The 72,089-nt window shown below is 42.2% G+C and overlaps 1 long non-coding RNA gene across 1 annotated transcript; it reads left to right on the forward strand.

Annotated features, from left to right (window-relative positions):
* Positions 1–33,373: 33,373 nt before the first annotated feature.
* Positions 33,374–45,431, forward strand: LOC124545422. Its single transcript, XR_006967626.1, has 4 exons — positions 33,374–33,472; positions 33,583–33,779; positions 33,898–34,082; positions 45,118–45,431. It is a non-coding gene; the product is annotated as an uncharacterized LOC124545422 (long non-coding RNA).
* The last annotated feature ends 26,658 nt before the right edge of the window (positions 45,432–72,089 follow it).

Genomic DNA, 72,089 nt, shown 5'->3' on the forward strand with positions numbered 1-72,089 from the left:
CATACACAAACAGGAGATGACCGGCGTTGCCTGGTGAAACGTTGTTGTGATGCCTCGTGTAAGGAGGAGAAATGCGTACCATCACGTTTACGACTTTGATAAAGGTCGGATTGTAGCCTATCGCGATTGCGGTTTATCGTTTAGCGACATTGCTGCTCGCGTCGGTCAAGATCCAATGGCTGTTAGCAGAATACGGAATCGGTGGGTTCAGGAGGGTAATACGGAACGCCGTGCTGGATCCCAACGGCATCGTATCACTAGCAGTCGAGATGACAGGCATCTTATCCGCATGGCTGTAACGGATCGTGCAGCCACGTCTCGATCCCTGAGTCAACAGATGGGGACATATGCAAGACAACAATCATCTGCACGAACAGTTCGACGACGTTTGCAGTGGCATGGACTATCAGCTCGCAGACCATGGCTGAGGTTACCCTTGACGTTGCATCACAGACAGGAGCTCCTGCGATGGTGCAGTCAACGACGAACCTGGGTGCACGAATGGCAAAACGTCATTTTTTCGGATGAATCCAGGTTCTGTTTACAGCATTATGATGGTCGCATCCGTGTTTGGCGACATCGCGGTGAATGCTCATTGGAAGCCTGTATTCGTCATCGCCATACTGGCGTATCACCCGGCTTGATGGTTCAGGGTGCCATTGGTTACGTCTCGGTCACCTCTTGTTCGCATTGACGTTACATTTCAGATGTGTTACGACCCGTGGCTCTACCCTTCATTCGATTCCCGCGAAACCCTACATTTCAGCAGGATAATGCACGACCGCATGTTGCAGGTGCTGTACGGGCCTTTCTGGATACAGAAAATGTTCGATTGCTGCTCTGTCCAGCACATTCTCCAGATGTCTCACCAACTGAAAACGTCTGGTCAATGGTGGCCGAGCAACTGGCTCGTCACAATACGCCAGTCACTACTCTTGATGAACTGTGGTATCGTGTTGAAGCTGTATGGCCAGCTGTACCTGTACACGCGATCCAAGCTCTGTGACTCAATGCCCAGGCGTATCAAGGACGTTATTACGGCCAGAGGTGGTTGTTCTGGGTACTGATTTCTCAGGATCTATGACCCAAATTGGTGAAAATGTAATCACATGTCAGTTCTAGTATAATATATTTGTCCAATGAATACCCGTTTATCATCTGCATTTCTTCTTGGTGTAGCAATTTTAATGGTCAGTAGTGTAAGAATATTAGGTACTTATTAGCGGATAAGTTCAAAGTTATGATCATTACGCGTAACGAACATAATTCGAAGTTACCAGCTCTTGTGTAGGTGATGAAATCGAAAAACTAAAAACTGAAGCAACAGAGATTTGAGTAACAGTTAATTTGATTAACAGGGGCAGAGAGCCACACTTCGTATCATTTCCTAGAGTAGTATTCCCTCCGAGAGCATGAAATCATTACTAAAATCTACTCAATATGTGAGCTTTCGTATGACCTAATCAAGCTCTTCCATTTCTATCCACATTCTCCCTGCATATCTGCAATGCCACTCGCCTTCTTCAACCTACATCTCTTGTGAACCTTCCCAATATTCATCCCACATTCTTCCTCATAACACTCCCTTGCCGTGCACCTGCGTCTCAGTCCCTCACCAAGGACAGATTTTGTTTTTATAAATGCTTTTCTTTACTTTCAATCGTTTTAATCAAAGAATTAAGAGTCGGAACTTCAATGCTACTAACCCCTTCCTCTCCCTCCCTCCTCCGCCACCCTCAGGGGAAATACAAATATCAGATAAAGGGCCATTGTGTACTTGGTGGTATTATCTTCCGTCGTGTACTCACTACGTAATTATTTTTTGGCCGGTGATTTAACGCAATTGAAGTGATCGGCAATTAAAAGTGACCTAGGTCTCTCCTAACACGTTAAGAATTCCATTTTTGTACAGTAGTTTTCGTTTCTTGAATGTTAGATTGCCAGCAGGTGGAAGGGCGATGACAATTTTCATATCTCCTTTTGTACGCTCTATATCATTATCAGAACGTATTTTAGTTGAATGCTTTCTTCTGCCTTAACTGCAGTGGCTTTGTTTGGAAATTGTTACCACAGTTCTGTATCTTCTCATAGAGAATTGCGTCCTCATCTAGATCTCGCGACGAAATCTCGTATTGTAACAGCGAAAGAAGTGGGTGTAGTCGTAATACACTGTAATGGCATTCGGGGGGAAGGTGGCTTTACCATTCACACAAGCACATTTAGATTTATGAGGATTACGTTTAAAACTTTTAATGCAAGTTCTGAGATGGTTTCTCTAGTAAGTCGTCAGCCAGTTTCCACCCTCAACTTTCCTCAGCTGGAGCACGTTCTTCATCTCTAATGGCTCTCTCATCAACAGGACGTTAAACACTGAGCCGGCCGGTGTGGCCGTGCGGTTCTAGGCGCTTCAGTCTGGAACCGCGTGACCGCTACGGTCGCAGGTTCGAATCCTGCCTCCGGCATGGATGTGTGTGATGTCCTTAGGTTAGTTAGGTTTAAGTAGTTCTAAGTTCTAGGGGACTGATGACCACAGATGTTAAGTCCCATAGTGTTCAGAGCCATTTGAACCCTTTAAACACTGATGTTACTTCCTGTGGTAGCGCTGTATTTACAGCTGTCACGCTTAAGTGTTGTTGTAAACATTTCTTTCGTGTTTTTGTGCATCTCACATACGTTTAAAACTAACATGTGGAACAGTGCTACATCAGTAGTTTCAGTGGCTAAGTAACAGTCATGAAATGCGGATGTCAGGAGTTTAACCCTAGATCAGTACTAGGAACTTTTTTCTGCGACTTGCCGTTCTTTCATCTCTGGCAATTATTTCCTAATGTGAAAAATGACAAGGTGCACTGCCGTTCGAAGTTCTCGTTGTAGGTACATCCCCTCTCACCCCTCCCCAAACACCACCACCAAGGACAACAACAACAGCAATCTCCGATAATCATTTAAAAGTCGAGCCAGTTAAAACTCAGAGGGAGACAATGGCGTGCTGCTGTATCCACCGTGTCAGACGATGGCAGTGGAATATGGCTAGCACACTCAGCAGAGCAGCGCTGAATGCTGTGTGCAACGGAGAGAGAGGAACGCTGCAAGCCGCTCCACGCCTCTCGCGGTGACCAACCACCAGCGACCAGCCGCCTGTATCTGCGCTGCCTCAGCCTTTGGCAGGCGGTTTAGTCGTGCCTGTACGCCTTCAGCTTCGCCTGCCTTCAACCTTCAGTCTTGAATGTAGCTACACAGTGATTATATGGTTCTGTTTTGGATTGCAGTTTCGACTTGTTTTCCCAGCCATTGACGTCTGTTCTCTATTTTGAATTCTCTACCGTACATTGTCATTTTGTGCACTACCCTGGCGGCACTAGCCGAGTACTTAGTTGTATTGCATCTACTGCGTTCAATGAATTCGGCATGCACCGATATGGTACATACCATCTCTGACAGATCCATGAGCCTAGGAAAGCACCATGTTGAGTGTACTGCCGACATTATTATCTTCCAAGACGACAACAGCTGTGTTCATTGGGCTGAAAGTGTACTGTCCTGTTTTGATGAACTCTCAGATACCCCACTACTCCTCAACCGGTCCGCTAAATAACGCGATATCAACACCATTGAAATGTATGGGACTATTTGGATTAACAGATTAAGCGTACTAATCAACATTCCTGCATTTTGGTATCTGTACGGAATCTGATCAATGAGAGTTTTCGCCGGCCGCGGTGGCCGTGCGGTTCTAGACACTTAAGTCCGGAGCCGCGTGACTGCTACGGTCGCGGGTTCGAATCCTGCCTCGGGCATGGATGTGTGTGATGTCCTTAGGTTAGTTAGGTTTAAGTAGTTCTAGGGGACTGATGACCTCTGATGTTGAGTCCCATAGTGCTCAGAGCCATTTGAACCAATGAGAGTTTTCAGCGGGACATGACATAACTGCGGACACTTGTTGATCCTCTTCTTCGTTGTTTTGAGGACATTTCTAAGAGTAGAGGCGGCGTCACACGGTATTAGCGTGACTTGTCCTGCAGTGACTAGTTATCTGACTGATGTTATCATGCTCTGCTGAGCTGCGCAGGGCACAAGTGCGTGGCCGTCAGCAGGACGTCACGAAAGGCCTGTGCCAATGCATGGCTTCTTAGGAAGGAACGTAGCAAGTAATTTCCATTCTGACAATCACTTCAGATATCTTCACCATTTATCACTCACTATACCAATACTATATCAAAATGATTCCAATAAAAAAATTTCGATTCATTACTGATTTCAGAGTTTAATGTCCTACATGAAGCTACTCTTCCTAATAAGTCTTAACAAATATACAGTTCTGGAATATGTTCAACTTAATTCCATAGATTTTCTCATCCTTAATCTTGACTCTCTAAAATGACCATTCATGTATTTCCTAGGCTCAGCACCTCACAAAGGCTGCACTAAAGGCTAACTTCGCTCCCGTGTCTCCTCTATCAATTGATACGACCAGTGCATCGACTTTTGTTCCTGTGATAATTTTACTTGCCAGGGCTCTATAATCTCCAGCAGCTCTGTTGCGATGCGCATGGGTAGTAAGTACAACTACCAAACAAGCACGTCCGTGAAATGTATATTGCAATAAATGCGTATTCTATTTATACAAAAGTTTAGATGTACTTTTTCTGTAGGTCTGGAATGATTGTAGTACTCTTCCTGCGTAATATTTCATGTAATATTATTTCTTCTTCAAGTTAACTGAAAAGCGGATATTTCCCGTTTCATTCCCGTCAGCACATTATATGGCATTACCTCCAGTCAATTCAGTAGTGCCAAGTGTAGGGGTAGGTTAATCTTCTGATAGCTCAACGAATAAAGAAGCGATTCGTATTGATAGTCTATCCACATTTTCCAGATATCCACGTTACTTCATATTTTTATGTAATATCACAGAGTGGTCTAATGGACTACCTATTTGTGACCTGAATGTGAGTGACCTGACGCAAGAAAATAGTCAAAAGCCAAATCATTTTACAGAACAAATGTAGATATGTATACTGTGTTATATTTAATGTCATAATGAGATCTATTAACTATATCTATGGTACACTTCCATCGCCCACGAGGCATGATTACAGAAATACGAAATAGCTGAATGAGGATACCCAAACGCGGGTGTGAAACATGCGGTTCATAGAAATGTCGTGTCTTATCTCTCCATCATACCTTACAGTGATGGGAGGAAACTCTGTACAATGATCTATTGTCAGAGGAGGCGAGCGAGCGAGCCTGCTAATTTTTGCAATACTGCAATGCTGAGTCCATGTCCGCATCTGCACCTGACATAACTTCTTGCAACAGAAGATGAGAGCATTTCCCACGTGTCTGAACAATTTGAGTGCGTTAGAATGAAAATCCGAAACTGTATTAGTGCCGCGCGTATAATTTCTCATTTTAATAATTTTCGTTTGAACAGTTTCACAGGCTGTCATCCTTTATTTATGACGCTGCAGAAAAGATTATAGCGAAGAAGTCGCAACCATTTTGTATCAGTTTCCGTTACGTTCTTTTGTGCATTCATCAATATAACCATAACGTGCTCGAACGGACTACCTAATGAATACCACATCCTATTGCACTTACTGAGAGCTACTGCGACTCACAATGTGATTTTAACACGGTACGTAGCGGATAGGTAAGCTTATTATTCAGTGTCAACAATAGCTTCATTCGAAGAGGTGTAACCGAAGAAACGCCATAGTTGGTATAGAATCGCCACGATGGAGATTGCCAGCGCTGTCGCGATTGCTCTTTTCGTGATGTATAACGTGATTGGGTGGTAAGTTGCATCAGCGATATGCTTGAGACGCCTTTAGCTCAGTTCTTAAATTTAACTTGACAATTCCGGCATTAGAGGCAGATGATTAATAGGAGTAGGCTCCACGAAGCATCTTCCACATTTTGGAGTAGATTTCTCAACGATGGTTGTAGCCATGGATACGTTCCTGGTTTTCTGGATACGTGAAATTGGTAATAAATCGAATATGTAAGAAACTTCAATTAACAAGGATTTGGAATGATTAGAAGTGAAGCCTCACAGTTTTCTAGCCACACATTTCCATATTGAATGCTATTCCTTATACAATCCGTATAATGTATTTTCCGCATCTGGTTAGAATGTTAGTTGCATCACAGGTTCACAATGCATCATGCGAAGAGTATATCTGCTGTATTTTCTTCGATGTTTACATTCCAGTTTCATGCACATTGAGTGTTAAAGACGATTTTGTTTGCTTTTGTTAGAAAAAATATCAAGTGAGCGTATACAGTGCTATATCAAATTTGCTCTAACGGGATGCCAGATAGTCGCAGGCAGCCATAGAGTTTTAATAGTCATTTCGAAATAATAAAGGTAGGCCTACATAATTAATGTTTCGTTTCTGCGAAAGTAGGGGAGAGTGTTGTGTCTGGATGGTAGAGCACCTGGGAATACATATTGTTTCCAGGTCGGAGTTTTAGTCTACCGAGTGATTTTAGAATCACATGAAGAAATACGCAGTAGAAAGCGCCATATGCAATTTCCGCCATTCCATTTTCTGCAGTTTTTTGTTAAAGAGGTTGTGTGTTGTGCGGCGTTTGTTAGTATTATGAGTTCAGAATATTTAAGTGCTTTGTAACACTGTAAAGCAATATGCAAGCTATTGTTAATTCTTTAGTTGCAGAATTTTATTGCGTGTAAAATTCAGTATATTTTTAAAATTAGTTACATAACGTGTGGACCATTAACCACACTTTGTCGGTCGTGCACCATTTTGTACTTTGAAATGGAAGGAAGTCTTGTACCACGACACACGTGTTATTTGTAATTGAGTCTCTTTAATGTCTTAACTATTTTCCCTGTCTTGAGAACGGAAATTCGTTTCTATTTCCAGCAGGTTCTGCTTGAAATTGTTTTTCACTTGTAAGTAGTTTTTGATATCACTTTTCATATCACTTACTGATTCTTGGTATGTAGAAGAGCAACAATCGAAAACATAAACTATTACACACAGTACTGACAAGATTTTCTCGACTGCAAGACTTTTAAATTTGTCTATAATGTTTGTTCCTATGTAGATGACCATGTTTTACCATGGAACAGTTTTTCACATTTGGCTTTTCACTTTTGGAGAACCTACTTTCCCTGAGTAATTTTTGTAGCTTCAGAAAAAGACTGCAGTAGGCATAAGGTGAATGCGAACATTTCACAATGAGAACGAAAATGCATTAAACTTACATTACATGGCTGGCTGTAAGTGATAGAAAAGTGTTCCGGGGTAGAACAGTGTCCCCTGTTTGTCTGCAGGTCTGGTTGGCACTGATAGCCACGCGCCACAGTACCGTGTCACGTCGCCACGTGAGCAAAATCACAATATATATAAATGACCTAGTAGATAGTGTCGGAAGTTCCATGCGGCTTTTCGAGGATGATGCTGTAGTATACAGAGAAGTTGCAGCATTAGAAAATTGTAGCGAAATGCAGGAAGATCTGCAGCGGAGCCCGCATCTCGTGGTCGTGCGGTAGCGTTCTCACTTCCCACGCCCGGGTTCCCGGGTTCGATTCCCGGCGGGGTCAGGGATTTTCTCTGCCTCGTGATGGCTGGGTGTTGTGTACTGTCCTTAGGTTAGTTAGGTTTAAGTAGTTCTAAGTTCTAGGGGACTGATGACCATAGATGTTAAGTCCCATAGTGCTCAGAGCCATTTGAACCATTTCTGCAGCGGATAGATACTTGGTGCAGGGAGTGGCAACTGTTCCTTAACATAGACAAATGTAATGTATTGCAAATACATAGAAAGAAGTATCCTTTGTTGTATGATTATATGATAGCCGAACAAACACTGGTAGCAGTTACTTCTGTAAAATATCTGGGAGTATGCGTGCGGAACGATTTGAAGTGGAATGATCATATAAAATTAATTGTTGGTAAGGCGGGTACCAGGTTGAGATTCATTGGGAGAGTGCTTAGAAAATGTAGTCCATCAACAAAGGAGGTGGCTTACGAAACACTCGTTCGACCTATACTTGAGTATTGCTCATCAGTGTGGGATCCGTACCAGATCGGTTTGACGGAGGAGATAGAGTAGATCCAAAGAAGAGCGGCGCGTTTCGTCACAGGGTTATTTGGTAACCGTGATAGTGTTACGGAGATGTTTAATAAACTCAAGTGGCAGACTCTGCAAGAGAGGCGCTCTGCATCGCGGTGTAGCTTGCTGTCCAGGTTTCGAGAGGGTGCGTTTCTGGATGAGGTATCGAATATATTGCTTCCCCCTACTTATACCTCCCGAGGAGATCACGAATGTAAAATTAGAGAGATTAGAGCGCGCACGGAGGCTTTCAGACAGTCGTTCTTCCCGCGAACCATACGCGACTGGAACAGGAAAGGGAGGTAATGACAGTGGCACGTAAAGTGCCCTCCGCCACACACCGTTGGGTGGCTTGCGGAGTATAAATGTAGATGTAGATGTAGATGAACAACTACATCTACATTTATACTCTGCAAATCACCCTGAGGTGGATGGCAGAGGGTACGTCCCACTGTAACTTATAATTAAGGGTTGTTCCTGTTTTTTTCACGTATGGAGCGAAGAAAAAATGACTGTTCGAATGCTTCTGTGTGTGCAGTAATTATTCTAATCTTATCCTCACTACCCACATGCGAAAAATACATAAGGAGTTGTAGTACATCCCCCCCAGTAATCATTTAAAGCTGGTTCCCGAAACTTTGTTAATAGACTTTCTCGGGATAGTTTGCGTTTGTGTTCAAGGGTCTTCCAGGTCCACGACCTGCTTTACCCATGACTGAACCTAAGTGAGCATTCCATTTCATATCCCATACAAGTGTTACACCCAGGTGTTTGTATGAGTCGGACGATTCCAACAGCGACTCATTGATACTGTAGTCATATGGCAACACATTTTTTCGTTTTGTGAAGTGCAAACTTTTTCATTTCTGAATATTTAGAGCACATAGTTAATCTGTGCACAACGTTGAAATCTTATCTTACATTTCCGAACATTTAGAGCAAGTTGCCAATTAATATTGCGCAGCCTACTGATAAAAGTGGAAATGGGCGCCATTTTCTTTTGGTTATCCTAGTTAAGTGCTACGGTACTGCAGTTTGTATCAGGATGGCAGACAAGTCGTTGCAAATAATCATAAACCTGGTTGCGTAACTTTATTTGTTCTAAATGATAATTTTAACTTCATGACTAAACTTCGAATTCAGTGTTGCAGAACTCTTTGTTGTTCCAATTGAAATAGTGCTTATTTTGTCATCCTTTTATCCTTATATTACAAAACTTTTTACCTTTTTAAACCTTGCACCACTACACTAATATTCGAAGAAACACATGTTATCAGAAGAAGAACAGTTTTCAAGCTGAAGTAAAAACACATTGTAATAAAAAGATATTGATAGTTTACAGTTGTTTTGGTGAAGAAAACTTACATCAAAACTTTCTCTACTGTTGTTATGCAGGGGGCGCACAAAAATGTGGGAACACCATAAACACAACACATTGCCATGACAGCTATGGCGTAGAAAACCGTTGGCATTCAAAACAAATTCGAATAGTCTCGGAATGGACAAATACAGGTCCTGCGTGGTTTGCAAGGAAATCTTGTACTATACATCCTGCAAAACTGTGACATGATCAGGTAACGATGATGGAGGTGGATAGCGTTCACACACCCTTCTCTCGAAAATGCACTACCAAGGCTCAGTAATACTGAGACTTGATGACTGTTGCGGCCAATGGAGATACGACAAGTCATCTTCTTGCTCACAATACTAGTCCTGGACGATGCGAGTTGTGTGAGCGGCTCCCTGTCCTCTTGAAACGCAACATCATGTTGGATGGACCTGATCAGCCACAATAGTCACATAACCCTTGGCAGTAATGCGATCTTTCAGAGTACCGATTGGGCCTTTGGAATACCATGATATGTCTGTCCAAACCACCACCGAGCTTCGGGCATGAACTGCCGTTGCGATGTTAACTCGACTAGAAGTTGGAAACGGTGTGAAACAAGACTCAAACGACACACTTCACTTGCTCTATAGACCAGGTATTATGCCTTTAGCACCACATTTACTTGTTACGGACATTTGCATCACTGGTGAGTGGTTTTGGAATTATATCTCGCCTTGCAATTCCGAACATTTAGAGTTCCCTTCGTGGTGTTTTGTTGCTGACAGGGATCGCGAATATAACATTCAGTTCTGTAGTGACTTTGGCGTCTGTCGTCCTCTTAATTTTCGTCGCAATCACCTTCAAAGACCCTTCTTCATCATCACTCAACACACATACACACACACACACACACACACACACACACACACACACACACACACACACACACACACTTTCGTCCGCGTTATGGCTTAGCGGCTGATGTTTTCCGCTTTCCCTTTATGCGGTATAAATTTTCGATACGGTGCCTCTTGAAACACCAAAAATCTCGGTTACAAATGCCCAAACCATTCGAGCACCAACAATTTGCCCATGTTCACATTCACTTAGCCTACCTAATGCACTCACAACTACATCGAACACTGTTCTGACCATGTCTGATATATTGACGAAAAATGTTGATGGGATAGCACTGGCGCCGTTCGTGGTTAAATACAACATGGCAAATCTCCAGGCTTTACTAGCATCTGCGTTTACATTCAAACATATTATACACATCGCAGAACAACACAGGGCTGTCAGATTGTACGACGTACATCCATAGAAGACATGGACGATGATAAGATTTAGTTGTATGACATGCTCAGGGATCAGACATAATACATGCTGAGCATGAGAGTGAATATTCTCACGTAGCAATCTGTCACAGTTGAACTGCACTGAAATGTTACCAAGGACTTGATTCATCAAAAACTATATCTCACGCTCGTGGCAATGGTTTCCACTGTCTGTCGAAGAGACGACAGAACGTCGTCTGCTTTTCAATTTTTCACTCATACTATTACGCTGATCTGTAGCATAAGACATGATGATGTAAATATCTTCGATTTTCTAATGCTATACATCCGTGAAAAACACATTAACCGAAATGACAGAATCGCCACGTGGAACAATCAAGACAGATAATTCCAAAACAAGACCCTGAAGCGAAGAATTTATGAAATAAAAATTAATTCCAGACTATTTTAGTTGCCATTAAAGTAAATACTTGTCCTAACAAATGTGACGTCCTTGGGGATTAGAAAACGGAAAGGAGAACGTGGAGGAATAGTCAAAAAACGTTTCAGTAGGCTGTATCCGCTCAGTATTTGCAGCTGTCGTCCATTACGTACAAAAAAACTTACTTAATAAGGTATTCCACACTTATTTCACACCGCGTCAGTGTAAAATATCACAAGCACAGGAGAGGGAAATTTTTTCGCATCATAGCTCAGACGGAACATGGGTAGTCTCTCGATAGATTTCGAAGTATAAGAAGCATGTATTCTGACACCTGCATCGTACCGCCAAACGATTTTGCTAACGCTGCTGAATTCAGAACAGTCGGAGTGGACATTTGGATCGGCAGCGCTGAACCTAAGTAACTCGTTCGTCATTGTTCGCCCGCACTGCCCAGACAATTCAGTTCTTTCTGTGGTAAAATCAACAATAAAAGTGCATGGGGGATAACAGAAAAAAAGGACGTAACATGTGTAAGATCTTTACATTTCATGTGATTTTTTCTAGTCAGTTCGCCTTAACTTTTGAAAATAAACTGAGACCAACGTACTCACTTCTAACGATTTCGGGAATCAAATCTTTAATAGTCGAAAAGGAACTAAATATAAAACATCGTGGTCACTGAACATTGTTAGAACCTACTGCTGAGGTACTGTCACAAAGAGGTCTGTGTGAGTGTACTCTCGAGTATAATATGACACAACGACCACCGAAAGTGTCATCAGTAGGCAGCAAGAAAAACTGTATTAATCGTTATTTCGAAATTCGATAAAAAAAAAAAAATTGTAGCAGAAATCATTACATGGCGATGGTCTTAACACCATACTCTTTTTCAGACTTTATAAAACAATAAATAACAGAAAGCTGTTAAGCCCGCATCTCGTGGTCGTGCGGTAGCGTTCTCGCTACCCACGCACGGGTTCCCGGGTTCGATTCCCGGCGGGGTCAGGGATTTTCTCTGCCTCGTGATGGCTGGGTGTTGTGTGCTGTCCTTAGGTTAGTTAGGTTTAAGTAGTTCTAAGTTCTAGGGGACAGATGACCATAGATGTTAAGTCCCATAGTGCTCAGAGCCATTTGCATTTGCAGAAAGCTGTTAATGTTCTCCGAATATTGCTGTATAGTCACGGACGACTGCACGATCTTCTCGTCTGGCTCCGGTCTCTCGGGCACTACCCATAAAACGTAACTGAAACTGAGTACAGAGGTAAAACTTTGGCGACGAATGCCAAAGGGCTTTCATTCTCCAGTGAGAAAGGTGTAGATGCTAATTTTAATTTTATGCTTCATCTTGTTAATTTACTTACATTGGTACTTGGGAGACACCATTCTCAGCTGTAAAGTATCATTGCGACTGCTCAGTCTCTGATCTGACGAGAAATCTAGTTAGTTATCACACCAAAAACCATGAAAACGAATTCGTTGAAGGTTCAAAATATTTTGGAGTGCCTCCATTACAGGACAACAGATAAGACAGGTCTTCCCTCTTTTCAGTTTACAAAGCCTTTCCTTGGTCCCGGCAGGACCTCCGGTACGTGATCTATCGACCAGCAATATTTTATCTAACAGTGTTATAAACACCCCGCTATGAGACATTAGGCGCCTGTAAAACAAGCCAGACACATCATTAGCTGCCGAAGCTTGTGAGCCATCACTCTACAACCTACGAGAGATCCTGACGGTGCAATCAATACTTACTATAAAAATGGATGCACATACATGTGTATGTATGTATATTCAACAACTCTTCCTATACCGCTGGACGGATTGCAACGAAACTTGATGCACACATCACTTTATCTCTGGAAAGATTCGCTGTGGAGGTAAGTACCTCCAATCTACACTCCTGGAAATTGAAATAAGAACACCGTGAATTCATTGTCCCAGGAAGGGGAAACTTTATTGACACATTCCTGGGGTCAGATACATCACATGATCACACTGACAGAACCACAGGCACATAGACACAGGCAACAGAGCATGCACAATGTCGGCACTAGTACAGTGTATATCCACCTTTCGCAGCAATGCAGGCTGCTATTCTCCCATGGAGACGATCGTAGAGATGCTGGATGTAGTCCTGTGGAACGGCTTGCCATGCCATTTCCACCTGGCGCCTCAGTTGGACCAGCGTTCGTGCTGGACGTGCAGACCACATGAGACGACGCTTCATCCAGTCCCAAACATGCTCAATGGGGGACAGATCCGGAGATCTTGCTGGCCAGGGTAGTTGACTTACACCTTCTAGAGCACGTTGGGTGGCACGGGATACATGCGGACGTGCATTGTCCTATTGGAACAGCAAGTTCCCTTGCCGGTCTAGGAATGGTAGAACGATGGGTTCGATGATGGTTTGGATGTACTGTGCACTATTCAGTGTCCCCTCGATGATCACCAGTGGTGTACAGCCAGTGTAGGAGATCGCTCCCCACACCATGATGCCGGGTGTTGGCCCTGTGTGCCTCGGTCGTATGCAGTCCTCATTATGGCGCTCACCTGCATGGCGCCAAACACGCATACGACCATCATTGGCACCAAGGCAGAAGCGACTCTCATCGCTGAAGACGACACGTCTCCATTCGTCCCTCCATTCACGCCTGTCGCGACACCACTGGAGGCGGGCTGCACGATGTTGGGGCGTGAGCGGAAGACGGCCTAACGGTGTGCGGGACCGTAGCCCAGCTTCATGGAGACGGTTGCGAATGGTCCTCGCCGATACCCCAGGAGCAACAGTGTCCCTAATTTGCTGGGAAGTGGCGGTGCGGTCCCCTACGGCACTGCGTAGGATCCTACGGTCTTGGCATGCATCCGTGCATCACTGCGGTCCAGTCCCAGGTCGACGGGCACGTGCACCTATCGCCGACCACTGGTGACAACATCGTGGTACTGTGGAGACCTCACGCCCCACGTGTTGAGCAATTCGGCGGTACGTCCACCTGGCCTCCCGCATGCCCACTATATGCCCTCGCTCAAAGTCCGTCAACTGCACATACGGTTCACGTCCACGCTGTCGCGGCATGCTACCAGTGTTAAAGACTGCGATGGAGCTCCGTATGCCACGGCAAACTGGCTGACACTGACGGCGGCGGTGCACTAATGCTGCGCAGCTAGCGCCATTCGACGGGAAACACCGCGGTTCCTGGTGTGTCCGCTGTGCCGTACGTGTGATCATTGCTTGTACAGCCCTCTCGCGGTGTCCGGAGCAAGTATGGTGGGTCTGACACACCGGTGTCAATGTGTTCTTTTTTCCATTTCCAGGAGTGTATAAAAGGGGTGGGGGTGCCAAACCAGAGGAACCCATCTCAACTCAATACCAGTTACTTTTGTCAGCCAGAATTTGAGAATGAGGGCACTTACAGACTTGCAACATATCTATACGAAATATTTTCTTGGCGACGATGAAGTGAAAAACGTTTGTCTCTTACTACATTTTCACTGTTCGTGGAATAAGACTGCTGCATAAAGCATTATATTTTAATTTATCATATATTTATTACTAACTGTATCTACATGTACCACAGATCGTACCATCAAAATTGTGTCATTGTATAGCACATAGTTCAGGAGATGTGACGTCGAATACTGAGACGTACGAAAAACTCGCGAGTCATGCGTGACGTTTTATTTTTTTATTTTTGGCTTCTAACTACATTCAAACTATTCCGATAGTGAAGGGAGACGATAATTTAATAGTCTTGGGGGACTGAAATTCGATAATAGAAAGAGAAGGAAATTCCTTCCCCAAAGAAGACAAAGTAAATATTCCAGAATTTCACTCGATAACTGCTGCCAACATGAGTAGCGAACAAGTGGCAAAGCTACTCAATTCATTTAATAAAAGCAAGCCCTCCGGTCCATATTATATACTAATTAGATTACTTCCAGAACATCCTGTTACGCTACTAGCCATTAAAATTGCTACACCACGAAGATGACGTGCTACAGACGGGAAATTTAACTGACAGGAAGAAGATGCTGTGATATGCAAATGATCAGTTTTTCAGAGCATTCACACAAGGTTGGCGACACCTACAACGTGCTGACATGAGGAAAGTTTCCAACCCATTTCTCATACACAAACAGCAGTTGACCGGGGTTGCCTTGTGAAATGTTATTGTGATGCCTCGTGTAAGGAGGAGAAATGCGTACCATCACGTTTCCGACTTTGATAAGGGTCAGATTGTAGCCTATCGCTAATGCGGTTTATCGTATCGCGACATTGCTGCTCACGTTGGTCGAGATCCAATGACTGTTAGCAGAATATGGAATCAGTGGGTTCAGGAGGGTAATACGGAACGCCGTGCTGGATCTCAATGGCCTCGTATCACTAGTAGTCGAGATGATTGGCATCTTATCCACATCGCTGTAACGCATCATGGAGCCACGTCTCGATCCCTGAGTCCACAGATGGGGACGTTTGCAAGACAACAACCACCTGCACAAACAGTTCGACGACTTCTGCAGCAGCATGGACTATCAGCTCGGAGACCATGGCTGAGGTTACCCTTGACGCTGCATCACAGACAGTAGCGCCTGCGATGGTGTACTCAACGACGAACCTGGGTGCACGAATGGCAAAATGTCATTTTTTCGGATGAATCCAGGTTCTGTTTACAGCATCATGATGGTCGCATCTGTGTTTGGCGCACATTGGTGAACGCACATTGGAAGCTTGTATTCGTCATCACCATAATGGCGTATCACGCGGCATGATGGTATGGGGTGTCATTGGTTACACGTCTCGGTCACCTCTTGTTTACATTAGCGGCACTTTGAACAGTGGACGTTACATTTCAGATGTGTTACAACCCGTGGCTCTACCCTTCATTCGATTCCCGCGAAACCCTACATTTCAGCAGGATAATGCACGACCGCATGTTGCAGGTCCTGCACGGGCCTTTCTGGATACAGAAAATGTTCGACTGCTGCCCTGGCCAGCACATTCTCCAGATCTCTCACCAATTGAAAACGTCAGGTCAGTGGTGGCCGAGCAACTGGCTCGTCACAATATGCCAGTCACTACTCTTGATGAAATGTGGTGTCGTGTTGAAGCTGCATGGGCAGCTGTACCTGTACACGCCATCCAAGCTCTGTTTGACTCAATGCCCAGGCGTATCAAGGCTGTTATTACGGCCAGAGGTGGTTGTTCTGGGTACTGATTTCTCAGGATCTCTGCACCCAAATTACGTGAAAATGTAATCGCATGTAAGTTCTAGTATAATATATTTGTCCAATGAATACCCGTTTATCATCTGCATTTCTTCTTGGTGTAGCAATTTTAATGGCCAGTAGTGTATAAAAGCTCTGTACTTTACTATCGTATACATCCGGTCGCTGCATGAAAGATCCATGCGTAAAAGATGGAAAGTTGCTCAGGTCACAGGAAGGAAGTAAGAGTAATCCGACAGATTACAGACCCGTAACACTGATGTCGATTTGAAGTAGGATTTTACAACATGTACTGCATTTGAAAATCCGCCTCGGTAGCTTAGTGGAGGCCGGCACAGTAGCTCAGCGTGTTTGGTCAGAGAGCTACCTGCCCATTGTAATAAAAATATTGAGTGATCGGATCAACGAACAACCTGAACGAGTGTCATCGGACGTCCGCCACGAGCAAATTCAACGAACAGTACAGAACAAAATAAGATTAAAGAAAAAAAGTAGTGGCCAGCGCGGCCGAATGCTGTGCAAAGGGGCCCGGGTTCGATTCTCTGCTGCGCAAGTCGCTGAAGTGGCGTCAAATCAAAAGACTTGCACCAGGTGACTAATCTTCCCGACAGGAGGCCTTAGCCACACGATATTTCATTTCATTTCCGTTCCAACATTATGAATCACCTTGAGGAAAACGATCTGTCAGAACAAATGCAGGAAATACCATTCTTGACAAGTACAACTAGATCTTTATTCTCATGAAATAGTGAGTGCTATCGACAGGGAGCCTCAAGTTGTTTATATGTTCCTAGATTCCCAAATGGCTTTTGACACAGTTCCTCACAAGCTGTTTTTAAACAAATTGCATGCCTGTAGAGTATCGTATCTGTTCTGTGACTGGATCCATCATTTATTATCAAAAATATCACAATTCGTAGTAATTGAAGGAAAGTTATCGAGTAAAACAGAAGTGATAACTGGAATCACCCAAGGAGGTCCTACTGGCCATCTGCTTTTCCTTATCTATATAAAAGGATTGAGAGACGATCTCAGCAGCCGTCTTAGATTGTTTGCAAATTGTGCTTCATTTAGCGTCTAATAAAGTAATCAGAAGATCAAAACTATTTGCAAAGTGATTTATACAAGATATGTGTATGCTGAAAAAAGTGGCAATTGATCCTAAATAAAGAAAAGTGTGAGGTCATCCACATGACTACCAAAATGAATCTGTTAAATTTTGGATGTACGATGTTACTGTGAATTCAACTACGGGTCTAGGAATTGCAATTATGAAAAACTTAAACTGAAATGATCATATAGACACTGCACCTGTCCACTGTTCGAATATTGCTTTGCAGTATTGGATCCGTACTAGATAGCACTGATGGAGGATATTGAAAAAGTTAAAACAAGGGAACCTCATTTCGTATTATCGCAAAGTATGGGAGAGAGTGTCATGGATATGATATTCGAGAGTAGTAGGAGAAGGGTGGCGTCAGTGCATTTGGTTAATGCGGGTTGTCTAAATCAGGGGCAAGGATGCACTCAGGGGCAAACCGATTGTTCTCCTATGACTAACTGGTCATTAACCTACTGTTCTGCTAACAGGCTCCTTCCTCTTGATTCACAGGCCCTTAACCTATTGTTTCCCGGCACCTCCACCGAGCCCTCCCCAAAAACCCTCAGGAAACCCCCAACCCATCCCCTCCCCCTCGCTGATGCAGGTACACTTTCAGCTCCCAGTTATTCGAATAGCCTCCTCTCATTCTTATCAATTGACTGACTACTTAATTAAATTTATCAATTAATTAACCTCTCCCCCTCTGGTAAACCCCCACATCCCTCCTTCCCCCTCTCCCTGCTCCACCCACAGCTGGAAATTGATGGCTCTGCAGCGGAGAGAAATGATCTCATAACAGGAAATTCAAGGGTATATTCTTTATTTATAAGAAATTCTGTTTGCGGGGTTGGATTTCTCTTGCTCATTGTTCTCTGCTGTTTGGGAAGATGCAGGTCTTGTAGGAAGTATTTCATCAAATGCTTTCCTCATTTTTTTCCAATCGTGCAAGGAATACTGTCATGAAACACCTATGACATGTAATTACACTGGTAAAAATTTTTCAAGCGCGAAGCATGAACCATCCACTGGACCACGCAGAATGCCACCACACGCACTGCCAGGAGTCAGGGTGCACTGGCAGCCCCTGCAAACGCGGCCATCAGCTGCCGAGGCACGTGCAGGAGTCCATTCATGACCCGCAAGCATGAGGCTGTGGCATCCCTTTCACGCTTGACACCAGAGAAATTCCTGTCGAAACAAGTGTTTTCCTAGCCACCAAAGCTGATGCATGGCTTTCATAGCTGTGGGTCCAGTACCGATCGAGATGTTTGCATAGAGGCTCACCCTCGCAGGATGCAGCTAACAGGTTGTCAATGTTACACTGACGTCACACGTCTATGTAAATAACAGCCAAGTCTCCCTCTGGATGTACTCTAGAAATCTGATGCAATGTATTCACAAAACATTTACGAAGATATCCCAGAATAACACAGGTTGCATTGTTGCTAGAGATCCTTACGGGATAGCCCATTCGTCATGTATTATGCTGTACTGCCTTCAACATACATCTCAGAAATGGTAAAAATTCTCACCACTAAAAGTTTTCATCTTGTCTGTGCATGGTTGCGAAAACACCATTTATCATAAGAGCATTCTTGTTATTTGGGAAGAGAGCACTGTCTAAGCACAGATGGGAAATTAAGATGTGGATTTAACTTAATAATTAAAAATCAAATTGGACACTATTGAAACTACGTCTAACAAAAATAAGGAAAGAGTTGTTTTCTGTACCTAAAAGTGTATGCTAAAGTTAATAAAGACTTAGTACAAGAATATCTGCTTCTCTTGTTTGCTAATCTACCAAAAATCCTAAGATATTTCCTAAATACAATGATCTGTGGGCATGAATTCAGATGTGGAAAGTGGGTAGCTGAAGACCTTTAAAAGTTGTTGAAACTAGGTAGCTGAAAGTATAGTGAGCCCCTTTTCGTACCTATATGAAGAATTTAGCTGTCAGTGCAATATGGCGACCGGTACAAAATAGGTTTGCCACTGAAAGTCTCGTCTGCAGAAGAGAATGGCAAACAGTGCTGCCACACCGGCAGTAATTTGGCGGTTGAATTCAGGAAGAGCTAACCAGAATGCTCCATTCATTCACAAGAATTCCTTTGTGCTGGGACACAATAGCCTCTACAGACTGGTTCAAACAAGATGGGGGCAAGGTATCTACTTAAAGTTCTGAGAGTAATGTGATGTCTTGTTTGTTCAAGTGTTCAAAGACAGGATGAAGGATACCATCCGTCCCTGGCAGGATTGTGGCATTAGGACATCTCCACTGTAGGTCAGAGCTTCGAATTCTGTTTGTGAAATTGTTCTGAATTTCCCATCTTTGCTTAGACAGTGCTCTCTTCCCAAACAACAAGAATGGGTTTATGATAAACGGAGTTTTCGCAACTACGCACAGCCATAATGAAGGCTTTTAGTGATGAGAACGTTTACCATGTCTGAGACGTATTTTGAAGGCAGGACAGCGTAACACATGATGAACAGGCTGTCCCAATAGGATCGGTAGAAAGAATGCAACTTGTGTTATTCTGGGATATTTTCATAAACAGAGGGAGACTTGGCTGTTATTTACATAGACATGTGACATCAGTATAACACTGTCAGCCTTTTAGCTGCACCTACAAGGGTGAGCCGCACCTATGAGAGCTATGCGTCAGCCATGGTGGGTAGGAAAGCAATTGCTTCGACAGGGATTTCTCATGTGTCAAGTATAAAAGGGCTGCCACCATCTCATGCTTGTGGGACCTAAACAGACACCTGCACATGGCCCGGCAGCTGATAGCCACATCGTTGCTTTGTGGGGCTGCCAGTACACCCTGACTCCTGGCAGTGTGTGTGGTGGCGTTGCGTGCAGTCCAGTGGAGAGCACATGGTTCGTGTTTGAAAGATTTTTACCAGTATAATTACATGTCATAAGTGTTTGATGACGACATTCCTCGCACAATCGGAATAAAAAAAGTAAATCAATCAATGTGATTACTCCAGAATGAGATTTTTCACTCTGCAGTGGAGTGTGCGCTGATATGAAACTTCCTGGTAGATTAAAACTGTGTGCCGGACCGAGACTCGAACTCGGGAGTTCGAGTCTCGGTCCGGCACACAGATTTAATCTGCCAGGAAGTTTCAATGTGATTACTTCTTGCACGGCCTGCATCTTTCCTAACAGCAGAGAACAACGAACGAGAGAAATCCAACCGCACAAACTGAATTTTTTATAAATAAACAATATACCCTTGAATTTCCTGTTATGAGGTCCTTCCTCTCCATCGCAGAGCCACCAATTTTCAGGTAGGGAAAGGGTGGGGAGGGGGGGGGGGGGTGCTGGAGGGATGGGGATGTTTACCAGAGAGGTAGGACTAATTGATCAGTTTAACTAAGTAGTCAATGATATTGAGAAGAATGAGAGGGGACTATTCAAATAACTCAGAGCTGCAAGTGAACCTATATCAGTGAGGGGAGGAGGTGGGTTGGAGGTTTCCTGAGGGCTCAGAGGGGAGGAGAAGGAGAGGGAGAGGGAGAGGTGGGGAACAATCTGTTAAGGAACTGTCAATCAAAAGGAAGGATCATGTTAGCAAAACAATAGGTTAATGACCTGTCACCACAACAGGTTGACCCTGAGTGCCTACTAGCCCCTGATGTAGGCAACCCACACTAACAAAATGCACAGACACGGCCCTTGGCCTACTACTTTTGAGTTGGGGTGACAACCAGTAAAACAATGGCATTTTTCATTGCAGTGAAAATTTCCCATGACATTTCAATAAACTGTGTTCTGCTCCGAGTGCAAGAATATTTTGTGAACACCCACACTGATAGGGAGAAATGATCATTGTAATAAAATAAGGATGTCAGAGCTTGCACAGAAAGATTGAAATGTTTGTTCTTACCATGTGCTGTTAGTGAGTGGAACGGTAGAGAAATAGTGTGAAGGAGGTTCGATGAACCATCTGTCAAGCACTTCAGTGTGAATTGGAGAGCAGTTATATAGATATATACGTCGGATATCATTTGAGGTGAATGGAGGGTTAAGGTTCTAGCAAACAATGATAGTTTACTTCTTCTTTTCTGCTTAGTGAAGAAAGTGTTCTGACTCTAAATATCGTTCAGTCGACCAAACTTCAGTCTATAGTCTTCCTTCCTTGAAGCAACAATGGAAGGATCGTTGATATTGCGCATCCCTGAAAGTGCTGTCCAAATAATCAATCTCCCTTATTTATTTCCACGCATCGGAAAAAGAGATACTGACTGGGATTCATTTCACATGTGGCGAAGTATCAGATGCTAAGGGGAACTGTTCCTACAAAAACTGTTGAATAAAGAAATAAAGACACTTAACCTAAGTCCCACTGACTGCTGTGGCTTGAATTGTTACCTTGAATAAAATAAATATTTGTCTCCAAGATCAAATCTTTTCCCAAAATGGTTCCTCTGAGGCTACTGACAAAAATTTATTTAAAATAACGTTTGTCTGGGGGAGATGAACAAGTCACATAAGACTCATCCCTGGGGAAATGAGATCTACATAAATGTTAATTATTTTGCCATAGGTATCTTAGGATGTAGGTAGGTGCTTGAATATACAAATATACAGTATGCTGAACTGTTTATAGATTTTTCTCATGCACAGTATTGATGTGTCTCACATATAGGCCAACTTCTACAGCTTTTACAATTAAATTTTACTTTCATTTTCAAATCTTCTGTTAATTACTAAATGCCCTTAATATATGTAAACGTTTATAAATCTGAAGGGATGATGGTTAAGGTACAGCTGGAAGGGTGGTTTGAGTTTTGTACTTGACAAAACAGTTGGAGGTGTGGAAGTCCTTCCCAGTGTATGAACAGGCGCCGACAAGAGAGGCGACAGCCTCTGCTGCAGGATCTCCTCATAACACAGACAGCAGACAGCAGAAGCAGATAGCAGGGCCGTACAGAACAAGGCTGGCCACACAGCCTGCTCACACACACAGTGACACGGAAATACTTGTCGCACCCACTGCAACACACTCTGACTGTCTTGTGCTTACTGCAGTATACAGTCTAATATTTAAACTTCTCATGTTTCAGGTTCCTCTGGTGGACCTGTATCGTCCTGGATCGGTAAGACCCATTTTAGCTTTTTACTTTTACTTTACATTATCCATAGATATTTCTAAGTACTTTGCCTGGTCACAGGTAAAGTACATTTCTTTTGATTACATTCCTTTCATCATCAAAATTAAATGAGTATGTGGACTTACTCTGGGGCCCCAAGTCCCTGACTGTACCAGATGTCAAAGAAATGATGATATGTCCCAGGATGATGTAGGCTTCAGGACTCCAGAATGTGGTTAGGCCACTACTGGGAAGGGATATCTTCTTCACATACATTTGCAGCAATCCTTGTGTATGTGCTGTATCATACGAATTTGTCTAGTGCAGAGGGTTGTAATGAAGCTGTATAGAGTGTAGAGGTGACTTTGTGTCCTTGATGGTGAAAGAGGAAGTGACAGCAGATATCACAGCTAACTTATTCTTCTCCAGTATCAAACCAGAGGGCAATAAACATGATGTCACAATATGACCAACGAACCACAACTGACACTTTTGTACCCAGTAATTCAACATGTCTCTGCAGAATGCCTGGGCATTGAAACCAGGGTGCAGACATATAGTTTGGTGACCAGAGAGTATGTCTGAACATCAGTCTGATGGAAACCTATGGAAACATCTTGTATCATTAGGAATTATACGGAAAAGTCATAGACTGAACACCTACACATCCTGTTCATCGCTACAGCCGCAGAGGCTGGTTCCAAAGGCGTGTCCAAATTCTCTGAATCTTCATGTATGTAACGTCTATATAGGCAACATTTATAAAATTATTAACAACTTTTTGCCTTTTTGGCCCCGGTTTATTTTCCAGAGAAACACAAATACGTCATACAGTTTTATTTGGAATGAGAAGCTCCTACGTGGAAATGAGCTATACAGATCTCTACCTGCCCTGTGGTCCTCCAGCCCACTGCTGGATGGAGTGTCATTGTATCTTTAAAAACAATGCTTCGTCTAACAGAGAGAAGGTTCTGCGAAGTCGAACTGCTACCACAACTGGAGTAGATCAGCTGGAGTTATCTCCAAGACATAGACATCTCGCTCGATGCTCTCCCAGGTGTACTTAATAGGACCAGTGTCATATGATATGAAAACTTACACAAGTGGCCTCATGTGTGTGGAGTGTTCCTCAAAGCATTCACACTTAACTGACAAAAGTAATGAATTGGACTCCTGAAACTACAAGTCAACACTGGGCGCTAAAGGTGGTGAAACAGATTTACGCAGTTATAATCAAACAGTAGGTTAAGGTACTGATGGCCGGGAGAAGATGATAGCAGTGCATCAAACACCTCTTTTCATCCTGCGTACTGAACATGTGGCTTGAACGAATTTGATCACTGCCATTGGTGTGCACCAACTTATATCGTGACACGTTACTCCTGATGTGTATTTTCCAAGCTTATAGGGCAAATATTCTTCCAATCTCCAACACTTCGACCACTGTCGGCAATTCAGAGTACACTACACACCTCTCGATAAGATAGTTGGGACTGAACGAGCTGGTGCTGTGGTCAGACACTGGACTTGCATTTGACAATACAGAAGTTCCAGCTCCATCCCTCACAAACCTGTCTTGGGGTTTCCGTGATGTCCCTAAATAGCTTACGGTAAATTTCTAGATGATTCCCTCGGAAAGAAAGCAACCAGTTTCCTTACCTGTCCATCCCCATCCTTTCCCAATCCAGCCTTGTGCCCAACCTGCAGCACTCTTGGCATCAAGGGGACATAGAACCATAACATTTTTCTTGTGCCCACAGCAATTTCAGTGCTTGTTTTGTGCAGCGAGTGTAGGTACACATGTGGAGCGATGAATTGTCTGTCACAGGGATGTGGCGATATGGCTGTTGGCAGGATGCTGTCATCCAGCATTAAAATGGCTAATAGTCGCTGCATTATTATCCATCAATCCACAGTCACAAGCCACGACAGTTGACAATAACAAATTACAGTATAAATACAGTGTTCACATGTCGACGAAAGGCTGTAGAGGTAGTGATTTTCCTTGAATCGGTGCTGTGTCCTCACAACATTGGCTAAATGGTGACATACGTACTGATATCACAGATCCTATGCCATGTATGCTCTTCTGTTCAGTGTATCCCAACCATGGGTGCCAAGTCGAGTGGTATGATTTATTTTGCTGTGTCCAGAGAGTAAGTTTGAATGGAGTGTCATTCTGTGGACCCAAAGTGGCAGACAGCCCATATATGTGACTGCTGTGAGTGCCACTGTGGTCGAGCTAGTATCAAGCATGTATGGTGGTATAATGAGTCAGCTGCAACTAGAGGAACCAGCAATGTCTTCCAGCACGATCACCAATTTTTAAGAGGCGAACAAGCCTACAGAGAAGAACCAGTGGCCAAAATGTCATGGTGGTCAATGTGTCCATACTGTGGGGCGGACCTGAAGATGTTGGAGTTACTGAGCAGCTACATGGAGACGAATGTGCAGGTTCTGGGCATAATTGTTCCTGAGGGCCTCAAGAATTTGATGCACTACACTTCTGTCACCTGAATGTCACTACAGTCTGTGAGGGGCATGGCCGCTGTGTGGACATAACAACTTGGTGGAGTGGTTGGTGCCTGTTCACAGCCAGATGGACAGTGATCCCAGTTGAGGCAGAGAACCTGGCTTCAGCATATCAAGAGGAGCACTAACTGAGAACTTTTGCAGCTGACAGTTGCATGCTGGTGACCTTATGGTTGGTAAAGTGTATCATGTGGTATACTAGCTGTACATTTGGTACATCTGATAGCAAAAGCATTCCACTTGTAAGTCTTTGGTTGTTGTGTGACAAGGTGTGGTTGGTTATTGATTGCACATAGATGTGTGGGTGTGTGTGCAGTGAATGAGAGCACTTCAGTTTGTTAAATACACGATGTGAGTGTGATTAATTGTATTGATCCTAAAATGTTAGCTTAAATTATGCTGTGAACATAACTCTCTTGTTGAGACTATTCTGCTTGAAATTCATCTTGTTACCTTTTCTATGTCAAAAATCAATTCGTTGCATTATTAGATAAATTGTTTCTGAAAAAAAAAAAACACTTGCAGCTGCAAATGAATTTTTACAGAGCATAATGTGTAGTTCGTTGTGGTATTATATGGTGACAGTGGTGGTAGTAAACAAATACGCAGTTTTGTGTTATGACCCTAGTTAGGTCCTAGAGTGTTTTTATATTCTGTCTTTTGCTACTGAAGTTGTCTCGCATATTATTACTCGTTATGTGCCAAGCATTGTAAATTTTTGTCATTGTTAGCTGTGTACGATTGTCCTAAGGTAAGGTTATTTGATGGAAGATACTTTTTATTGGTTGTTTGGAGCCCAGTGTTGGGATCTTTATAGGCTACAGAAATATCTTACTTAAGGAAACTGTATTTCTAATCTGTTGATGTTAAACAAAATAAATTGAGTCCCTCATGTACACAGCTCTCAGTCCAAACGCCACTTCATCTAAATCCTAGGCCACACATGTGACTCACTTTTTTCTTCAATAGCATGTGTCAACACAAGTAATCTGGAAGGCAAGCGTTAAAAATTCCAACCACTGTTAAGGAATGGTTCGTCAAGATATAACGCCAGCAAACAGTCCTGGAACTAGAGTGGAAGAACCTTAGGGAAACTCAGAACAAGCTAGGCCAAAGACATTCTTCAAAATTGGGCAGAGCACTAAGAGCTTTCGTTAGCTGTGCTAATCTAATGAGCATGACTCTCTTTTTTATTACCAGGGTGTCCATAGTAGTGGAAGTTGTAGAAACGTTAGTCAATGTGCAGTCTGGTCATATAGTGAAGCATGTTTCTCGTCCTTGCAGCAAGTCTGATGAACGGGTAGCGAAGAACGAAGATTGGTCTGGGCCACCTGCTGCACCACCACCACCACCACCAGCAGCAGCAGCAGCAGCAGCAGCAGAGGAGGGTGCTGCAAGAGAGATGTCCGTGGACAGCCTGAGCCTTGTCGCTGGTAAGTGGGGCAACTTCTTGTATGCAATTTAGTAGGCGCCGCTACTTCCTGCACACCTGTACCACACCCTGGAAATGTCACAAATGTTCATGTAAGGCAAGCACTGTATGTACTGTTTGGGCCCAATCCTGTGACCTAGCCTTTGCTTCAATCTGCAGAATTTTGCCAGGGAATGCAAAAATTATGGAACCTATTTTGAGGAACTTCAGAAGTTTCATCCAAAGTCTATGATCGTATATAGCTCTAGGTCTCAGAACTCTAGTTGGCTTCATGGAGCTGTGAAGGTTCGATAGATTCTTACACTTTTCTGTGCCGAATAAGTTCAAATGTGGATGAAACATGTCATTTGACTGTAGCAAACGCTTCTGATGAGATTTCCCCGATACCTCTTTCTGAGTAAAGAAATTGTTTGGCAGATGATAAAATTGTCGCAGGTTCTTTTTTTGCGCTCCGGTTTTGACCCAAGCACATAGTGAATTAAATCAGAAACGAGCTTTGGTTAATGCGATAGCAAAAGTATAGTCAACTGCCCCACATTAAGTAGCATATGATTTTTGTGTCAACCTTAATGAAGTTCTGCCACTTCAATCATTAGCAAAACGGTATTCACCATTTTCGCACAACTACTGTTTTAAGTTCACTTTTTTTTTTCTCCAGGGAGTAATGATTGATCCATGACTAACCTACAGAAATTCAATAATGCTGAGAGACCTTTGAACTGACTTTGAGCTTTTTAAATGCACTTTTGAAGTTTCTCCTTAGGGCATTTCGCTTCTACATTGACAACATTGAACACCCATTTCGAAACTGGTTCTTAAGATAAAAATTCATTTCCTGCGAGATGTCTACCTTTTTTTCATTCTTTATTTATTTCTTCCCTTATTGTATTTTGATCCCCCCCCCCCCCCCAGAAGGGGGGCAGGCTGGCAGCAGCATAATACGCCACTCTGCAGCCTACAGATAAATTTAAAAAACATAATAAGAAGATATAACAGTATAAAGAGGTGATAAAATGGTGACTGTTTAAAACTTGTACATGGCAAAAAAGTTGTGAAGAAAAATAAAAAACAAAGAGGTCAGTGATGCTGATTAAAAACGCTTAGGAAACAGACAGGCACAATTAAAAAACATGGTGACAGTCTGGTTTCTGTTCGCAACACTTTAAAAAGGGGACGTACAACACTGAACACTCACGGAAAATACTGCAATATAGAGTACAATGGCATATGGGTATGGAGTGGCGGGGGGGGGGGGGGGGGGGGCAAATAAGGGGGAGGGGGAAGCCAATAGAGGAAGGGGGCACAGAAAAAGGGGGGGGGGGGGGCGGTGCAGGGCGGGCGCGACAAAGGAGTTGGGAAGACAGTGATATCTACCATTCCATCAAACTGTAGAATCTTAATGCAGTACTCTTCCACTGTGATATCAACAGTTAGGTCGACAGATAACTGATAAAGCACATATTTAACAAAAGCACTTCCAAACTGACTACAAATTATATTGCCTGAAAATAAATAAATTAATTAATGAAGCACCCAGAAGACTTGGCTGGATGTCAAGTGTGACTTTGTATACCTGTACACCATCAATGGTAAGTAAACGATTAGAGTGGCAGTTCTCTGTGACTGGTAGAATGGCCCACCAGAGTGTTCTAGTGTTAGAAATCTTACAGACACAGCTACATACAGGCATTGTATTAAATCCAATGGCGACATGTGAAAATTTGTGTTGGACCAGAACTCGAATCCGGATGCTCCACTTCTCTATAGCAGTTCCTTTAATCACTTAAGGCACCTGAGCACAGCTCCTGCCCTGCCCAAATTCCTACATGCCACACACTACAGATGTAGTGTCCTCTGTCCATTATCACCCATCACATGAGTCGCACAAGGATTCAGACAAGTAAGTGCATCCCCACAGAAGATATTATTTTGAGGTGTCTGTTCTTTTGGACATGTTAGAAAGAACAGACACCATACATACATACATGCATTACTGTTGTTCATATTTAGTGTTGTTACTAGGCCTGGTAAAATTATAAGAGGCAAAACAGCGTCAACATTAAGTGATGACTGTGAAGGGCACAGAGATGCTGTGAACTGTTGTGAAACGGAGTTATAGCGCCTGACAGAGATTCAAAGAGTCCTCATGGCAGGTGTAAGTTTTTGAAACATTCAGATGTGACAGTGGCCCGATGGTGGACTGGAAGGGAATATGAATGTGAGTAAAATGTGTGTGAAATCTTATGGGACTTAACTGCTAAGGTCACCAGTCCCTAAGCTTACACACTACTTAACCTAAATTATCCTAAGGAGAAACACACACACCCATGCCCGAGGGAGGACTCCACCAGGACCAGCTGCACAGTCCATGACTGCAGCACCTTAGACCGCTCGGCTAATCCTGCATGGCAGGGAATATGAGGGCAGGCATACTCATCGTCATGGTTCCAATGAAACACTTGTGATTATACCACAAGGGAGATTCTCCTTATTGTGCATGAAACATGTTGTAACCCTTAGATATCCTTGTCTGCTATCTGAGAACAATTAATGGACTCCCTCTACATTCTGTGTCATCCTGCAACATTGGTCAGAGACAACCAGCAGCCAGACTAGGGGATTACTACGCCAGGTGTGGGCTGGCATCAACACCACAACACAAAAGGCTGCATTTAGAGTATTGCTGTGTGATTCTTCCAGTGGAGGGAAAAATCGGGTATCACTTCCAGTCGTGGCTGGTATTGACCAAGGTAACTCTGACAGCACAATAGTACGTCACTTACATCCTGCATCTTCATGTGGTGCCTTCCATGAGACAGTACCATGGCGCCATTTTTCAAGAGGACAACGATCATCCACATGCAACATGCGTCCCTATCAGCGCTCTGTGTTATGTTTAGCTATTAGCTCTGTACCCAATAGAATATATGAGACATCAGATCGTATGCCATCTCCATCCCAGTGAAACGATCCAGGATATCAAGGACCAGTTACATCAGCTGTGGACCAGCTAGCTTGTGTCAGGACTGGATCAACAGTTTTATGACACAATTCTGTACTGAACCAATACATGCACCCAGACCAGTAATCTGGTAACCCCTTAAAATTAACCCACAAGAGGTGCACTCCTTTGTCTAGAATTGAAATATTTACGACGAAGTCTTAGGATGCTCTTGCTCGCACTGTTTCATGGTTTATTCACGTCGCAGGCAGCTGGGGTACACTGATTCCATTCCGGAGGGGGGACGGGGGGTTATAGGGTGGTGGCAGGAAAGTAATCCAGCCATCCCATAAAATTAACCATGCCAGTTCTGTACTAAACACTGCTGACCCTGTGCATGATGCAGAGCAAAGCCAGTCTCAAAAGAAGAAGAAGTAATTAATGAATAAAAGTGAAAAATTCATATTCTTGAAAAGTCAGTTTTCAAAATGCAAAGATGTAAGGAGAGAAATGTCTTCTGATATGTTACTGTCACTGTCAATTGATGCTGCAAGAAGCCAATTGCATTTACACATGCAAACACTTTCATTTCCAAATAAGTTCTTGTTAGTTCCCTTTCTATAAATATTCGTCACAGAGGAACTAACACCACTGATAAAATTTACTGTTTCAGATATACTTCCTCCAATGGCCTGAAACAATATTTTTGTCCCTTTTTGCAGATAGGATAAATAGTCATCCTAATTGGCCTAACATGGTTGAGAGGTTAGCGAAATAAGAGATTACCAGGAGCAGTCAAGAGTACGATGAGATCCACAACATGTCATCTGTAATCGAAATAAAATGAAGCATTAAGACACAAACGGATAACATCTTCCTCTATCAGAGGACATCGCTGTAGTGGAGTCCGAGTTGCACTGTTTGACTAAAATAGAGAAATGCCCAGAAAAGGTGGAGGAGACCAAATGAAATTTCATGAGTTGAGAGGATAGATGATGCTATTTCAGTGATTAACACACTGAGTCAAAATTACTTCATTTATCAGCAAGATGCTGAAATCCCTCCTGCCTGGATGCATGATCTAAATTGGTTAGAAAGGGTTTCTCCTGAGGTATCCCAACCCACAATGATTGTAATCGTACTTGATATTCTGGATACAGGAATGACGACGTCGTTGATGTTCGAACTGGTCTAAATCATGCACCATCAGAGATAGATCTAGGGATCTTGCAGGCCATTGGGGTATCTCAGTTACGCAGACAGGATATACGTCCATGTGTGGATAGGCATTGTGCTGTTAAAAAAATGCAACATGATACTGTCACATGAGAGATAACGCATCATGGTGCAGCATGTCCATGTCAAACCAGTGTGCTATCACAGTTCAGTTAATCTCTACCAGCCATGACCTGAAATGATATCTGATAGCTCCTCTCAATATGAGACCAGGTGCAAACCAATTGTGTCTATCCAAACCAGTGGATTAATGGGACCACTCCCCATGCCGCCACCACACTCGTTGACCATAGTCGTCAGGGTAACGTAGAACAATGATTTATTGCTGAGTGTGTGTGTGTGTGTGTGTGTGTGTGTGTGTGTGTGTGTGTGTGTGTTCAATTTTAAATCAATGTGACATCTTGACACTGCATTATTTGACCATCCAACCCAATGGACGCCCATTGTGAGGCTACTTTCAGTCCAGTCAGGAGCTGGTAATGCTGTCTCTCATGTGTACGCAGCATATCAATGTCATTTACAGTGACCACTCAACATTTGAAGCTGTTCACGTTCCTTATATATCCTACCAGTTCTGGTACAACACCAAACATGAACACCACTAACACAGTTTGGTGACCATTCTGTCTTAGAGAATTGCTACACTAATTTTTTAGAAATATGTGGATTCCGAATGAGATTTTCACTCTGAAGAGGAGTGTGCGCTAATATGAAACTTCAAGACTTCGAGTCTTGGTCCGGCACGCAGTTTTAATCTGTCAGGAAGTTTTAAATGCATGGATTGTGTGAACATAGACGCAGTTACATTGTTATCTGACCGTGGTTTCTGGGAGTTTCACTCTTTTTTTATAAGGCAGTGGATATACGACAACTCCACATGTATACTAGGTGAACTATACTGCAAGGTGCTTATGAAGCATTGGCACTTCTAAAATTCAAGCAATAACAATTTAAACCACATGTTTACATAAGTAGGAGAGTGGGATCACTATATTGCAATACAGAGTGTGAGATGACGTTAACCACATCGTGTTTGCCTACCAGCGACGGAAATACGGAACATGCATACTACTTCATCAGATTCTGTATGTGGGATACAGGAGACCTTCCACCATCCCGCCGCTTCTGCCTGATACCGATGTCATTGCCTTGAACCTATTATTGAGCATCCTCATTGCAGACAATATGGAAATAAGACAGTTATTCCTAAAAAAAATAAACCCACTGTGATGACCTATGCAGTCAGCAACTCTGAAATTAATGTGTGTTTGTTTGTGTGTGTGTGTGTGTGTGTGTGTGTGTGTGTGTGTGAGATAGTGTAGTCGAGGGATGAAAATTTTCTGAACTTATGCTGCAAAGATAGAACTGCTTGAATGGTGTGTTGGATGGCTGAATGACTGTCTTAACCACCATTAAATAAAAGAAAATTTACAGCAATGGATAAAATGCTTACAATCCACTCTCCAAAACACTACAAAATTGCTCCACCACTGCTCAGCATGTAACACAAGAACTAAGCTATTTGCTGTAGATACTCACGCGACATTTGTGTTTTGATCATAATAACATTTTACCCGATGTTTTCTACACTGTAAACTTACAGCTCTCTTGGTGTAAACAGTTGAGATTAAATTTACTGCACAACTAACTAATCAGTTTTGTAAATTTTATTGTGTTCTTACACCAGTTTATATTTCTTACCTTTGTAAACAAGGGTGCATTTTCATGAAAGTCAATCTTTTCCTTTACAGTGCACTCAGGCATGTCAGATATACAGGAATTTGTTTTGCCCCATGCGGAGCCAGCATTCTGCTCGCTAGAGGTTGAGCATGAGAAGTAGACTGGTTAGTATACAATCAACACTGCTGTGATATTGCGTTCATAAACTTGTTTATATTGTTTTAGCTCTGTCAATTTGGGTACATTTTGATAAACTTTATCCCTTTTGTTCACAGTCTTCTCAAGTAAGTTAGCCAGGAGTGTGCCAATTTTGGCCCCAAGGAACACCTGTTCTGCACACTCCACAATACGGCCCTCAGGGCCAGCACTACTCAGACCTGTAGGCTGGGAAGAAGCTGGATTTAGTCCAGAGCAGAAAGAATTCCGCTCACCACACGAAACGCCATTCAGACTAGAGCACAATAAGTAGGATGGTGAGTATATGATCCAGTCTGCTTGATATTTTGTACACACACTTGTTTATATTTTTTACCCCTATCGATATGGGTACATCTTGATAACATGTAACCTTTTTGTTCACAGTCTACGCATTCCTGCTGGACAGAAGAGTGACTATACTGGCCCAGAGCAGCAAGTGTTGTGCTGTCTAAACAAAATACCCTTCAGGACCAAGCACTAGTCAGGGCTGTTGGCCGTAAAGGATCTGATTATAGCGTGGAGCAGCAAGAATTCTGCTCACCATGCAAAACGGCCTTCGAAGTCGACCAAAGGAGCTAAAATGGTGAGTACACAATCCAGTGTCCTGTGATAATGTCTTCTTACACTGGTTTATATTTTTCACATTGATCAACTGGGGTTTATTTTAATGAAACATAGTTCTTTTGTTCACAGTTACTCAGGCCTGCTTGCTGGCAGTGTGCTGATTTTGGCCCAAAGCAGAAACTGTTCTGAACACTTGACAAAACGGCATTCAGGGCCAACCACTACTCAGATCTATTGTCCGTGAAGAAGCTGATTTCAGCCCACAGCAGGAAGCATTCCGGTCACCAGGGAAGATGGTGTTCAGACTCGACAACAGGAAGTAGAATGGTGAGTACATGATCCAGTCCGCTTGATATTTTGTTCACACACTTGTTTATATTTTTTACCTCTAACGATTTGGGTACATTTTGATAAAAAGTAACCGTTTTTGTTCACAGCCTACTCAAAGCTGCTGGCTGGAGGGCGACTATATTGGTCCAGGGCAGCAGGTATTCTGCTCGCTAACAAAACAGCCTTCACAGCCAAGTACTACTCAGGCCTGGTGACTAGAAAGGAGCTGAATTTGGCGCAGAGTAGCAACCATTCTGCTAACTAGATAAAACAGTCTTCAAACTCGAGCGCAAGAGATGGGACTGTGAGTACATGTTTCAGTCCGTTGTGATACTGTGTTCTTATATTCTTTTGCAATTTTACCATGATCTATAAATATACACTTTGATGAAATGTAACCAGTTTCTTCACTGTCTAATCAGGCCTACTTGGCAGTGAGGAGCATTTTGGTCCAGAACAGCAACTACCCTTCTAGCTAGACAAATTGGCCTTCGGTGTCTAGTACTACTCAGAAATGTTGGCCAGGAAGGAGCTAATTTTACCGTGGAGAAATCAGCATTCCGCACACCATGCAGAACAGACTTCAGCCTCGAGAACAAGGAGAATGGTGAGTATATGTTCCAATCTACTACTTTTTTGTGATCTTACACTTGGTTATTTATTTACCTTCAACAACAGTGCAGTTTGATGAAACTTAATGCTTTCATTCACAGTGTACTTACACGTGTTGGGTGGGAAAGACTCTTTGTTGACTCCAGAGCACACCCAGATTAGTGTCAAACGTCTTCCCAATTATGTTGGACTATTCTTATTTCCTCCCATATCACCATTCTACATTTCTAACACTAACATGCGATCGCACATCTTAGTAAGCACCTGCAGACCATTCCGTTTTTTTTTTCTCATTGCTTAACTTTTCAGTTCGGGCTTAAACTACAGAGTTGCTCATTCACAAATTTGGTCCGTTTTTCACCACAGTTAGCGATGTTACAGATAGAAATATTTCATTACAACCTTTTCTCTCTCAGATTGTCACTTTGTGAAAGCCACACTAATAGACACAAACCGTTATTTACCGGTAACTTCCGACTGTGTTCTACTGATCAACAACATTCATTGAAATTTCAACTTAAACTGTAACATAGTTGACCTTCTCTCGATTATTTTGTGAACATAGTTTATCAATTTGATGTTAATACAAATAAATACATTGGACTGCACTGAGAGAAAGAACCAAGACAATACACAGCACGATAACGTAATTCGGAACAACTTGCATGTGACGGTAATCGACGATCTAACAGGAGTGCAGGATTTCATTTTGTCGTAGAACTACGTTGAGCGACTGCATGCCTTAAGTCCAGCCACACAATCCCTACCTATGATGCAGTTCTTTTAATGCTGCACTCTGGTCTGCACACATCACTGAATCTTGGATGACTACAATAACACTTGGAAAAGGGTCAGTGCACCAACAGAGAAAGAACAAACTATCTGGTAAAATCAACTATTTTGTCGAGGCCCCTTACTTGCCAATGAAGTTGACGGTAAGAATGCACAATATTTGTGCAAAATTGACAACAGTACTTACCTGAATTCAGGGTGTTGGGAGACAAACTAATGTGGATACAAAACAATCCCATTGTGTCATATTTATTTACTCATAGATAACCTTAAAATCTCTTTGATGTTGTGCCATGTAGCTCTTAGGAAAGTTTTGGACTTTGCCTTCAATAAAATCACACGATTTCTTCAGAACAAAAATCACACGATTTCTTCAGAACAAAAATCACACCAACAACCTAGACTCAACTACACAGCGATCTTCAACATCTTGTTACAACAATGAGCCAGTATACCAATGAAGCCCTCAACCCACTGACCGACAGTTGGTTGAGTCACGATGTATGACCTCCCATATGCTTTGTTCACTTAAACTACCTCCATCTAAGTCTGTAGATATTGCCACCAGGAAAAATAAATACTGAAACGACAACTAATAAGATTGCCTATGTGATTGTATCTATTTAGTCTTATTTAATATGAAATGAACAAATAGAAAGCATATGATGTAACCATGGCGGATTACAGTCCGAAGTAGGTCCGACATCAGCCAGGCCCCAAGACTTTTCTTCCATTCAATGGCCTGTCTGTCTTACCTAGAACTTTTGAGGCTGCTGTGACATCAGGCAAGCCACTTTATCAATTATTTGTCTATCAAAACTGCAGTGTCCTATATTGGTTTCTCCAGTGGATACTCTTTAGCAGCACTCTCTGAAAAATTTTCACTTCTTTTTTATTGCCTTAAAATGCTTTTTTTGGAAGTAGTATTTTTTTTCCTTGGTCGTCCATTCCTTGGACTCGTCCGTTCGCTGATTTCCAAGGGATATCTGCCCTCAAAAATTCAGTCTTACGAATTGTTTGTGCCTTAGCGAAACCTTATGTCAGCTCTCCGAAACTTTCTGCAACTATGTTCTCCTGCCTGCCCTAATGACATGGTGCCCTTGTCCCCCCTTCCCCCGCCCTTTCGTCCCTATGCAACAATGGTAGCTTCCTCCCTTCAGGTGGTCCTACAAATTCTAATTTCAGTGCTTAGTTGCAACTGATAAATCTTGAGATCTAACACTCAAATCACAAAGCATGTTTTCACAAGGCCCTCTCTAATCAAATTGTATGTACATCATCCTGTGATTGCATATACTAATCACTCTCCTTCATTATTTTAATTTATCGACAGATTAGCTATGAGTGTGCTGAGCATGCAAGAATCTACCTCTGCCATGTCTCAACCTTCTCATATTGTTTTTGAAACATTCATGAGCACTGAATATCGGTACATGATAAACTTCACTTTCTTTATTTCTACGTCATGCAGGTATATTTCATTTTCTCACATTTTCTCCTGCCCCCAACTGGTCACAGTATTCAATTCTGGCCTTTCCATGTCCTTTGCAAGTCTTACCAGTTTTTAGAACTCCCCCCCCAACCACCACCACCAACTTTTAACACTATATATTTTTAAAAAAACATGCACTGATAGTTACATCATTTTATTTGTCATGAGGATACATATATAAAATTTTTAAGTTAATTCTAATACAACAAATTTCAGTAAGAGTATCTCTTTATGCTATGTATGTAGTGTTATCACAGTTACTTTGTCGTACCACTTAACACTTCACATCTAACTTCACCACACAGTTTCACATGCTAGTGCTGGTGTGTTAACCTATAAGATATGAGGTAAGTGATTATGATCCTCCACCTTGAGATCTAACCCTAGGCATGGGACAAAAGAGAGTATTGCTGTCCACCATGTCTCCCATGACACCTTCTTCCTCATCAACGCCATGGTCCACTCCAATCCCTACTCCAGAGCCATCTTTCTCTAATGTGAGACAGGTTCATAAATCTCAGAAAAAAACCTCACAATAACACCTGAAGGCCACCATTTTCCACACCATGTAACAAAGTTCGGATTCTAACTACACACAGATTAATTTGTTACACTACTTTTTCCAAATATTTTCAGAATAATTTTAGTCATGACTTCAGTGATGGAAGCTTATTATTATTACTCATTATGATTTACTCTGTCCAAGGAATACCACTCATGACTCCATAGACTTTTCCCTGTCCATTATTGTACTTTTTTGGTTTTCATACACTGAAAATCATACTTTCTTGATTGCATTTGCTACATGTACTAAATCATTGGACCTTTTTATATTTATACTTCTAAGTCCACCTATTCTGGTGCTCCACACTGCTCAGTCTCTTATTTCCTTAGCCAAATACATAAAATATGCAGATCACACACCTGTTTGTGACACAAATCACTAATCTTCTTAACATCAGATTCTTGCCCTCGTGTATATTACACATTCCGCACTGTTACCTTAGTTCCAAGTTACATTTCTATTAGATTTATTCCTCTTGTAACCTATTTAACTTAAAACATAAAAACACTGTTCATACTTGTATATCACAGAGCGTTACTTCCAATATCATGGTTTACCCAGAATTTTGTCTTGTTTTCACTTCATGTCCCCCTTGTTATTTTCTCTGTATTTCAAAACCCTATTCACACTGTTCTACTTTCGGGATTTTATGTTTATCATGATATCTTCATGACATCCTGTATCCAACCATTGACTTACTTCACATATTCTCTTGCATTTCAATAACTTCCTCATTTCCCAGTTGTCTATATGTACATACTGAAGACTACCAACAATAGAGTAAACAAAAGGGGAAGAGAATAGAACAAGGAAAGAATACATTGTTCTACCCGGCTCAAGTACGCACAGTCGCCTCGCTGTGAAGTTTCCCATAGAGCAGGAACCCTCGTACCCTTTTTAATGTGCCTCATCTACCATCCCTTCATCAACTTTCCACGCATCTGTTTCTGGTCCTCCTTCCAGAGGATAACTCTTACATCCTTTTTCTGCTTCCCTTTGAACTCTAAAACGATATAAACTTATATTTCAAACTTCTTTTTCGTTTGAACCTTTGGTCCTACTTGGAAGTTCAAAATTGCCCAGAAATGGCTCCTTTTGCTACAAAAATTGTGTTACTACTGACTTTTCTTAACTAAAGTCTGCGTGGACAGGCACCATGAAGTTCTAGTGGTACCGACTGGGCGCCATGTCATCCTCAGCCCACAGGCGTCAATGGGGATGTGGAGGGGCATGTGGTCAGAACATCACACCACTGACCGTTAGTCAGTTTACATGACTGGAACTGCCACCTCCATCAAGTAGCTCATCAGTTTACCTCACAAGGGCTGAGTACAGCCCACTTACCAACAGCGCTCGGTAGACCGAATGGTTACCCATTCAAGTCATAGCCCTGTCTGACAGCGTTTAACTTCGCTGATCTGATGACTGCCTTTTACTGCATGCTGAGATTTTGTTAGAAAACGAATATTTGCATACTTGGAAATACACATGGTTTATTAGGTACCGGTTCAACACAAAGCACATACAACAACAACAACAACATACAGAGAAACCACACACATGTGCGTATTACCAACCACTGAACATGAAATACTGACTTTAGTTATTTAGTTATTAAAGAACACCAAAGATGTGAAACACATTAACGATCTTCCTTATTTAATAACTTGGAAAGTCTAATCTTATTACATAAATACTGATATCTAATGTAAAACAGTGGCTTTTTTAGTATATCAGCATGTTGTTCTACAGTGTCTACTTTTGCAACTGTGATTTCATAAGTGTTGACTAGTTCACGGACAAAGAAATGCCTTAAAGAATATGCTTCATTCTTCAGTGAAACTCAGATTTCTGGGCAAGCCAGATAGCAGTTTTGTTGTCAGCCTGCAGAACTGGTGTTGCCTCCAATTGGTCCATTTCTGTCAGAAGCTTCTTGATCCAGACAATTTCCCAAGCAGCGTCACTGGCAGCCACAACCTCAGCTTCAGTTAAGGCTATGGCAACAGAAGATTGCCTTTTGACTAATCCAGGAAATAGGTGCCCCAAAGTACAGACAAAGGACACCATATGTTGAGAGCCCAGAGCCAAGATCACCTCCAGTGTGGTCAGCATCACTAGAACACTCTAAAACCTGCTTCTTAGAATTGTTTTTATATAAAAGTCCATAATTTTTGTGCCTCTCAAGTATCGTAAGATTCTTTTAACTTTCACTACATCACAATCTGTTGATTTCATGATACAACACTGACAGCATATGCAATGTCATGACGTCTCCCACACATCAGAAACATCAGTGCTCCAACAGCTTGGCTGTATGGAAAATCAGAGTTGCGAGGACTTTCTTCTGTATCATTGTCATTTATAATGGGTGTAGATACAGCCTTGCAGTTCTTCATGTTGAAACGCTCTGGTATTTTCCTGTGTAATGAGTCTGACTTACACATACAGTTCCACGTTCTTGTTGGTCAATTTCCAGACCTAAGAAAAATGATGCAGGCACTGAAGTAATTTTAAACTCTTCTCTTAAATCACTGACAATGTCTTCAAGTTCCTGTTCACTGTGAGCTGCGATCAGACCATCATCAACATAAAGCACAAGGAATATTTTCTTACAGCCTTACTGTCTCATGAAAAGACAAGGATCAGCTTCACTCCTCAGAAAGCCCAATTTAGTGAGATGATTACTGAACTTCTCATTCCAGCAATGCGGAGCCTGTTTCAGTCCGTATAGACTTTTCTTCAAGTGACATGCTCTCCCAGACCCATCGTTACATCCTTGAGGTTGTTGCATATAAATTGTTTCTTTTAAATCACCATAAAGAAAAGCCGTTGAAACATCAATTTGTAAAAGTTTCATGCTCTCACTTGCAGCAACACTTAGTAGTGCTCGAATGGTAGACACTCTAGCTACAGAACTGAAAGTCTGGCCATAGTCAGCTCCTTTCTGCTGCGAATAACCCTTAATCACCAATCTTGCCTTGAATTTATTGACTGGGCCTTCAGCATTTGTTTTGACTTTATACACCCGTCTATTAGGAATGGACCTCTTTGGATATGGTAGGTCAACCACAACCCACATTCTATTTTCTTGAAGAGCTTTTATTTCAGAATCCATAGCTTCCTTCTAGAAATCGTGTTGAACAAACTTCATGGCATCGCTGTCTGTTTCTGGTTCTTGGAAAGATAGTGAGAGGTTCATTACATAATCATTAAATTTTTGTGGACGTCTGAGGGTTAACCAATCACGCAGACATGGTAAAGTTTCTCCTCTTGTGACTTCTTGATCTTCCTCCTAAGCGTCTTCATCTACATCCAAGGAACTGCCATCCTCTTCACTCTCACTATCAATACCATTGGTCTTCAGTCTGAGGTGCTGGATCCTGATGATTGAAAACACTCACTGGAAGAGTTGAACTTTTCTCACTCTTCAGTGGCCTCTCCTCGAAGATGACATCTCGTGACCTAATGAGTTTGCACACCTCTCCACAATAAATTCTGTAACCCTCATTGTGATCATATCCAATGAGGACACCTTTCACTGCTTTTCGGTCCATCTTCCTTCTCTGTTGTTTTGGAACATGAGCATAGCAAGTGGAGCCTATCACCTGCGGATGTTTCAGTCTTGGCTTCTTTCCATACCACAATTCATATGGAGATGTTCCTGGAATACTGGAAGGCCCTGTTCAGATAGAATGTAGGTTGTGGTGTTCACCATCTCTGCCGAAAATGTTCCTGTGGAGTGTTTGCATGTGCATGCATCATGGCTCTGGCAGTTTCCACAACTGTGCAGTTCTCTCTTTCACTGCATCCATTTTGTTCTGGAGTGTAAGGCATTGTGAGGTGTTGAATTACACCCTCTTTGTGAAGAATCTCTTTTGCTTGTTTGTTGTCAAATTCTTTCCCATTATCACTCAGAAGTTCCTTGATGGTATGTCCAGCAGCTTTTGCTTCAGCTATGAACTGCCTTAACTTTTCTGCAACTCCAGACTTTTCTTGTATGAAATGTGTTGCCCTAAACTTTGTATAATCATCTTTGAAAAGAATAAAATACCGGTGCCCTGACACAGAAGGTACGTGAAACGGAACACATACATCAGCGTGAATAAGCTCACCTGGTTCTGCTGTCCTCTTTCTGTTGCCAAATGGTAAACGATGAGTCTTGCCATAAATACAGCCTTCACAAAGTTCACTGTCCATTTCTACCTCAATATTTAATTCGCTACAAAGTACAGACTTCACATCGCGCTTGTATGGTTTCCAAATCTTTCGTGATAAAGCTGCAACGTATTGTCTCTGCTAGTGGTGTTAATTTCGCTGAGGGAGCTAGGTTTCACATTTCTTACAGCAAGTTTAAAAAGGCCTACAAAGCAATCACTGTCACCTACCAATCTAGTGACATTATCAATCTTAAGATGACAAAATTCTGCGCTAGATGTGAATTTACTTTCTGGATGTTTATCCTGTGCTGCAAGAACAGAGAATAAATTCTTGTGAATCTGAGGTACATACCATACATCTGTCAAGGTAATTCTGTTCCATTTTCCTCCAACTGCTGCTTCAGAGTCTATTGAGCCTTTTCCAATTGCTTCAATTATGTCCCCATTAGCTGTAGTAACTGAGTGTTTTGTTAGAAAAGGCTGAAATGTTTTGAAACAATTCCTGTCATTTGTAATATGACTTGTTGCACCATTGTCTATATACCAGTCCTCATTTCTACATTCAGAGTTCATCACAGAAGATGTCACAGAAAGAAGTAGTATATTTGTATCTGTTGTAGCTGGTTTTGGAGGTTTGCCATCTGCTGCCCACTTTCTGCACACTTTAATTGTATGGTTCGGTTTCTTGCAGTAATTACATATTAATTTCTTATACTTCTTTTTCTCCATTGGATTTACTTGCTGAATGACAGCCTTGATGAGTCTGTAGTGAGGACTTCTTGTTTACTAAAATCACCCTCCTTTGTACTCAGAGCTTTTTCATGTGCACACAATTGATTTGTTAAATTATCAATTGTTCTGTCATCTCTAGATGTTAGCATCCAACTAGATTTAAACGAAAAATAGTCTTCTGGTAGTGTACCTAATATTTTACAAATCAAAAACAAATAAGGCATTTCTGAATTATTTACGATATCTTTAGTAATTTCGTGCTTCAATTAACTCCACAAATTTTTCAGTTTGGAAATGTGTGTCACAATATCATCTTCAGGAGCCTTTTTGTAACTAAAGAACTGCAAACAAAGGTTGTACATTTTGTCTTCAGAAACACCATCAAATATTTTGTGTAATTCTGTCCACACTTCACATGCTGTATTTAGACGCATTATGTTCTGAAAAGTTTTTTCCGACATATTTGTAGTCAAAACAAGTAGAGCATTGCTGTCTGCTTTGTTAAAAGTTTCTAAAGCACTTTTGTAGATCGCTCTTTGTTCAACCGTAGCACTTTCTGAAATAATACTAGGTTTCACTAAACTGCCTTCCACAAGATCAAGTGCACCAGGAATTCCTTGTAGACAAATACTTATTTTGTATTTCCAAGTGCTCCAATTTGTTTTGTCTTCCACAACTCCGACGTTGATAATTCTCATTGAATCCATCATTGGTTGCGTGGAATTAACAACTTCAAAGACGTCTTCTTGGAGATAACTTTACAAACCTTTTACACAGAGCTACGTTATTATTTTCGTACAAGTGTCCTTTTAACACGCACCTGGGCCCATAACCTGCTGAGATTTTGTTAGAAAATGAATATTTTCCTATTTGGAAATACACATGGAGGTACCGGTTGAACACAAGGAAACATACAACAACAACAACAATATACAGAAAAACCACACACAGGTGCGTATTACCAACCACTGAACATAAAATACTGACTTTAATTATTTAGTTGTTAAAGAGCACCAAAGATGTAAAATACATTAACACTGCACGTACATTATTATACAACACCACTCGAAATTTACATCACAACAATTCATATTAAAAAATCAATACCTATGATCATGTTGACACTGAGTTTCTGAATTCTCTAATGTGTGTAATTCTGTGACCACAACTTTGAACTGCAAGAGTAGTTTGACTTCATGTTGGATCATTTTTGGACACCATCCCTGTAGCATCATAAATTTTAACGTTACAGATCAGCAGTAGTACTTTGTCCATTTTGCTGGGTGAAGTCACTGAAATCTGTGAACAGCTGTCAACCAATACCTCACTTTCTAAGCCACCTACTGCTACTCTTACAATTGGATTGACATCAGCTGAAATGGGCACCAACTCTCCTCCACAAAACAACTCTTTTATTTGGCTTTTTTTTACCAAACTCAGTCACAGGCATCGAATTTCTATCTTTGCTCTTCCTATTCACCATTGAGCCTGGGAGCCGAAAATCACACTGCATGAGAACTTTCCAACCTAGATGGCAGTTCATATTTGGAATCTCCATCAAATACGAATTTATAAACCATACGAATTTATAAATCATATTACTTCCGTCCGGAGGCACTCTTGCGTTTTGTAATGAACATGCTTGTTTGAATTCTCTCACTTGCAGTTCAGAAGTGCTTGCTTCCTTGCAGTCTTTTATATACTGTTCTGCAGCCTGAAGTTCCCAGACTTGCCACATCAATGAATTTTTACTTCTTATTGTTCCAGTTCCAGTCAATTGCTTTTTGTCAAACTGTCACACCATCCCTATAGTACCAGCAGTGTTTAATTCTTCACTTGTGTCATAATAATAACTGGTGTGTAAGTCCGGTGGCTCTTCACACACACACACTCGGTGGTGCAGGAATGTCTCCCCCACTCATCAGTGTCTCCATTCCTACCAAGTTCACTAGAACTTCCTATCAACTGCCCAACCAAGCTATTCAGCAATCTTGTTCCCTCACTGAGTGCACCTCCTTGCCACCAAGGTAATCTGTGGCAGCTGCTATCCACACTCTATTTATGTTCTTCACTATTACTTAAAACTGGTCATCACAATGATAGATATTCTGTTGCCTGTCGTGCACATCATCATAAGGGGCACCAGTCTTCCATCTTCCCGCATTTGCTGTGGTATATTTTGCACTATACTGTAAGGGCCATGAGAATATTAGACTCTTTCGAGAAAACGTTCATAATTCTCATAATTGTCATGGAGTGGTGCTACAAGATCTCACCAAACACAGTATGGTAACAAAAGTTTTATACCCTCAGCAACAACTGTACAGCCACCCCCACATCAGTGCTTACAGAATGACTTCATTGTGCCCTGACCAGGTTGATACTAGTCTTCGGTCCAGAAATCTATGAGCAGTTCTTGCTGAATTGCTGTAGACCAATATTCTTTCAAAAATTGGAGCTTGATAACTTGTAAATGATTCACCTGTCTAAAGACATCATCTTTGAGCTGCTCTGCTGTAAAAGAAGCAGACAGTGAATGAGTTGTAGAAAAGGTAGTAAGAGCAACTTGACTTTCTGCAAGTTGTATCCCAGGCTGTATCCTCAAAGTCTTATGTGGATGGCCTTAGCAGCAGCTGGTTCCATGGCTAAATAAAGATGAGGACAGCAACCAGGCAACAGTCGGTTACCACTTCACAGGGGGGTAGTAGCACTTGTCCAGAAACACATGGAAGTATGACTTCTTGACATGGCTGGAAGTACGAGAAGGTTGTACTGAAAGATGTTGGGCAATTAGCCAGTTTCATCCATAGCTAGTTTCACACTCTTGGGTATTATGGTGCAACTTAATGGTATAAACAGTAACAAACATTATGAGCACAATGAAACAAACAAAAATTAACAAAATATAGGCACTAGTAACTTCACTAGGCAAAAATTACATCATATCATTACCTTTTTCAAAGTATCATTAACCACTAAGGCACATGGCAAGACTAAAATGTGAGTAAGTCCCTCATATAACTATGAAACGTAGAAACTGTAGCTTATATGTTTGAAATCTGTGGTAACAGCTAAAGAGGCGAAACTTCTAAAACGTAATAATTGTTTCCAGTTTAAAATTTGTTTCAGACTTGGAAACTGACTCCTTTTTATGAACTTTTCCTTGTGATATGCACCTCCATCTTCTCATTATGTGTAAGATCTATGTGTTTTGGCATACAACTTGAAATTTGAGATTTCTCTCATGTGGCATAGGCACCAGCACTTAAATCAGCATCATTGTTGTCCACAGGTGTGCTCGGTTGTCTTGGACAGGCCTAATGTCCCCTGTGACAGGTCAGCCAGCAGTGAGAAAGTCATTAGTATCGGGGTGGACACCCACCTTCCAGGCAACGGGGACAGCTCATCACCGCCGAGGATTTTTTTCCTATTGTGGTGGGCATCCGCCTACTATAAGTGCAGCCAACACACTAGCAGCACCAGGTGCCGACGTCATGGACACTGACAAGACACCACCTGTTGGATGGAGACGCTGTGGCTCTGCTGCTACCACAACAGAAGCGTTACGTCATTGTGAGGCTAACATCAGTACAGTCAGTAATGTTTGCCTGGCATTTAAAACTGATTTTTGTTTACAATAAACAAATTATTTGAGCAACATGAGAATACTCATTGAGTGTAACTATTGTTGTTTAATAGTTCTCATAAAAAACCTTCACTGGGATCAGTGTAGGGCATCTGTTTTACCTTTGTACTAGAGCGTTATTTACACAATGGTACATGCATTGGCCTATTCTCTTTCATTCAGCATCTTGTTTCATCAGAAATCTGTCAGCATTGTTGAACGCATTCACTGCCAACTACTTAGCCTATCTGTAGCAATGTATGTTATGCGTCACCAACCTTGCAATTTCTTCATGGCAGAACTCTCAATAGAGATCAGGTTTCCAGAGCTTCATATTTCCGAAGCTATCTTCAGAGAATAACAGTCCCAGATCGAGAGATTATGCCTGAGAAAACAAACTTATAATAGAGAAGAATTTATCTGTGGTTGTCACAGACACAGCTACAAACTAATAATCCTGACTTTTTTCCCGTGGAAATCTTAACACTTAAACATCTCTCATGACATACTCTGCCTGAGAAATGGCCACACCAATTTAGTTACTGCAATATGTTCATTCATTTCATGACAGATATTTCACATGAAAAGTCATAATAAAAAGGAAATAATTTCATGCTTGGCAGAGCTAGTGCACCAGTATACATCATTGGTTCAGGAAATGACGTGTTGCAGTCACCTGAGTGGACATCTATCCCTATCAGCCGACTTCCATGATTGGTGGCTGGAGTCTGGTGTGACAAAGTAAACTCTAGAGCACAGTGTTTTGAGCTGGACCACAGCCAACAGCTCTTTTGCACAACATTTTTGATCTTTTTCTATTACTGAAAGTCAGAAAGTGAAATACATCATTTTTACTCTTCCATTGTAGCAAATTGATACTTTCAGCTTACAGGGGAATGTAAATACATGTCAGGTATTGCACATCACATAGTAGATATCCACTGCTGTACCAAAACACTATTTCTGGGAAGTTGAATCTTCCCCAATGTGGCAAGAGGTAGTAATAGGTAATGCATCCAGGAACATTGTTGAACATGATTGTTTTTGTGGTGCAGGTGTTAATGGTGGGCAAACACATAATGTTACTTGATCGAACTGACCTCCACGCCCACCTGTCAATGTTATTGCGACACTGTACTTGTTTCCCTCGTTTGCCTTTCTGGAGGTGCATTTGGCACTGGCTTCGGTTTCATTCATATATATTATTTCTCAAGTCAACATCCCTTTTCTTCAAGACATTCTTATCGTACAGAGATGAATGAGGCATCATTAGAAAATCTTGAGCTATCATAGGCAAAAGGGCATCATGGATGCCCAGCATCATACCTGTATTTTGTGAAGCTAACCTCTTACTCAGGAACAAGAGACTCGGTTTTCATATTTTCTTATTACAAATAACTTCTTATTAACTGGATAATTTGTAAACAGCAGTGTCACAGATAATAACGGTGACCACTGCAGTAGTCCATTATCTCTGCCCATTGTACAGTTGACTTTTCTAAATGAATATACGTTTCAAAACGACAAAGATATTAGTCATAGTCATCATAAATTGTGATTTACGTATTGTTGCTTCGCTCCAACTTGCTTACATGAAGTAATAAATGCAATCAAAATCCCAAAATACAGTTAGAATTTATTGAGGTCTTAGTGAATACCAGATAAGAAGCGAATTAAAATTGCATTCGCTGTCACTACAAGCAAATTACAGGGACAAAAGTTTAAAAACACAGGATCGTATTTACCATATCCGTTCTTTACTTAGAGGCAGTTGCATGCTGCCATTTCAGGACTAACTAAACCAACTAACATTTTCGTATCCCTTAAGGAAAATCAAAAATATAAAGTTCATGAAGCTCTAATTCTTATATGACATATCGTTTACAACGAGGTATTCTAAAGCCCTGGAAGGAATTTCATTCAAATTTTCTGTGTGGAAATATGTAGAAAATGGTGCGTCATAAATTTATGATTATTATATCGCTTTTTCGGTTTATTTTTAAAGAATTTTTTTTTTCAGTTCACACAACTATTCTTATCCCAACTACATTGTTATCCCAAATACTGTCATTATTTAAAATTATGAAAGTGCTAAAGTTTTGTACAGGGCCCCTGATGAATAATAATGTCCAGCTGCATCGAACAGCACAGTTGGAGGTTCTCTTGCAGTGAGAGGATATTTGGCGAATGGGCTGGCCTGTCCGTTCTCGTGACGTAAATCCCATTGAGCACGTGTGAGATCCATTAGGGAAATGTATTGCAGCATATCCACATTCACCAAGGACCATCCAACAGCTGTCAATCCTGCTGGCAGATGAATCAAACACCCTGCCACAAAAACTTATTACCAACCTTGCTGTCATCAGTGGTGATCACACATTCCTTTAAGAACCATGTCCCGCCATTTGTAAACCTGGGGACCATCATGAAACGCAGACACTTTAGTGTAATTCTACTTTGAATGAAATTGTTATTTCTGTTCTTCTCATTGCACACTTGTTTCAGTGACCTTCTTCAACACACTGCAGCAATTCTTTCTATGAGTGGCCCACATTTCATTGAACCATATTACTTGGCAGAGACATATCTAGCAAAAATTATGAACTTTTTGTCCATAGGGTTTGCACAACAGCTATATTGCCATGATTTGATACACAAATAACCATGATATTGAAGATACTGCAAAACATGATTCACAATAAGATTCTACGCAGCTATTATGTTTATCTACTCAATCGCAATCATAAGGCCATCTGCAATTATCTACCACAACACCAAGAATAGCCCACACACAGTCATATAGTGATGATAGCTCTACGTACAAGTCCTGTTGTGAGACATGACACAGGAGTATGACATAATTTTTGTTCATCTCATCACATCTTGATCTGCAGTTATTATCACCATTCAAAATTAATTTTTGTACATAAAATACCTCCTACATGATAGTACATAATTTTATTTAGCAATGTCAGTTGAAGCCACAATAAATCTCATTGCATCTCTTGAGGTAGTGTCACCTTGAGCTACACCTACATGAATACTGTGTAAGCCACCTTTAGGTGCCTGGCAGAGGGTTCAGCAAAGCACTTTCACTATTCCTCTACCATTCCACTCTGTAACAGTGAAAGGGAAAAATGAACTTAGCTGAACAGAGATCACTGCTCTGAAAAACAGTTTTGTTTGAATGAATGGAATCATTAGTCATGTATCATGTCCATCTCTCTCTCCCATAATTTTTGATAATACCAAATGAGCTGCCCTTCTCTGAACTTTTTCAATGTGCTCTTGTCAATCCCATCTGGTAAGGGTACCATACTGCACAATCATACCCTAGCAGAGGATGGGCAAGCATAATGCAGGCAATCTACTTAGTAGACCTGTTGCATATTTTAAGTGCTCTACCAGTAAAATGAAGTCTTTGGTTTGCCTCCCCCAAAATATTATCTATGTGATCGTTCCGATTTCAGGAACATTGCAGCATAATTATGAACAACACAGGCACTTCAATATTGTAACCATCCATCGACACTTAGCAGGCGACTTTCAGTTAAAAATGTCACCCCTGTATGGCAATATACATAATTAACATACGAATGCCGGTTGTAGATGCATGGTTGACAACATATGGAAATTTGGGTCTGGCTGTGTGTGGCATAATGACAACATATGGAAATTTGGGTCTGGCTGTGGGTCACGCTCAGATAGCCTAATGGTAAAGTGATCACTCCCGATAAGTGGGAAATGCTCGGGTAACCTAATGGTAAACTGACAGCTATTAGTAAGACAGAAATCTGCCACAAGTCTAGGTCCAGCACAAAAAAATTTCATTGTCACTCCATTATACAGCTAATGTTTGTCCATATTTGCAACTACAAATACATTTCATGTACTTGTCTGACTCAGTTCTGTCCTATGGTATAATCTGCAATTTGTTGAAGTTTAAATGAAAAGAAATATTATTGCCACAGAAGTTGAAATAAGAACATTTTGACAAGTTGACAAGTAAATATCTTGAAGAAGCCTCTTCAGGGAGCTAAGAATTCATATACTTACATAACAGTACATGTGCTCCATACTGGTATTTCTGGTTCATGATAATAGTGAATTTAGGGTGAATTCATAAATTCACTAACACAATTTAGAAAAAAATGGTTCAAATGGCTCTGAGCACTATGGGACTTAACATGTGAGGTCATCAATCCCCTAGAACTTAGACCTACTTAAACCTAACTAACCTAACGACATCACACATATCCATGCCCGAGGCGGATTCGAACCTGCGACCGTAGCGGTTGCACGGTCCCAGACGAAGCACCTAGAAACGCTCAGCCACACCGGCCGGCAACACAATTTAGAATTAAATATAATTTTAATATAGATTACATACCACCTCGAGTATTCAGAATGGAGCTTATTTATTCTGGTGCAAAAAGTTATAATTGTTTATAAATTGGCTTATGACTGGAAACTAAAAATATCCAAATATTTAAAGTCAAAATAAAAGAATTTAGTAGCCATTCTATGTGCAGTGTACTCAAGGGTACTGAGTAATATAAATTGTGTTTATGTTTGCAAATATGTAGGCAGCTGGTTGTGGTCTGCATAAAGTTGCTGAAATACTCTGTTTGAAGTGTTAAAACACCAGCTAATTAATGTATGGGAAACGTAGTCCCCCTTTTTTTTCTTTTTTCAAAATAGTTGTTTCCCTCCTAACAAAAGAAGAAGAGCATAATATTCTAATTCCAAAGAAAGCAGATGTTGATAGGTATGGATATTATCAAACAGTACATTTAATGAGTGAAATACTAACATGAATTATTTGTCAAAGAATGAAAAAACTGGTAGAAGCTGACCTTGGGGAAGATCTGTTTGAATCCCAGACAAATGTAGGGACATGTGAGGCAATATTGACTCTGTGATATTTCTTAGAAGATAAATTAAGGAAAAGCAAACCCACTTTTACAGCATTTATAAACTTAAAGAAAGCTTTTGACACTGCTGACTGGAATAAAATTTTGACAGTAGCACAGCTAAAAAACAGGGAGCAAAGGTTATTTACAACTTGTTCAGAAACCATATGTCGATTATGAGTCAAGGGGCATGAAAGGGAAGCAGTGGTTGAGAAGAGAGAGAGATGTGGTTGTAGCCTATCCCTGATATTGTTCAATCTGTACATTTAGTAATCAGTAAAGAAACCAAAGAAAAATTAGGAGTAGGATTAAAGACCAAGGAGAAGAAATAAAAACTTGGAGGTTTACTAGTGAGATTGTAAATCTGTCAGAGACAGCAAAGAACTTGGAAGAGCAGTTGAATAGAATGGACAGTGTCTTGAAAGGAGGTTAAAAGATGAACATTAACAAAAGCAAAACAAGGATAAGGGAATGTAGTCAGGTGATGCAGATGGAATCAGATTAGGAAATGAGGCATTTAAAGTATTACATGAGTTTTGCTGTTTGAGCAGCAAAATAACTAATGGTGGTCAAAGAGAGAGGATGTAAAAATGTGGATTGGCAGTGGCAAGAAAAGTGTTTCTAAAGAAGAGAAATTTATTAACGTTGAATAAAGATTTAAATTTTAGGAAGTATTTTTCTGGAAGTATTTCTATGGAGTGTAGTTCTGTATGTATGTGGATGATAAACACTTTAGACAGGAAGAAACAGAGGCTTTTGAAATGTGGTGCTACAGAAGAATACTCAAAACTGGATGGGTAGGTCATGTAACCAATGAGGAATTACTGAATAAAATTGGAGAAAAAAGAAGTTTGTGGCACTGCATGACTAGAAGAAGGGATTGGCTGATGGGACACATTCTGACACATCAGAGTATCACAAATTTAATATTAGAGGGAAGTGCGAGGGGTACCTTATAGAGGGAGGCCAAGAGATGAACACAGTACTCGGGTTCGAAAGGATGCGAGTACAGTAGCTATTTAGAGATGCAGAGCCTTGTGTGAGATAGAGAAATGTGGAGAGCTGCATCAAGCCAGTCTTCAGGCTGTCTGTGGCAGAATGCAATAGATTTTCATGGTTAACCATGGACCATGGACTGTGGTGTTCCTCAGCAGGCCAGAGGCCACAGGCGATGGATTTCGGGAATTGCAACTGTCTCAATGCAAGTACATTGAACAGTGCAGCATTTTATAGACTTTTTATTTATTCTAGTACATTTTGGCACTTCTAAAGCAGTTTATATTTTAGAAAGTATGGATGATAAGACAAAGAAAATTGTGGCAGTCACTGCAGTTTGTTTGATATGTACCCATGTATTTCTTGAAAAAAAAAAAAAAAAAAAAGAAGAAGAAGAAATCACACAATACCTCTGGAATAATGGACATAACACAGTGGATAATAACCGACAATAACAAACTTAGTAGAAGCAACGTTTTATTGGGAGGCACTTATAATGTTGGTTTACACAACTCTTCCCCACCTTACATATTTTCTTCAAGAGGTTTACTTTTTTCTGAGGTTATTTCGGGAAATAGAGAAGGTATTTTAAATCTGTCTTGCGACTCCAGCAAAATGCCTATTGTTGTCATCAAATGTGTTTTGCTTTATTGAAGTAAAATAACATCAGTGGTCTTAATGAAACATATATACCATTTTGCTTGCTTTCTCCATCTAAAAACAGTTCATCACAAAAGATGTTGATGTTAGTACTTAACATTTTTGTTCAGAAGTTTAGAAATGCAGAAGTCCTTACATTTTTTATCAACTTACATCTGTCCTTACTCTTGGAATCAAAATTTGTCAGGGAAAAATGCAAAACCTATCTGGAAATCAGAGAAATATCAGGGAATTTCACTTGAGGAAACTTGTGGCAACCTTGGAGAGATATTAAGAAACAGTTGCCTCGATAATTCGACAGTCTACAAATGATTAAAGTCCACATAATTCAAACCCCCTTGGACAAAATAGGATATGGGAGGGTGATCGATTGAGTGGGTCAGACTTCAATATAGGAGGATTCTTTTTTGAATAGATGATTAATTATGTAACATAACAATTATTTTACCATTGTCATTACACACATGCCTTGACCTTTCAGAGTCATCCCCAATAACTTGGATCTTCTATCTGTCTTTAAAATGCTTAAAACAACTCACTCCAGTTTTGTAAAGCAAAACTTTACAATCCAGCAAAACAGTGGTAAAATAATCAAAATTTTAAATACCCTTGTGTGGTTTGCAATGATTAGGCTCATAAAATTCAATAATACATTAAGCAAACACAGTGTTATAATTTCTGCCCCAAGTAAGTTATCCAAAAACATCTCGTCAGAAAATACCTTCATTTACTTCCAAGTTGCAAGCATAATAGATTCAAAAACCAAGAACATAATGAAACACTTAAACTAGAACACTTTGACACCAACAAACAGAATTAATTTCTTCGCCCTCCTAGGCATACCACTTGTATTGCAGTGCTCTGGAGCTTCCTTGGAGCTCAATCAACATGGCTACTGCTTTATACGTGAAATGTTGCACAACACCACAGGATCAAAACCCAGCCCACTCCTTCACAGTCCATCATTGAGACCAGTGTTACATCAACACTGATTTATAAACTTCTGCAACAGTGCACCGTCATGGAATAGGGCTTCCGACGATGGGGGGAGGGACCCAGGAGCGGCACAATTGAGGGGGCGGACAGCTGAATTGCAGGGATGGCTTCCCACCTGCATCCTTGAATTGCTTGTGAGGGGCAGAGGAAAATGTCCTTTGCAAAACCTGCCTGTGACGCGCACCACCATTGGGTATGCTCAGACAAAGAGTCAGAGCAACAACTTCCATGGGCGACAGTGGCGGCATGACGTAAGCCTCAGCATACATCGACTCAGGCACCACAAAGTAACACGACAGCGATGGCAGCTGGAGGGGGGGCCATGGCGGTGACGAGAGGCACCCGCCCAGTGCCGCAGACCAGAACAGTGGTGCAGTCAGGGGTGCCAGCACCATAGGCAGGAGCAGCGGAGCCGCTGCTGGCTGAGTTGTGGGCTGTTGCAACGGAAGCTGCGGAGCATCCAATTCTGCTGGAAAAGAACCAGCAGCAAAAAACCGAGGACGTCACAAATGGATCTGGTTATGGTGTTGCTTGACAGTGCCAGAGGGACCAGAAATCACACACAAGGCATGGCCAAGCTGACGAAGAACGCGCCCCTGCTCCCAGTGCTGCCTGACAGAGAAAACATGATAGAAAACCAAATCATGTGGCGCCCAGCCATAACAAGGCGAAGCAATCGGAGCGTGCAGCGGTTGGTGCAACACCTGCAATAGCAACCGATGTGTGCAGCCATACAGTGGTTCCACTGGGGAACAGGTGCCATGCAGCTGGGAGAGATATCAATCAAAGGAAGTCCATAGCGCAGGCTTGCAAGAGCGTGTGGCACGCAACTTGTTCATCTGTGACATAAACGTATGCACAAAGTGTTCAACATTGCCATTCAACTGGGGGTGGAATGGGGCTGAGGTCAGATGGCGAATGCCATTAGCAGCGCAGAACACTTAAAACTCAGAGGACACAAATTGCGGGCCAATGTCGGAGACAATGACTTCAGGAAGGCCCTCAATGGAAGAAATAGACGTCAAGGTCTGAATAGTACTGGCAGATGTGGTACAAGACATAGGTACAACAAAAGCAACGTTGCTGTAAGCATCAATGAGTATCAACCAGGAGGTGTCCCAAAAAGGACCCGCAAAATCAATATGCACATGCTGCCAAGGTGCAGTAGGAGTCGGCCCTGCAAAGAAGCACTGGCGGGGAGCACACTGGTTCTCTGTGCAAGAGCGACAATTAGCAAGCAAATTCTCAATTTGGTTATCAACACCGACGGAAGTGCAGTGATGATACACTAATTGCTTCGTCCGCACTATACCTCAATGATGTGCAGTAAGCACAGGATTTCTGACTGCAATCACTAATCCGCATAGCAGACAGAGGCCATTGAGTTCGAATATACTGCAAAACAATCTGCAGAGAAGCATCAGCAGCTGTCATGGAAGCAATGCGACAAAAATCACCTGGAAAACCATCATTGAAATCCTGCGAATCAATGAACATGCTTGGCAATTCCGAAGAATCAAACACTTCGTCAGGACGGACAGGTAGATGAGACAGAGCATTGGCCTTAGGCCAAAACAAAATTTCATAATTGCAGTTTGACAAAAACAAAGACCAACGTTGCAACTTTTGTGCAGTATGGGCTGGAACTGCCTTTGACAGGTGAAACAACGATTGCAAAGGCTTATGGTCGGTGACCAAATAGAACATCGTACAATAAATCGTGAAACTTGGTCACTCCATATACAATAGATAAAGCCTCTTTCTCGATATGAGAATAGTTTTGCTGGGCAGAACTGAGCAATTTAGACGCAAAAGTGATCGGGCGATCAACAGAAGTAATATGGTGCAACAGAACTGCTCCGATGCCATGAGAAGATGCATCGGCAGCCAAAACAACTGGTTAGCAGGGATCGGAAGGAATCAAACAGCGATCACTCAACAGAGCAGATTTGAGGTTGTGGAAAGCAGCATCACAGTCTGAAGACCAAACAAAAAGAATGTTCTTACCCCGAAGGCAATGCAAAGGTGCTGCAATGTGCACTGCATTTGGTACAAACCAAACATAATATGTAATTCTGCCTAACACAGACACGTTCTTTCAAGTTCCTGGGTACTGGCAAGTCCCTAATCGCATGGAGATGTGATGGTGAGTGGTGGATACCCTGTCCGTTAATCATATGTCCTAAATACTGAATCTCGGTTTTAAAAAAATTGCACTTGTTTCTGTTACACTAGAGTCCTGCCTGCAAAAGTACAGTAAATAAGGCACGGAAATTCTGCAGATGTTCGTCACAGGTGTGACCTGATACGACAATATCGTCCACATAATTGGAACAACCAGGGACACTGGTGCACAACTGCTGCAAGTACAACTGAAAAAAAGCAGGAGCTGAAGTACAACTGAACGGAAGGCGGCGAAACCTGAACTATCCAATGTGGGTGTTGATCACAAAATATTGCCACGACTGTTCGTTGAGCGGAAGTCAATCGTGGAAAAGAATTTACCTGCACCAAGCTTAACAAAAATGTCTTCAGGGCATGATAAGGGAACTGTAGCTACCACCGTCTGGGGATTGACTGTAGACTTAAAGTCAGAACAAGTACTGAGATGACCATTTGGTTTTTTGACACACACACTATAGGCAAAGCCCATTGCAAAGCAGAAACTGGTTCAAGGACACCACTGCCTTGCAAATGCTGAAGTTTAGCAGCCACGGCGTCGCATTGTGCATGTGGTACCGGACGTGCACGCCAGAAAACAGGCATGGCATTGTCTCTAACTACAATATGCACTGCAAAGTCTGTGGCATAACCAAGGCCCTCAGAAAAGAATTCAGAAAAATCATCGCATAGTGTAGCCACACTGTCTGCATGGTCACAAGCTTTGATGCAAAGTACATTGTCCTGAAATGCAAGGCCAAAAAGTTCAAATGTGTCCATGCCAAACATGTTCGGAGCATTACTAGAGTGGAGAACATAAAAAGACACAATTATTGTCATCGCACAATACATGGCTTGCAAACTACACACACCTAGCATTGAGATTTCCTGTTCAGGAAATGCAGTCAGTGTGGAACGCGAACGACGAAGTCGAGACAAACCAAGCAGGTCATACATTGATCAGTTGAGTATAGAAACACACACACCAGTGTCCAGCTATATACAAACAGAACGTCCACAAATGTTCAAAGCCACAAAAAGTTTATTCGCATCATGCTGAATGCGAGAGGAAGTGTCGGGCAAAACTTGTTCATGCACACTACGAGTTGTAGAAGCATGTGAAGCAGAAGGCTGATGATGGGAACTATGATCACGTCAGTTTCCATTGCAGTGATGCCCACATGAGTCACGCGAACATGAAACATTCTGAGATTTTGTGTGTCTCTTACTACACACACCTTGCACATGTCCTTTCTTATTGCAAAAATAACACTGTGAATGATAGGATGGGCAACTGTCCTGAGGGTGGGCAAGAAAGCAATTCAGATAAGATTTCAGTTGCTTAGTGGGTGCCTGGTTGGAAAATTGTTTACTTGTGCACAAGCAGCGCGGCGTGGCTCCCTGTGCCGGTGCAGGGCGGGAGGACATGTGTTGTGCCTCACTAACAGTACACACACCTGAGGTCATGTCGAATGTGGAAGTAGCCCTATGTAGTGTATCTTGTCTGTCTAACAAGTCTACTACTTCCTGCAAAGATGGGTTTTTAAATTTTAGGAGTTTTTCGTGGATGCGGTGATCCGCCACATTCTGCACTATAGCATCCCGAATCATGATATTCACATAGGAGAGTCCACAGGAGCAATTAAAGTCACAGCTAACCATGAATTATTTGACTGAGTAGGACCATGCAGGAGACGGAAAAATTTGTAGAGTGCAGCCACCACATTTACACTGTTACAGAAGTGGGAGTTTAAAGCTGCTATCACTTTGGCAAAATTTTTAGTTTCTGGGAGGGTGGTGGAAAACAATTTTATGAGTACAGGGTATTACATAACACCAACATTGGCAATGAAAAAGGCAAGCTGCTCTGTACCTGGTATGTTGTATGCGGCAAGTTAAGCCTCGAGCTGGGCAATGTATTCTGGCCAACGTTCAGAGTTCGGATTGATGGCACAGAATGGCAGCACTGAAGGTATCATCTGTGGCACAGGCAGGGGCATCAGAGGTGCCAAGGCAGCTGCAGTTTGTAGTGTGACAAGTCCATTCACAGCAGCAAGCAGTGGCGTCATTTGCTGAGCCTGAAACCATACAATATCGGACAGTGAAGCCTGTTCCTGTTGCGAAGCCATCATTGACACAAAATCATTTCTTAGAGCGAAGAGTGGGACTGCACATTCACTCAGTCACACAGAGATAGCACAAAAAGATAAAGCAGTGCCAAACAAAAAACATAGGTAAGAGGAGAAAAAAAAAAAGAAATCCCATACTCATCGACACTTTTTTGTATCCCTCCTGGATAGGCGATGCATGCGTCTGCTCCTGTGAACTGCTTCTGTAATATAGGCTGAGAGTGAAGGAAGCGAGTAGGAGCAGGAGAGCTGAAGCACTTCGGTACTGCATGTAACTTTAACACTTTTAATAGAGTCAAAAACACAAGTAAATATCAAATGCATACATAACTTTGGACAGGGTGAGCACGTAGGTGTGAAGCCATAGTCCATGTCTAATCCTGTGAAGTTAGGATGACTGTTCTATATAATCTCAAAACTAACAAATACTCATTGCTGTCCAAACTCTAATTGAATGTAACTAATACAAAGTCTCAATAGTAAGCTAGCCCATTTGGTAGTAGATGTGATATTTCCAGCCCATCTGCTCTTGATAAAAAAGGGCCAGAAATCAAGATGGCACTCGCTGAGCTGCACAGCATCAGCCAGATGGCGCTGTGGTCAGCATAGTTAGTCTTCTCTCATAGTGCCAACTTACGAGAGCGTGCACCTATGTTGTTACGTCGTAACTATCGACGCCACATTACATAACGTCCAAAACATTGAGAATATTTGTAGTACAATACCACAATATTTTCTCATCAGTATACTAAAACTACATGATACTGTACTGTTTTGTAGACAAACATATATATTAACATAATAGAAATTTTGTAGCAAAGATGATTTATTTTATAACTATTTTCCTTAAATTCTTGCTGACTTTTTTTAAATTTTATATGGCTTACTGTTCAGCTGAAAGCTCTTCACATGTACACTTAATTGTGAACTATGTCCACTCATTTTGAAGGCCCAAACTTTGGCTGAGGTACTGCTGTCAGTGTCCTCAGTTTCACTTTCTCTCAGCACACATATACCTGGAGAACATATCTCATACTTTGAGGTGAAGAAGACATAAGGCCACACAGCCACCTACTTCAGTGAAGTCCTTCATCTCAAAACTGTACCAGCCTGTACAAAAGACTTGTAGTGGCAACCAGACACTGACAGCTGAACAGAGCCCAACCTACAGTTATATATGTACCCTCGAAGCTTCCACTTACAACTGAAACAATGGTGGCTGCAGAACATATTGTGGGAAGAATAATACACCTTCGTGGCAGAGAGAAACAGAAAAAAATCTGTTAAAACAGCCTTACCAATTTCCCAAAACTTGAACCTGAGGATTAAAAACAACAGGCCGGAAAAAACAGGTCCAAAACCATCAGGCTATGTGATTTTCATCCTATCTGATGGATCAGATGATGACCATGTCATAGGTGGTATCAATGTCGATGTCTGCCTTGGAGATCAGCAAGTCCTCTCACCCTCCCTCGTTGCAGACTCCCCACAAAGGAGGAATAACAATGGGAAAACAGCTAGGTGGTATCAATGTCGATGTCTGCCTTGGAGATCAGCAAGTCCTCTCACCCTCCCTCGTTGCAGACTCCCCACAAAGGAGGAATAACAATGGGAAAACAGCTAGGTGGTATCAATGTCGATGTCTGCCTTGGAGATCAGCAAGTTCCTCTCACCAACCCTCGTTGCAGACTACCCACCAAGGAGGAATAACAGTGGGAAAACAGCAGAAAAACCTCACTGCTAAGGCAGCTTTCATACTAAAGTGGAAAATCAATTGGTTTTGGGCACATGTGGTGGGTCCATGACCATTAGCTCAGGAAAGACCAAAGTGTGTAAGATTTCAACAGGTACATTTTAAGCTATATTTCACCATTGGACTACATGGTTGTGGCTACCACAAAAAATATGATCTTAGGACAGAGAAGGCTGAAGAAGGAGTGAGTATTTTCGTAAACAACACAGCCCTGAACAGAGGGTGGAGCATTCACTGCAGCAATGCAAGAGGGTGGAGCATTCACTGCAGCAATTCATTAGTGTCGTTGATTCCTCTTTGTCTTTCTGTTTGCTCTCCATCCCACATGCACACTGCTCAGTGGAAAGTGGTTGATGACTTTTACTGGTGATCACTTCTTGCTCTAGATTCACCTTCCAGACAGAGTGGTGCCCGGAATAAAACTAGGATAACAGGTGCTATGTAAGGCAAACAGGAAAGGCGTCGAGTTTACAAAAGTCAACCAGAACTAGGTTTCTGGATGACTTTTCTAAACTGTACCCCTTTCCCTAAATCTCTCCAGTCCTTTCCCTTCACCCCTCTTTCTTCCCCTTCAACTCTTCTGCCAGAAGAAGGAGCCACTACCTCAAAAAGCTCATGAAAGTTAAATCTTTTTGTGCATGTATTTCCCTGCCACTGCTTGGAGAATAGATTTTTTATCTGTCCATTTACATTTTAATATAATATAATCTTGACAGTAGTAATATAATATTACCTCGCCCTGTGTTCTTCTTTGTTTGGAGACAACTTCGTCATCTTTTGTGCCTCCTCCATCATTGCAACTACATTTATAGCTCTCCAGTTGCCAGTAATGTTCTTAATTTATTTCACAACTGATTTTGGAGCTTAAAATTTTATCTTCAGGTGCCACCAAATAATTATCATAGCACCACCAACCAGCACCCATCTGAACAGCATCTCACACACACATGATCATGAACCCTAGCTGCTGAAGCTGACAGTCTGGATTCAGTAACCAGACTGTGGTCATATGTGTGTGAGAGTTGGATTTGTATGATTGTCTGTGTGCATATATGTCATCTGTTTCTGATGAAGGCCATTTTGGCTGAAAGATTACTTGCTGTCAGTCTTTTTGTTGAGCACTGGATGACGAGAAACACATGACGAACAGTGTATAATTGTGCAGTAATATTGACTTGTTGTGGATTATGTCAAGGGGGACAGCACCTTGAGCGAGGGCACGTTCAAGACGTAGGGGGGGGGGGGGGGGGCATGAGAAACCTGGACAGGGTGAGACAGGTGACGGTGGAGAGGTCCAAGGGCCCAGTGGCGAGGGCATGATCATAGGTAAGTTCACGTGGGGAGCATGTGGTCACTCGGCGGAGTGCGTGAGACACGAGTATAGGGTGAGGTTGGAGGAGAGCTCGACAATTGGAGCTGGAAGCCACTCGATGGAGTGTGTAAGTCCAACGTGGAGGGAATGGTTGGAGCGTTGTGAGCCACAACAGTGATTGGTGTGGTCGTGGCCTGAAGGGGGTTAGAAGAAGGCTCAACATGAGCAGGCTTAAGTCTGCTGAGAGAGACTGTAACAGCTGGATCTTTCATCTGGATGTCATAGGTGTTGGCTGAGTGCCGGAGGACTCGGTACAGGCCGGTATATGGAGGTTGGAGGGGAGCACAGACAGTGTCATCTCAGAGCATGATGTACTCGCAATTGTCCACAGATTTCAGGACGTGTACCTTAGGGCAGGAATGGCTGGTGGGCAGAGGAATATGGAGGTTGAATAAGTAGCGTCTGATGCGGTCCACAAAGGAAGGTAAGTCAGACTGAGGGAGAGAAGCAGAAGGGCTCACAAGTTCGCCAGGGAGAACAATGTTCTGGCCATATATGAACTCAGCTATTGCTGAGTAGCACAAGGGGAAGGGCCTCTGTCCATAGAGAGTTGTGGCATCGAAGAGCCGCCTTGAAAGTGCGGTGCCAGCGCTTGACTAGCTCGTTACTTTGCGGGTGATACGCTGTGGTACGGATGTGCTGGATGCCGCAAATGTTACAAATCCCGTTGAACAGGGCCGACTCAAATTGTCTGCCCTGGTCAGTCGTGATGATAGCTGGACATCCGAAACGTGATACTCATGACTTGACGAAAGCTCAAGCAACAGTTTCTGCCATAATATTGGGGAGGGGAACAGCCTCGACCCAGTGAGTTGTTTGGTCGATAGACGAGAGAACATAATGAAAGCTGTTAGAGGGGGAGAGAGGGCCGACAATGTCAATATGAATATGCTGGAAACGCCCAGGAGGGATCGAAAAGGCGCCAAGGGAGGGTGAAGTGTGCTTGTGTACTTTGCAGTGTTGGCAGGTGATGCAGGAGCGTGGCCATTGCTGGCAGTCCTTGTTGTCATTTCCCCACACAAAGCGCTCCGCTACGAGGCGGGCAGACGCACGAACATTGGGGTGGGCTAAATTATGCAAAGCGTTGAAGACAGCTCAACGGAACGTGGTTGGGATGAGGGGGCATAACTAGCCCATACTGTCGTCGCACCACATCTCACCAGAAATGCCAGGGAAGGTGGTGCGGATGAAGTGTAGTGAAGAAGTAGAGTCTGAAATCAGGTTTTGTGTTTCCTCGTCGGCGGGTTGGAGGTTAGGCAGTTCACAGAATGGACGGCATCGACTCGTGAAAGGAAATCAGCAACTATATTGTCAGCACCCTTTATGTGTCTGACATCAGTGGTGAACTGGGATATGAAGTCCATGTATCTGAAGCGGCGAGGAGGCGGGTCAGCTGGCGGGTTTGCAATGGCCGCAGCCAGGGGTTTGTGGTCCGTTAAAACATAGAAAGGGCGTCCTTTAATGTCAGTCTTAAAAGGTTTAATCATTTCATAGACCATGAGCAACTCCCTGTCAAATGCAGAATATTTCCATTGTGCATTGGTGAGCTTGCACGAGAAGAACTGCAGAGGCAAAGTCTGGCCGTTGATTGTCTGGCTAAGAACAGCTCCAATGACAGTATCGCTTGCGTCTGTGGTGATGAAAAGCTGTGCATTGGGATGAGGATGCGCGATGGTGCAGGCCTCGGCAAGAAGATTTTTGAGGGCAGTGAAAGAGTCAGTCATAGCTGGGGTCCATGGAACGGGCCGAGATCCAGAAGTGTTGGTGCCTGCCAAGGTGTCCGTCAGTGGAGCCTGAATCTCCACAGCCCAAGGTAGATGTTGGCGATAATAATTAACTGACCCCAGAAAGTGTAGGAGCTCTTTGAATGACGAAGGTCTCAGTAGGTTTAGTATTGTTTGCACTTTCTCAGGGGGCAGTGAAATGCTGTCGGGAGAGACCCGAAAACCAAGAAAAGTGACAGCAGGTTGATGTAGCTGCAATTTGTCCTGGTTGGTCTCGATGCCTGCTGGTGTGGGAGTGTTCATAACAGTGTGCACATGTCGAATGTTGTCCTCGACAGAGGAGCTGAACACAAGAATGTCATCAAGATACGCAAAGCAGAATTTTATGTCGAATAGCACTTCCTTGATGAAACATTGCCAGGTCTGGGTTGCGTTTTTCAGACCGAAGGGCATGAATCAAAACTGAAATAAACCGATTGGGATGATGATTGCTGTCTTCTTGATGTCTTCAGGTGCCATGGGGATCTGGTGGTAGGCCCATTTGCAATCAATGACAGAGAATGTGGTCGCACCTGCGAGGGAACTGGTAAAGTTGGCAATGTTGGGTATGGGGTAGGTGTCCATAATTGTTTATGCGTTTAGTCGACGGTAGTCTCTGCACATGCACCAGAACCCGTCTTTCCCGGGTGTCATATGTATGGGCGTAGACCAGCTACTGGCAGAGGGTTCAATGACGCCAGAGGTTAGTAGTTCAGAAATATGTTTTTTAAGGTCGGAGTGGGGCTTGGGACAAAGTCAACATGGGTTACTGGAGATCGGGGGTCCTGGCATGAGGCGAAGCTTGTGAACCGCGCCGTTGGTGATGACGGAAATGTTGCCGGTGGCACGGAAGGCGGTTTGTTTACAATGTGTGGCGGGCGGGGCAGACGAGGCGTGATCGGGGTGTTCGGAGCCACTCGGCGGATCTGACGGGAGACGAGGCAGCGAAGTGTCCCATGAGTCAACGTGACAAGATGGCCGCTGGCCCGAGGCAGTGGCACCATGGTTGGGTGAGCTCGGTAGAGCTCGTGGGCCGTTAGTGAGTCCATTGCCAGGGGTGCGGCCTGTGGCAGCACAGTCGCGGGCGAAATGCTTGGCACGAGTGCCTGTTTGTGTTGTCAGTGGTGGTTGCATGGCGGCGCGCAGGAGCCAAAGTTGCATAGTTTGAGGTGCTGCCCACAAGGGGCGGGGTAGGGGCCGTCGGTTTGTGAACACGTGACGTTCGTCGCGCATGCGCACTTATGTCTGGCCGAGTGTCAAATGCTGCCGTGTTAGGAGGGTGTGGCCCTGCGGAACTGGCAGTACACGTTATGGCAGTCTTGATAGCACAGTTGCAAGGGTAGCGGGGGGGTAAACCCACGGAGGCTCGATTGCTGGGATTGCAAGCAGATTCGGCGGACTTACTGACCTTGCTTTGTCCTTGCTGTAGTGTCTGTAATTCCTTTGCTGCATCAGAGATATGGAGCTGTGTTTCGTGGAGCCGGAGGGAGAGCTCAAAGTTTTCCTTGCATAGGCGAGTGACATGTTCAACCTTGACAAGGCACTTGTGGGTGGTTTCTTGTAACATCGTCGACAGAGACGAGCATGTACAGATGAGATGAGCCCGGACCGATGTGTCAAGGGGGAGTGGGGGGGGGGGGGGGGGGGGGCATTGCTCGACGGAGCACAGGGGAAGTGAGTCTTGGACGGATGATGAAACACGGTGTTTCGCACTAGGTATGGTGAAAGTTTGTGGTGTTGCAAGAAGTCAATGCCCAGTATAGGTTCATCAATTTCACACACTAAAAAAGTCCACTCAAGTTTGCAGTTTGTGGAGAGTGAGACGACGTGGGAAGTTGAACCCGAGCATTGTAGTTTAGTTGAATTCATGGCTTGCAGTGAAGTATTATGGGGGCAGATGTTCGACGACACTAAGCATGTAGGCAGCAGCGAAACATCGGTGCCTGTGTCCACTAGGAAAAGGTATCCCAATGAAATGTCTTTAATGTAAAGTCATCCACAATTATCTGGTCGTTCCTGGACAGAATGGAGCACCAGGGGGTGCATGTCATGTTGTGCGCAGGAGGTGGCACCTGGACCTACCTGCAATTGGCGTTTGGGAAGTAGCAGGGTAGTTTGCAGTTCCATGCCGCCTCACCAAACCGTGTGTGGAAGTAACAGTACGGGCAGTGAGGTTGCATTTCCTGTGGAAAGTTCATTGCCAGTGGCAGTGGCGGAGGTTAGGTGGCAGCGGCAGTTCAGTTGCAGGAGGGGGCGTGACCGTGGGCAGAGCCAGTGACGTCCCAGTTGCTTGTTTACTGCTTCCCGGAGTGAGTGGAATGGTCGGCTCAGTACGGCCCCAGCTGCATCCGGCCGCAGGGCAATGAGCCTGAACCTGAGACTTGTCAGGTAGGCAGTGGCTGGTGAAATAGAACAGAGATGCATCATGTAGCTTGCGGCAATTGTCATTCTTTGCTCGACAGGTTCAGGAGACCTTTGAGCCAGAACAAAGGGGATGTGAGGAAATAGTTTACCTGAACAGATGGCGAGGAGAGCTGTGTCAGAGTGTAGATCGGCGCTGACCATGGCATGCAGCCATCTCCAGAGCTGGGAAGGTTTGTCATTGCCTAGTTGCTCGACGTGGAGCACTTGCCGTATTGCTGCCTCAGTTGATTGTGCAAGCCGACGTAGAACTGTCTTTTTGGCTAGAGTGTACCAAGTAGATGAGTCCGGGGCGTCGACCAGGTCAGCAATCTAGTCCTCCTGGTCATGCAGGTGGGTGATGAGGCACAGAAACATGGTTGACTCGTTGAGTTTGTAATGGTCGAACACTTCGTCCACAATTTTGAACCAGGTTGTTGCTCTGTCGGGATTAAATGGCGGCAGCATTGGTAAGCGTTGTAGAATTTTCGGAAGAACAGGTTGCATTGAATTTGTCGGGGCACTGCCTGAATTGAGCTGTTGTTGCTGTAGTATTCCAGGAGAGTGTGCCTCCAGGGGATGTGACGACGATGGCTGGTCACGTGGCAGCGTGAAGGTGACGCATTGTGGTTGAGCGTGATCCGTCACAATGCGGAACGCCGACATGGGTGAGACACTGTAATGTGTCAATTGTAGTTGCGGAAGCTCAAAACGTTGCGGGTGTGTTTGGATTGACGCATCGTGGAAGACTGATGCAGATGAGGCACCGAGATGTGCCGAGAACAGTAGTGGAAGCTCGACTGGAGCCGGCACGTGGGTGACAGGTGAGAAAAAGTTCAAAGTTTGAGAACACGTGTTAGTCCATGGAAAGGTCGACGTATGATCAGAGCCGGGGCCACCTGTGTTGCAGGGAGGCTGCGGAGGTGCAGGCTGTCCAGAAGCACAGTGTGGGAAATGATGTCGAACGTGGGACGGAATGTGTGAATGTTCACTGTTCATAGTCACTCCACTCAAAACGGTGTGCGGATAAGGTGAATGTCGTGGCACAAAACACTGATGCGTAGCAGTGGGTCGGAGGTGCAGGTCAGGCACAGATAACAAGTTATTGTTCCTGTTGCAGGCCGAGGTATCGAAGTAGGATGGCATGTGCTGACGCTGAACCAAGGGAGGCACGGGCGTGGTCAGATGCTGAGGAGATACACCTGTGAACGAAGCAGTTCCGGACACATAGCAGGTATTCATGTGGTACTGCACAGATTGCGGCATGGCAAATCGTTGTCTTGGTGGTAGTAAGTTGTCCGTCGAAGCATTTGCAGAAATTGGCATTGGTCCCGCACTGCACGGAGATCCATAAGAGGTAACTGCACAGTCGATGAGGGAGGGCACATGAGGTGGGAACAAAGGCATTTGATGGCTGGAGTCATGTGCACTCCTAACCTCACCTATTGTTGCAGGCTCAAAAACGTCTGGTGAAATCGGCGAAATCATTGAGTGAAAGGCATCGCGTTGCAGTCCTGGTGGGTGTACATCACCCGCAACATGATGCATGTTGATCACAAAATCCGGCGTTAGGTGCTGGGCCGAAGTCATTGTTCAAATGCTGTGTTGATGTAATACACATGAAAATAACCGACCCGGAGCTTGCAGACACAGTAAAATGGCGAAAACAGAAGACGTTGCAACTCGGGGTCACCAGTGAGGAGGATTACCGGGTTGGTTGCACGAATAATCACACCCTTTTAGCAATAGTTCATTTATTAACCTTAACACATACAAGGATCACAAATAACTGAACTGAACATGGCAGAACAGCCAAAGATAATGCTTAGAGTCCAAAGATGAATGCATATCGATGATGGTGTTGATTTCATTGGTGCCACAAATAGTTTACAACACATGACCTGGGATAAAAATTATAGTGAATTAAATGCTGAAGTAAAATTTAATTTATTCCATGATAAAGTCATATAGTTGTTTGAAAACAGCTTTCCTCATAAAATAATCAGAAAGGACATTAAACATCCAAGTAAAGAAACTTGGATTACTAGACAAATTAAAGCATAATGTGAAAGGAAAAGGGAAATGTATCTGTTGGCAAGAACAGGTAAAGATCCTGCAGTAGTTGCATACTCCAAAAATGACGCAAGGTGACTAAGAAAGTCATTTCAAATAATAAATGTGCACCTTACATCAAAAATCATTCCAACAACAGACATAAGCCATATCGAATGTAGTCCTATATGGAACATAGTGAAATGAGGGACAGGACAGCAGGCCACAGAACAGGATAACATCATTGTTGGTTCAAATGGAGGGTTTATACATGATCAGTCCCAGGTAGCAGGTATGTTTTTAATCTATGTATGTTTGCAGATGGGGATATTCAGCTGGAAAATAATTGTTAAAATTCATCGTGGACCTTGATCTGCACAATTCGCTTCACTACTAGTTTCAGTCAAATGAACATTATGAAGCATAAGCTGCCATAAACAGCTGGAAAGTTATACCCTAATAAGGAGTAATTTGAGTCCACCATAGTAGTGAAACAATTTCTTTTCAATAATGGCTGTGTACAATAGTTATTTTTGGAGAAGCAGAGCTCACAACAGAAAGTAACACACTGACCTATTTACATTATACAACATAACATCACAGGTTGGCATTTTCCGTGATCTGTCTAAGATGTTTGACTGTGTAAATCACAGTATCCTCCTAGATAAAATAAGGTTTTGTGGAACTGGTAGTATCAGTCAACTGATGGATAAAAAATTCCAACACCAAGAAATAATAACTGTAGAGTAATGAAATTTCAGGAATACACTTTTCTAGGTAACATATTTAAGTGATTATGTTGCAGGATCACAGGTTAATATAAACATGAGAAAAACCAATGCAAATGTGAAATGTTGATACATTAATAACTAACATAACTGCCAGAATGTTGAATACAAACATGCAAACGTGCATTCATTTTGTTGTGCAGCTTCTGGATATCAGTTTGTTGAATGGAGTTCCATGTCTGTTGTACTTGGTCAGAGTCAATACAGGGATAATTAATGTTGGTTGTGGATAAAGCTGGTTGTCATCTGATTATCTCCCATAGATGCTCGATTGGAGATATACGTGGTGATTGAGCAGGCCAAGGCTACATGTCAACATTGTTTGATGTTTAGAATATTCCTATCTCCCAATTGTGGTGACAGGCACTGCACACATATGAGATTTTATTTCAGTTAACAGCACCCTGTCCAACTCTTTGCTCACTTGTTTCACAGCAGTGTTGACTCAGTGCTGGTCATGATACTGCAGGACTTCCACAAAACTCATGCTTGCGTCTGCAGTTGCTACTCATAGTCATTCATTGATTCTGTCATGAAGTACAAAGCAAGTGTATACTCAAAATCTGAGTTTTAGGCTTGGTGGGGGGCAGAAAGATAGTAAATGTTAATTTTTGGACAAATGATGAAATAGTTTTGAGATATCACAGTAAATGATTCTGGGAACACTTTCTGTCAATGAATATTCATGACATATTGTGGCATCTGTCTGCTAGGTTAGGAATGGTGCAGGTTTCATTTGTGGCGATTTTTTGTAGGCAAGAAGAGAGGGGCAACTACTCTCCCCTGCCCCTTAATGGCTACATCATTGATACAAACTATTGCATACACCTGATATTTAGCCTTTCATAATCTAATATGTTTTGGTAGAATCTAGCCTCCAAGACATTCTCTTGTAACCATAATTTTCAGACCTTTAAGTGCACTTATGAGCAGATTATATTGTCACTACCAGAAACTGGATACAGTCAGGCCAGTTCACATTAACCACAGTTCTTTACTTTCCTCCAGTTGTGAAATAAACTGAGCTGCTGGGAAACGGCCTTCTGTTATTAGTTATTCAGATTTATTGGTGTACCTTCAGTGTAATTTATTTACAAAAAAGTATTACCCATAGACCATGTGGTATGAACATTTATGCATTCAGGGTGTAAATTTGCTATCACATGCTCATTAGAGGCATTAAAAACATATTTATAGTAAAAAATCGCTTTCTAAATTCAGTGAACTTAGGCATTAATCCATTGTAATCAAACCTGAATGTCTTATGGAGCAGAAACTTTAATTTTAAATAGAAAGATGGATATTGAATAAATTTAAAAGAAAGAAGAAAGGTTATTAGGAAAATATTAGGCCCCCAATATTACTGATGGAGAAACTCATAGGCTGAGAAGTAATAAGGAAATAGAAGAATACGCGGACATAAATAGTGACATGAGAAAAAGAAGATTTAAATTTTATGGGCACATTAATGGAATGAGATGCACTAGGATGACAAAACAAATAGTAAAACTCAACAAAAACAGAAGTAAGGGCAAAACTGAGCAAATTAAATGGATCACTGCAATTACAGATGATCTTAAAGTAGTCAGTATAACTAAGGCAGATGTTACAGATAGAAAAACATTCAGACAAAAGATATTCCATAGGAAAGTTTGTCAGAGGGAAATTAGAAAATGGAATGGAACACCATGGTCTGGCGAAAGAAAAAGACTTCATTCTGAAAGGATGAAACAAACTTGGACACAAAGAAAGTCCAACCATCAAAAGTGACATTGATTGATTGTACCTCGCATGGTCCTATTGGGTCCATATATGAATAATAATAAATAATAATATTGCTCTTATTAATGTATACTCTTTCATCTGGCATGTTATCATACAACATGAAATTCCCAACCTGTACAGCTTGTGAGTTCAGTAAAAACACACTTATATCCAACTCACAAAAATTACCTCACTTGCATTTTAATAATTTTTCAGTACACATAGTGGAAAGATATTGTTACAAGCTACTCAAAACTATTTTTTATACTGCATATCATTTTATCAAGTAGATTATTCAAATTCCAGTTTCTGTGATTCTCAACACATTGTTCATTGACATTTTCTGACACAAAAAAGCCATATATATTCTGCTGGTGTCTCAAAAGGCAGCTGCTGGATTGCAGTCGCATGGCACTAACTTGTCATGGCCGAAAGTTAGTGACACCAAAACGTTTGAACAAATTCAACTTTTAGTGACACCATTGAAATCTGATAATTTCTCTTGTAGTATTTGTGATTCACTTCAAGTAACACCACTTTAATTACATGTGGAACCCATCTTCAGCCACTGCACACATAATTTGCATTCTTCTCTTAGTTTGCGGTCCATCACTGTTTCTCCTGTGTGTCCATCTGTCAGTGCACAAGTTGTTGGATCAATTTCCTACTTTGTCTGCCAAGATTATCCTTCCTCCAAGCTCTAATGGACATCCTGTCAGGGTACTAGTGCATGGGAAAAAGGAGTTTTGAAATCTTTCAGAGCAAGCTATGATTTTTCTGATTTTATTATGGCAATCACTTATCTGTATATAGGTGGGTACCAACAGAATATCTTCACAATTGGAGGAGAAAGTTGGTGATTGAAATTTCATGAGAAGATCCTGCCACAATGAAAAATGCCCTTTTTTTAAAGATAAGCACCCCAATTCACATATCATGCCCATAGCACTCTCTCCTCTATTTTGCAATAATACAGAATCAACTGCCCTTCTTGAATTTTTTGATGTCTTCCATGAGTCCCAGCTGAGTAGATCCCACACCACACAGCAGTTCTCCAGAACAGGACAGGCAAGCATGTGTAAACAATCTCTTTTGTAGACTTGTTGCACTTCCTAAGTGTTCTGCCAATAAACTGCTGTTCTTGGTTTGCTTTCCTCAAATGTTAAAATGTGTGTGAAATCTTGTGGGACTTAACTGCTAAGGTCATCAGTCCCTAAGCTTACACACTACTTAAACTAAATTATCCTAAGGACAAACACACACACCCATGCCCGAGGAAGGACTTGAACCTCCACCGGGACCAGCCGCACAATCCATGACTGTAGGGCCTTAGAACGCTTGGCTAAACCTGCGCAGCGGTTTGCTTTCCTTAAAACATTATCTACGTGATTGTTCCAATTTAAGTTATTTATAATTCTGATCGCTAAGTATCAGGTTGGATTTATGGTCTTTAGATTATGCTGACTTATTGTGTAACCAAACTTTAGCGGACTTCTTTTAGTACCCATGTGGATGACTTCATACTTTTTAATTATTTAGAGTCAGTTACCACATTTTACATGATATATATTGTATAAATCATTACACATTTGGTTTTCATCAGCTGAAGACCTTACCTGATGGTAAATGATGGCTTCTTCTGCAAAAAATGTAAAAGGGCTGCTCAGATTGACTCATAAGTCATTTATGTAGATCAGGAACAGCAGGTGATGTATCACATTTCCTTGGGAAATGCCAGTTATTACTTCTGTTTTACTCAATGACTTTCTGTCAGTCACTATGAACTGTTGTCTATCTGACTGGAACTCAAGAATCCAGTCACACAACTGAAGCAATACTCAATAGGCACACAATTTGTTTAGAAGTCACTTGTGAGGAATGGTGTCAAAAGCCTTCTGGAAATCTAAAATATATGTAATCAATCTGACATCTGCTGTTGATAGCACTCATTACTTCATGAGAATAAAGAGCTAATTATATTTTACAAGAACAGTATTTTCTGAATATATTGTAGCTATATGTTAATAAGTCATGTTCTTTGAGGCAATTCATAATGTTCAAACATATTTTAAATTGGTTCTCCTCAAATGGTTTCTCACTCAATGCAAATAAAACTCATTATATGAGGTTCCGTACATCACAAAGTAATCTCAATGAAATTAACATAAAATGTAGAGATCAACCAATACAGAAAGTTGAAGATACAAAATTCCTGGGTGCTTATATAGACAGCAAATGTAATTGCTCAGTTCACATTCTCCATCTATGTAAAAAACTTAGCTCAGCAACATTTGCATTACGGGTAATTTCTTCAGTGGCTGAAGTTACTCCATTAAGGTTGCCTACTTTGGCTACTTCCGCTCATTGATCTCAAATGCTATCATATTCTTGGGGAACCAACCACTTGCAAAAAAAGTTTTCACCATCCAAAAAAAAGCAATCAGAATAATGTGTGAGGTCCATCAAAGATACTCTTGCAGGCACTTGTTTCAAAAGATAGGTATCCTAACAACTGCCTCACAGTACAGTTTTTCCTTGCTGACCTTTGTGTGCAAAAATTATTCTATCTACCAAGACAACAGTAAATTCCATGGCTACAACACCAGAAACAAAAACAATCAACATGTCGAAATGAAACATCTCATCTGGTACAAGAAGGAGTTTACTACTCCAGCATTAAGCTGTTCAATGCTCTCCCACTACATATCAAATGTGTTCATACAGAACTGCCAAAATTTAAACAAGTTCTCAAAGATTACCTGACAGAGAAATCTTTTTATACTGTGGGTGAATATTTGAAAGAAAATGTATACCATCACTAAACTTATTGTGTCTAGAACTAGTTCAACTGATTTTATTGAGCATTTGAGCATTGTCACACTTTTTGTAGCAA

The sequence above is a fragment of the Schistocerca americana genome, chromosome 8, assembly GCF_021461395.2.
Source record: "Schistocerca americana isolate TAMUIC-IGC-003095 chromosome 8, iqSchAmer2.1, whole genome shotgun sequence".
NCBI classification, from domain to species: domain Eukaryota; kingdom Metazoa; phylum Arthropoda; class Insecta; order Orthoptera; family Acrididae; genus Schistocerca; species Schistocerca americana.